The sequence below is a fragment of the Callorhinchus milii genome, unplaced genomic scaffold, assembly GCF_018977255.1.
Source record: "Callorhinchus milii isolate IMCB2004 unplaced genomic scaffold, IMCB_Cmil_1.0 Scaffold2, whole genome shotgun sequence".
Lineage (NCBI taxonomy): Eukaryota > Metazoa > Chordata > Chondrichthyes > Chimaeriformes > Callorhinchidae > Callorhinchus > Callorhinchus milii.
The window spans coordinates 53,790,119-53,862,207 of NW_024704743.1; the positions used below are offsets into that span (position 1 = coordinate 53,790,119).

The 72,089-nt window shown below is 42.4% G+C and overlaps 1 protein-coding gene across 1 annotated transcript; it reads left to right on the forward strand.

The window, feature by feature from the left end:
• The first annotated feature begins 9,524 nt into the window (after positions 1-9,524).
• On the forward strand, positions 9,525-54,991 carry rapgef5a (Rap guanine nucleotide exchange factor (GEF) 5a). The gene is made up of 16 exons (XM_042332115.1): positions 9,525-9,819; positions 23,419-23,497; positions 26,176-26,323; positions 26,418-26,515; positions 31,288-31,318; positions 32,886-32,964; positions 33,754-33,906; positions 36,580-36,677; positions 38,569-38,691; positions 41,314-41,492; positions 44,732-44,822; positions 46,173-46,223; positions 47,432-47,519; positions 51,450-51,514; positions 52,039-52,093; positions 53,332-54,991. The coding sequence occupies exons 1-16, from the start codon at positions 9,525-9,527 to the stop codon at positions 53,448-53,450; spliced, it is 1,752 nt and encodes a 583-aa protein (XP_042188049.1). The 3' UTR covers positions 53,451-54,991.
• The last annotated feature ends 17,098 nt before the right edge of the window (positions 54,992-72,089 follow it).

Below are 72,089 nucleotides of genomic sequence, written 5' to 3' on the forward strand. Positions count from 1 at the left end.
GAACACAATATTCAGGGAACCAGCTAATGCATTGGCTGAATCTTCTATATGAGCCCACAAAAGTGCTCTATGCACATTAAAGTCATCTTTAGTGAATGGATGGTTGCCAACAGCCAATATGCTGAGAATGGGCAATGGGAAACTGATCTGATAGGATTCAGATGCAGCCAGTGAAATTAATCAATGTGTGCTTGACAGACTGAGATGTTATCTGCTGATTTGAGGAGTTGGGGGGAGGGGTGTCTGGTAATAAGTACAATGCTAAGGTCAGTAGACTCTACTGCAAGGTAACAGAAGCAGCAGGAAGACTTGGGTTTGTTAAGAATCTAATGCTGACACGTTCAATTTAAGGCAGCATCAGCATGAAGCCTGCAAACCTCATCCATGCACAATCCCTTTGAAGCCAAATCACTGTGAATACAGAGTCAATTGAAGGACATCGCTTGGACATTCAGTGCTGGTTAGGATTGCTGCACTCTTTCTGACTGACTTTGCAAAACACCATCAATGATTTGTGTAGATACGGATTCACCTAGGGAGGGGACACAGAGAGGAAATAGTTCCACTTCCCAGGTGATGCACGTATATTGGATTCTTCTCTAATCACATAAGAATCTCTTAATAGGTCCTGCTTCTCTGGTGCTAGTGAGCTAGATCACTAACATTAACTGGGCAGTGGTGTTTACCTGCATAAGGTATGTGAATTTTTGTACATTCTTGAATGCCCCATCTTGCCTATGATTCTTGTGTCAGCCAAGATTATGAGCTCAAATTCTGGTGTAGGGCCTGAAACCCACACCCTTCTGACCCAGAGGCAAGAGTGGCACAAATTGACATAAATTAAAGTTCAAGGGTTGCAAATGAACCCATCATTATGATGTAAGATTGTATGATTTACAGTTTATAGCATCACTTCATACAGTTGTCAAAGTACTCAAACACTGTAAAACCTGGGAATAATGTATGATTTCTGCAAGAAATCCCCTGTACTCCATTTTGGCTCAAGAACTCAGCTCCGAATAGATGTCTCGTGAGCTGGGATACTGAAGAGTGAATTCCCTGCAAAAAACACACTTTACAATGAGGACCTCTTTTCCGCTGGTTACTCTGAGCACTTTGTCAGCCCCACTTGAGACTGATGCTGCAATGCAGATTCTCACGTGTTGCAAAGCCTTGAGAGACAATACCCAAAATAGAATTTGTCCCTGCCTTTGTTCCTGTAGTTTTAAAAGACAAAATAGCCTTTTTTTATGCTGTAAATTTCTATGGTTAAAAAACGTATTTCCTCCGGCATTCACATTGAAGAATAAATGATTGACATGTCGCAAGAAGGGTTATTGCTGGACAGTTTTCCATATACTCAAATGATTCATGGTTGGCATAGGAGTGGCTTAACTCTTGCTGATCAGGTGAGCCAATCAAATGATCTGGTTCTCCCAGTTTAACTCTGTCTTATGGAAAGCTGTTCCTGTATACTTTGAGTATCACGTTAAATAATATGCAGAATCTGGGATATTGATACTTCAAAGTGGAAAAAGTAGGCCTGTCTTCAGCAGATTGGGGAGGTTGGAACAGCTGAAAAATAAATAATAAATTAATGTTATAAATAATAAATACAAGGGGGAAATCATGTTGACAACTTGATTCAGAATCACATACCCACACAGTACACAGTGAAAAGTAAAACACAAAACTTTTTACTGAATGTGTCCTGAGCACCAGTTATATTATAAATGTTACTGAATGGAAGAACAATGTTAACATAGCACTCCTGGACTAGTAAACCATGAGTGATATATATGTATATATATTATATATGTGTCACTACCGAATGAGAGACAATTCCCGCAAGGATAAGCAGTGTATAGTAGAAAATTTTACAGAAAACCCAACTTATTAAATCCTAAGAAAAATCAATTGCATTAGTTAGCAGAAGAAATTTAGACTTGAACACTTCATTGCATGAGGGCAAAAGAGCCCACCTCTCCAGCCAAAGCCCATTTTTGTGCAACATATTCACTGAGGTATTGTTAGTTTTCCTGTCTTTTCTCTCAAAGAAAGGAAGCAGTTCACTGGTTTTGTCAAACGTTCTTGTGTTCTTTAGACTTGTGAATATATTTGAATGGCTTTAAAAGTCGTAGCAAATCGTAATTCTAGAAGTGTCAGACGGCTGTCAGGGTGACTGATCTTATTTTGAGGGCAGTCGTTATCGTGATCATACTTAAGGAATGTTTCAGGTCATTGATGTGCTGATCCCATACTCTCGAGATCTGTGCTTTTGATATTGGATTATGCAAGAGGTTTACCAGGTGGCCACTGAGGCAAATTGAACTCTTCACTGCCGATCTGCTGGATTAACTATGCAATTTATGGACAGCCTGCCCATATCAACTCAGTTCTACTGATTTGCTCAGTCTGCAAAATATCCTTGAAAAACATTTTTGATTCAGAATCTGCAAAGTATTTGGGACTTTTATTGATGGCAAAAAATATCCTGGGATATAAAATAGTAATTATTGTCAACTCACAAGCTCACGGTGAAAAAAAAACTGTTAAGGTAAGTAGACTACTAGGAATAGCAATGTGGTAAAAACAGGAGTCATCTGAGAAGTAGATAGACAGAAAGGAGCATCTTAATATTTTATACTGCCTATAAAGATAACAGCAACTTGCATTTATATAGCGCCATTCATGCTGAACGGTGTCTCTGATTGCTTAACAGTGGTGGAGCCTGATGTTGAGCCGGGGGAGGTGGAAGGTGACCGTAGGCAGGGTCAAAGAGGAAGGTCTTCTAGTGTGACCTGAAAATGGGGGCAAGGCGACGGGATTGAGGGCGAGAGTTCCATAGATTTGGGGCAGAGTGGCTGAAAACTCGATGGTGGGGCAGAGGGTCCAGGGGACAAAGAGGATGCCGGAGCCAGTCGAGTGGAGGCAGCGGGTAGCGGTATAGGGAGAGAGCAGGTTGGAGAGATAGTAGGGTGCCAGGGCCTGAAGGGGATTAAATACAAGAGTGAGGATCTTGAAATCGATCTGTTCTGTTACAGGGAGCCAATGCAGTTTGATAAGGATTGGGGTAATGGAGGGACAGAGTTTAGTGCGAGTGAGAATGCGGGCAGCGGAGTTTTGAATTAGTTGAACTTTGTGAATAGTGGAGCAGGGGAGACCAGCGGGAGGAAGGCATTTGAATAGTCGAGGTGGGAGTTGACAAAGAAGGGAAGATACTCAACAACAACAAATTATATTTGTACAGCACCTTTCATGTCGGGAGGACGTCCCAAGTCGCTGCGACTCAGTCACTACACTTAACAGCAATTACTTTTGAAACACTTTTGCCATTATAAGATTATTTCAAATGCAAGAATTAGTATGATCATTGTTATTATTATTACTAATATTATTGTCATTATATTTGATAACCATTTGCTCTAACATGTAGATTAACCACATTTACACCACATCTGTGGTATAAATTTCTATGATTCTATGACACTAATTAGGAATTGCTTGCAGATATTTGCAGATGTTTGTACCATCTTCATGTACCCGGCAGAGCCCAGACATTGGCATTTAGAGCAGTGTTGAGGGCAGCATCCATCTATGGCACATCAAGATAATTCCTCATTAATACTTTAAAAATATAACAATTTGCATAGGGGGTGAAGGCTCTGCTGTAGTAGCCTTCCTATAGTCACCTTGAATGACATTTGGAAGAGATGCTGGTGGGTTGCCAATACAAATGCAATGTGGAGTTCTGTAGCTCAGTGGGTGGAGTCCTGTAGTTCAGTGGTGAGAGCACTCGCCTCGCAAGCGAGCGACCTGGGTTCAATTCCTGGTAAGTCAAAACCTTGGGCAAGTTTCCTTACTCCACACACCTGATAATAATCCCTCAAGAAAAAAAATAATAAATTGGTCACTTCAATCCACGACTGTTTGTGGGACACTGCTGTGTACAATTGGCTGCCGCGTTTCGCCCACAAAATATACAGTTAATTCACTTTACAGTATGTTCTGTGAAGCGCTTTGAGACTCTAGAAGACATGAAAAGCACCACAACAAATGCAAGGATTATTATTATTACTTCAGGAAGAGTCATCACTTTCAGGAGATAAAGAGGAGAGAAAGTTGGCAAAATGAAAAATCTCTTGTACCTGGATTGAAAACCAGCCTGACATAGATCCAATCATGTCAGTCTCTGTTCTGAGTGTTGCACTTAAAAAGAAGAGGTGAGAGAAAGTGAAAAAATATTATTGGAATCCATCTTGCTTGTTTAGTAAGAAGCAACCAGATGGATTCCAGGAATTGTTTACAGCCATGGATTTTGTTGAAAGTGTAAGCTTTTTATTTGGTTAATATCAACCAAGCTAACCAAGATATATAGCATATCTCAAGAGCTTTTGGAAATAGGTCAGAACTAGTTACAATTCGGGCATTCTACATTCTTTGGGACTTGGGGTGTAATTTGCGGGTTGGGTTAACCATGTGCAAAAACATACAACTGTCCTTAATTTTGCAATTAACAGCCATGTAAAGGTTTACCGAATCACCTTTTAATCGGTTGTAAATTATGTAATTAAGGGCATTCCACAATTCTCTTTGTACACATGTTTTTACACCTGGTTAGCACAACCCCATGCACATGAGTTATTTCCAGTCATGTGTCAGCCCGGCTTAGCGGTTGTGGGTTCAAGAAGACATTCAATACAGTGCTATGGTATGTTGGCAGAGGTGCCATCCTATAGATGAAACATGAAACCAAGGCCCCGTCTGCCTGTTCAGTTGGACGTTAAAAATCCCATGGCACAATTCAAAAAGAGAAGGGAGTTTCTCTCAGTGTCCTGGGCACAATCCCCCATACAAAATTGGTTATTTACTTCATGGCTGTTTGTGGGACATTGCTTCGCCCATGAAATATACAGTTAATTCACTTTACAGTATATTCTGTGAAGCGCTTTGAGACGTCTCGAAGACTTGACAAGTCGCCATATCAAATGCAAGGATTATTATTATCGCTGTGTGCACTTGGACTGCCAGTCAGTTCCTGAGACAGGCAGGTCTGCAGTATTCCAGGGCACAGCTGATGACAGCACAGTCAGTCTGGCTCATCAGCAGGACTTGGAAAGGCAGACCAGTCACTGGGGGAAGGGAGTCATCCTACTCAGTTCCTGTTAACCCTGCGGGCCTAACAAGTAGGGTGGTCCTAGCTGGACAAGCAGTGGGAAAGTAATGGCAAGTGATATGGTTTCGGTTGGTTAAACTCCAGCAGTACCCCAACCCACACTCTGGGGTCACCAAGCCTTGGCTCCTGCCAATCTGCAATACTTTCTGGAATTTGGTAAACAGTATGAGTCCCTCCAGGGAGAGAGTGCACATTCCATTCCAACAATCTACCTCTGGGATTTCCTTGTGTAAGTGGGATACATGGAATTCTCAGTTTACATTGGATACTCGTAAGCATGGATGGGTTTCCGCATGTGTCAGGCTGACAAAAATAAATTGGACTGCTGCATTCATCTAGGGGGCACACAGTTACTACACTTTACAGTTTATCCTGTGAAGCACATTGGGACATCCTCCTGATGTGAAAGGCACTGTTACAAATTAAAACTTATTGATGTACTCAGAGAGGGTTCAGAGTAATAAACTTACACAATGAGGAAAACCTTCCAGAACTGAACTTGTTTTCACTGGAGAAAAGAAGATTGAAAGGGAGACGTAATCCAACTCTTTATATCCTGAGATCACAAATAATGTAGTTATAAACTGGCTGTTTAACCTTTGAACACAGAACTAAAGATCACCAGTATAAAACGCAGAAACAGTGGGTGTGTGGAATGAACTCCTATTTATATCCTATCCCCTTCTCACCTTCCCTGGCTCTCATCCCCCTCGGGTCCTCAACCAACTGATGAAGTATGTTTAGACATCCTCCAGATGAGAAAGGCACTATATAAATGTGTATTGTATTGTATTGAGTTGCAACACAGGTTATGGTGATTAATCGCCAAATGTGCAGTACAAACACAGCACGTGTTGGCCAAATGTGCAGTATAAACACACCACATGTTTGCGATTGGGCCATTTGGTGTGAGTTCTTTCTCTCTTGACAATACCTAAATAATTAGTCCTTTACTTTCAGCACCACCTCACTTCCTCGTGACTGGAACATTGAGCAGAGTGGTAGAACGTCATGGAGAATTCAATGCTCATTTTCTTGGCTTTTCACTTCAAGGGCATTCAGGATCTGCAACAGACCTGAAAGCATTCGAGAAGAAACTTTTAGTTCTTACATCTTCTAAGCTTCTAAAGAACCTTTCTTCTCAATGCTTTACTTTATCTGACTGAAAACAGACATTTATGCAAAAATAAGTAATTTAGTTTTTTTTTGATCTTGTCTGCAAAGTATCTTCTGTGAATGGGGGTGAGAAACCATTTAAAACTGGTGGAATTAGTTGTTTGCAGATAGGCAAACAGAGTTAGGATCATTCAGGGTCACTTTAACTGCACTGAAAGTCTGGCCATGATCCTTTGACATTTAAACAGTACAAGGTCAGAAAATAATTTTCACCCTTCGATTATGGAAACTGAAGTATTGCCTTGCCTTACACAAGTCTTTTCTCAAAAAAGGAATTTGTGTGGCAAAACTATTAGTTAAGTTTTTGTTGTCAGTTCAATAAATAAAATAATACTTGCCCCCGAGCTGAATTCAGGTAATACACAGAATGTAATCAAATTGAATCTGACATCAGGACAAGCTTTTAGACTTCATCTTATTATTTATTTATCAGTCTTATGAGGTAGCAATAATCTTAAAAATGTATTGTGTGATGCATTATATTTCTATAAATAGAGCTTCATTTAGCAACTGTGGCTCAAACGGCTTGTTGAAAGCATGGAAAAACGCTGCATGGACACATTTATTATATCGGAGTGGGGGTGAGATTTAAGGTCACACCTGCAGCCAATGTTTAGTAAGTACTTCATGATGCTACTCACATGAAGGATGCTACATGGATGCAATTTGTTGTTATCACTTGTCTTTGTTATCGAGTGGCCTTATTAACTGGATTAATCAACTTTGGTATAATTGATACCTCACAGGTTCCGATTTTCACCCTGAAATCTCAAAGACCTCTTGCTACCTCAGGCTCTCATTCTGAATAATATATAGAGATATGGAGAACTTTTTTGTACAGTCTGTTTTAAATTGCTAACAAAGGGTGTTTCACTGCCCCTGTGCTACTAAGTGAGTAGCACAGAAATGACATGGGTATGTGGTGTGCTTCAGATAAGAACCTAAACCAAGGTCCTATCTGCCTGTTCAGGTGGACATTAAGTATCCCATGGCGTTATTTGAAACAGATGTTCCCCCCCACCCATGTCCTGGCCATCAACCCCCCCAAATTTGTCACTTGCTTCTTGGCTGTTTGTGGAACATTGGGTGCAAATTGACTACCATGTTTGCCTAGAAATACACAGTCACTACACTGTACAGAAAATTCTGTGAAGCACGCAATACATTTGCAGATGTTTTTCAGAAATAGTTTCTCTTTGAAAGTACAGACTTTGTTGTCATAATTTGAACTTTCTCTCTCCTTCTCTCTGTGCAGACTTGCTGTGTGTCATTTCCTTTTGTTACCCCCTCACAGTTAAACACTCGTTGCACACATGTTTTGCATTTCCCAGTACCGATTTGTGTTCTTTGAACTTTACACTTATTCATTTTGTGAGAGGGACAACATTGACAGTAGATGGTCTGTTACAATAAACATGGTACACTGAATAGTTCATTCACACCTTGTTCATTCACCTTGTTATGAATAAGAAACAATAATATTTTAAAAAGTCTGCTAGCCTTTGATCTTTCCTTTTTTTAAACAAAGTAGCCGATAAGACCATTTCTAAACTATCACATATCCAAGCCATCACAAAATATTTGAGAAGAATTTTTTTAACTTTGTGAAAACGAATCCGTAATTCATAGCGGGATAAAATTTGTGGCATTTCGTAAAGTGTTCCTTTTGTTAATTATGAAATGCAGCAAAATAGGAAGCCCCTCAACATTACTGTAATTACTCCTTTTTTTAAACTTGAAATGTCTTGTTATTATTTCACTCCTGTTTCTTAATACTGTGGTACAACAATTTGATTTATATAGTTTTTGGTCAGCTGGGTATCTGACACATGCGGAAACCCATCACCATGCTTAAGAGTATCCAAGCCAAACTGAGAATTTCATGCATCCCACATACACGAGGAAATTCCAGAGATAGATTGTTGGAATGGAATATGAACTCTCATCCTGGAGGGACACATCCTGCTTATCCAATTCTGGAAAGTATTAGGCACAGGTTGGCAAGAGCCAAGGCTTGGGGACTCCAGACTGTGCAATGGTGTACTGCTGGAGTCTAACTAGCTAAACCACATTGTTATTGCTGTCTGGTAAGCTTTCCCACTGCTTATCCAGCTAGAACCACCCTCCCTTTAGGGTTTTGGCTTGCAGGATTAACAGGAGCTGAATGGGATGATTCCCTGGCCCCAGTGATTGGTCTGCCTTTCGAAGTATAGTTCTCTTTACAACTGCACTCAGCAACAACAAGACCAGGAAGTGCCTCAAAGTGCTGATACAGTTCTACACATTTTTTCTCTTTCACTTTGGTCATTTGAAATGGTAATTCTGCTCCAATGGCAGATTTTCAGGCCTATTTCACATGTAGAGTATGTCCAGTGCCTTGGGACGTCCTCCTGACGTGAAAGATGCTATATAAATGTAATTTATTGTTTGTTGGGTTACTAGGTTTAATTATCTCAGATGGTTTATGGAATGTCTAGTCCAGTTGCTTTTGTCCTGTTGGAACTCACATTCAATAATTATACTCTTTGTGGGCCATGTCTTTGACTTCTGTGAGTTTCAACAGATAAATTACCCTTAAATGTTCCACTTGTTATCCACTCACGTAAAGTGCTGCAGAGGTCTTGTTATATATATTGCAGTGTGCTCCTTCTAAACACAAATTAATTTTAAAAGTACATTCATGGAAAAAGATTCAAAGATCTTAAATTTTATTGCCTGTTTAAAAATGATGTTCTCAATTGACAGGCCATATCCCCACATTGAATAACTAGCTATGCCTTGACAGCATCAACTAAATGGAAAAATAAGTCTCAATGGATCTGTGTATGTATTGCACAATACAGCAGTTTCTGTTTTGCAGCTCCTTGTGTGGTTCCCATGAAATCTCAGTGTTTCCCTCTTGTTTTCCTCTTGTAACAGAATGACGAAGTGAATACAGTGCGAATGAAAGAACGAGGCCAAGATGCACTCGTCCTGAAAAAAGTGTCGTCAGCTAGCCCAGCCCCCACAGCAGGGAGTGCCCAGAATGACTGGAGGTAAGTGGTTCACATACTCTGCAGAGCACTCAGCAGCCAGATGGATCATATCAGCTGGAATCTAACAGTGGGAAAGAAAATAATACAACACTGATATTATGTAATGTGCTGTCAGTTAAGAAAACAAAGCAAGCAGTATGGGAAGTTCCAGACTGAGAGTTTTTGATGCCTACATACAAGACAAGGTTTCAGAAACCTTTGAAGATACTAGAATTGTGACCTTGCCTGCATTTGATGTGCCTTATTTTAAATACATCGACGAAGATTCAGAGGATGAATGGAGTATTCCTTCCCAGTCCTCAACTGAAGATGACTCTTCTGTGGATTCTTCACTGTCTGACAGGTATGTGGTGGTGTCTGGGACCCCCGAGAAGATTCTCGAGCACCTCCTGAATGATCTACATCTGGAGGAAGGTGAATGCAAAGAGACAGGTAAGGGCTATGATTCATCAAGCTAGTAAATTGAAGATACATTAATATGCTGTGACTATAAGATTAAACATGTTCTACCGTATTATGGCATGCCCAATACAACAACACTGTTTGAAGTTTACATTCTTCCCATTATATTTGAAAGCAAATAGTTTTGTTAACATTTTCACTGTGGCCTGTTCTGTGTATATTTTAAACAAATACTGTGCCAGAAAGAATGTCTCGTACAACACTCCTGTTACTGCTGTTCTAACCCTTGTTACAGTTGCAATGTGTTATAGATTGGCACTTGCAGAAAGGCAAATTCAAACCATAATTTACTCGGTTCTGACTGATCCATTCTGTGCTAGTTTTCTCTCTCTTCGTGATGCAGATCACAAAATAAGCGAAAAATAGTTCTTAATGATCTTCTTAGGACAGAAAGATCGAAAGGCTAATGACATTCACACTAATAATAATATTAGGTAGGTCCTTCAGAATTCAGAATTGGCCCAAAATAGACAGGTACAACATTGCTGCTATACATTATTAATTACAGAGGTACAATGAGACTAACATTGTAAAGCTTTCTGACAGTGAGAGATCAGCACACCAATTGTCATCTGTACCTTGACTATAAACTGTGACTGAGCAAGCATTGCCAGAATCAAGCTAAATCGAAATTATGATTTAAGCAGAAATTGAAAATTCTACACCCTTTATAAAATAGTGGAAAAATAGTTCATACCAGAAAATTGTACAATAGAACTTTGTTTCTGCAAACTGTTCAATATATTTCAGGCAAAGGATGCATTACAATTAATAGAGTTACTTAAACTTTTGCTAAAAAGCATTACTTTTGCTGGTAACCTTCACATTTGTGGTAAGAGTTGGATGGTAAATGTCACTGAATTTTAAGGCAGTTCTAAGTTTGGAAGTAAAGCAGGGAATTCTGAAAATGTATTGCACATCATTTTGGATTGTATGTTATGGTTTGCAGACATTTTTAGATGAAAACTACTGTAGATAATTTCCAAACTGTAATTGTTTTCAATAAGCAATTTTATTGTCTTCACCTTTACAGACTTATAGCAAAATAATAGATGCATATATAACCTACATTACCTGACTATTTATATATAATAATAATATAATAATCCTTGCATTTTATATAGCGCCTTACCATGTTGTCAAAACATCGTAAAGCAGATGTACGAAATGTATACTATGTAAAATAGCATAAATATACTTTGGTTAATACATATATAAAACCTGCTTATTTCCTGTACCATTTCCATTTAATAATTATAGTGAGTCTTGAATAGATCTGTGTCGATCTAACAAGTACTCAACTTGCCACATTGTTAATAGGTTTCACCCAGTTATCAGACATGAGCATATGATTTTTCATTTCTGGCTTTTTACAAATAATTTATGTCTAATCCCTTGTGTCAGCCTGTAATTATCTTAAACGCTCCTTCCTCCACCCCAATACTTTTGAGACACATTTTGCAGACGCCCGTGGAAAAATAAATTGGTCAACTCTCTCAGGGCAGCGTCAGCATAAATAATGTAGAAACATAAAATATATTGATGTTGCCACATCCAGTATTGTACCTTAACAGTTCAATATAAACAACACTAGCAAAAGCCATCAATGCATTCAAATGACAAGCTTTGTAGGAGAAATTCCACCAGAGTCTAAATTTACTCCATTCACTTAGTATTTCAAAGTAGGAAGAATTTGACAAATTGTGGAATTCAACCTTAAAATAACATAACATAAATAAAAACTTCAAATTAAGACGTATTTTAGAATTTGCCGTATTCTGAACACTCTGAAATACTTCATAAATAGAGTACATCTAGACACAGGTGAAATTTTGACCTCTCTGTTTCTGAACCCTGTTTTTAATTTTTTGTTGTTCAGCCGGGTATCTGACACATGTGGAAACCAATCACAATGCTTAATAGCATCCAAACTAGATTGATCTATATGTTAATGTCCTGTGTCTAGATTGGAATGTGCACTCTTTTCCTGGAGGGACTCACTTTGCTTAGCTAACTTAGGAAAGTATTAGGCACAGCTTAAACTGCACAGCTTGCCATTGAAAGACCTGTCTGACAAGCTTTCCCCTGTTTGTGCAGCCAGGTCCACCGTTCCCGTTAGGTCTTTGCCTTGCATGGCTAACAGGAGCTGAGTAGGAAGGAATCTTGCTCTTTGTGCTCGTCTGTCCCTCCAAGGTTTGCTGATGAGCCAGGCTTGCTGGTCTGTCATCAATAGAACCTCCGGACCAGCTTGGCAGAGGATTGACTTGATTCCAGTGGTTTGTTGCTAAGCACATAACCTTGGAGCCAATTTAGTTCCAAGGAGATAATAATAATAATCTTTCCATTTGATACAGTGCTTTATCATGCCTTCGAGATGTCTCAAAGCGCTTCATGGAATATACTATAAAGTGAATTGACTGTGTATTTTGTGAGCAAAACGCGGCAGCCAATTGCGTGTAGCAGTGTCCCACAAACAGTCGTGGATTAAGTGACCAAATTATTATTATTTTGTGAAGGAATTATTATTCCCGGAGAAGCGATCTACCAATCGACTAACAACCGGGTTCCTACTTATTGCTATGTAAACAGAGGTGTGTGGAGTAAGGAAAGTTGCTCAACATTTTACCCTGCTAGGAATCGAACCCAAGTCCTCTTGCTTGCGAGGCGAGTGCTCTAACCACTTCCCCATTTACCTCCCTCCAAAGAGGACAGTCTCACCCCTAGGGAGGATAGCCTTATTTTTTGACATTGAAAGTAACGCAACTAGTACTTTGTGTTTTGTCAGTGTGTTCTACATAAAAAATATACTTTGATTTCACTGTGTCTTGTTCTCTTTTAGTATTGTGTAATATTGAATAGAAGACTTTTTTCCAGTGTAATTTAGAACACTTCTTAATACTTCATCAATTTTTAGCAAGCAACTGGCTAAAGTATTGCAAAGATCCAGCTGTGCAATTTATTTCTATCAGTCACAATGCTGCACAGTCACAAATGCCCTGTAATATTCTTCTACCTACCATGTGATGCATACCAGACACTACAACCAGCCTGTGATTAGGTCATTCAGACAATGTAGTCACACGTTAGGACATCCACGAACAGCATATACTGTAATACAGTATAAGAACATATTCTGCTTGTAACCAACCCTGACATTCACATAACATTAATGGATTGGCTGCATGTTGGCCTAGAAAAATACACAATCACTACACTTTACAGGAACTTTGTGAGATCCTTTGAGACCTTCTGGGTGTTATAGGTGCTGTATTAAATGCTAGGATTATATTTATGTATTATTATCATGAACAGTATGGAGAAAGGCTGATATTGTAAGTGGACAATACTTGTTACAAACAGTTCTTCATTCTCACTTTTAAATCCCTCCACAGACTTGCCTCACCTTCCTCTGTTACCTCCTCAAATCTTATTGACCCAGTCACTCCCTTTGCTCAGTGAGCACCAGCCTGCTTCGTGTTCCCCACCCTACCCATCCCACAGTCAATGGCCGGGTTTTCAGCCTTTTTGACCCCACTCTTTGGAACTCCATCCTGGAGCCCATCCCTCTCGCTCCCTCTCTCACCTGGTTCAAAGTCTGTCTCAAGATCTACCTCTTTGATCTACCTCTTTTCGGTCTCTTTCCCCTCCCCACCTCTTTCAGAGTAGATGTCCAGCTTGGTGCCCAGTCATCACTGTTAACTGCTTTGGGACATCCCAAAGGCCCAGTATAAAGGTAAATTTGTACTGTATTATACCAAAATAAGGTACATTTTTTAATAAAAGGGAGTGTTTCCACTTCTAATAATGTAACTACTAGACCTACACTTGTATTCACGGTTTCTTTTTGATTAAAACACACTTTTTTCTACTTCTAACCTCCATCTGCATTGAATAATAATAATCCTTGAATTTGATATAATTTTTCGGGGGTAATAATCCCTCCAAAAACATAATAATGTGGTACTCAATCCAAGAGTGTTTGTGGGACACGGTTGTGTGCAATTTGCTGCTGTGTTTCACCCATAAAACAGCCTACACTTTACAGTATATTCTGTGAAGTGCTTTGAGATGTCTCGAAGACGTGATAAGGCACTGTATCAAATGCAAGGATTATTATTATCATTGCAAAAAATAAGACTATTTTACTATGCAGATAAAAAATTATTTCCAAAACACCAATCTATCACATACATGAAGAAGAAGGGAATAGAGGAGTGGGGTGGAGGGAGGGAAGGGGAGATTAGGAAGAGTGGAGGTTCGTGTGGAGTACGGCCTAATGTCATGTTTCAGTGATGTAGATTCTATGTATTTACACAAAACATTGCAATTCTAATTCTATCTTCATCATGTGCTCTCATTTTCTTTCCTCTTTTCCTTGCCTGAAGGCAATCACTCTTGTTTGAGTACAGTTCCCTCCAATATCATAACTCCTGTGTGAGTCCAGACAATGGGTGTTTTGCAGATTATCGGTGTGTTATCCCTATATTTAACACATCCTATATATCTAGATTATTCACTCCTCCTTCAGTATTGCTCTTTTATGTTGCAAGCTTCTGCTAGATAATAATCCTTGCAGTTGAAATACCGCCTTTTATATGCCACAAACTTCATAAGCTATCCAGTTTTAGCTGGTTAGACTCCAGCAGTACCTCAGCGTACCCTCTTGGGTTCCCAAACCTTGGCTCTTGCCAACCTGTGCCTAATACTTTCCAGAATTACATAAACAACAACTTGTATTTATATAGCGCCCTTCACGCCAGACTGATGTGTCCCTCCAGGGAGGGAGGTTGTATTCCATTTCAATAAACATGTATGAAATTTCCTTATATAGGTGGTATGTAAGGAACTCTGAAACAAAAACAGAGAAAGCTGGGAAAACTCAGCAGGTCAGGCAGCATCTATGGAGAAAGAAAAGTGAGTCAACATTTTGGGTCCATCACGACCCTTCGTCAGAACCAAAGGAACTCTGTTTGGTTTGGATACTCAAACATGGCAATGGGTTTCTGCATGTGTCAGACACCTGGGTGACATCTTTCATGGTCTCAGGGCTTCAATGTAGGATTTAGTGTAAAGGATTTAGTGTAAAGTGCAGTGACCATGTATTTGGTAAGCGAAGGATGCATAGATACCTTTAATTCCAGTGGCTTTAAGTGCAAATTTTTCCCAGTAGTCTGTTGCAGTGATTCTCCCTGTTTCTAGAGTTTCACCAATTTGACATAGTTTCTGTGGAACTTGTAGAAATGGCATTTACAGATTTGAGCAACATGGTCAAGACTGAGTGTACATCAATGCACGGAGTAAATGTGATGTAAATGCAACTTTGAGATTTTTCCTGCATTTATACTGCACGTTTCGTGGGTAGTTGTCACCAACGTACAGTATAAAAGGGGTGTAAGGCAGCTCAAATTGTGGGGAGTTGTGCTCCAAACATTACCTGGAAAAGGTAATATCAGGAGCAGTGATATTTGCCCTCAATTCACAATAGAGCAACATTAATAGCAGCATTGACGGTGCTCAGCAATGATCTGATAAAAGTTCTCAGGCAGCCCGTGGCTGACCCAGGGACCTTGAATATTATTAAAGAGTTGGTCCTGTGAGCAAAAGATTTGTGTAGTATTTTGTAGCACAGAATACATTGTTATATGAATTGCAATAAGATTGCAGCACAGCAAGTGTTCTCAGAATAGGAATTGTGTCCTTGTAACAAAATACAATTTGCCCAGCTTCCTCACCTCTTAGCTTGCCTGGGAGAAAGATCCTTATTTATTAATATATATATATATTATTTTTACTCCATTTTTGATATTATTATTATTTTCCACTCCATTGATTGATGGTGTTTTCCCTGATGCCATGTGCTCATGCTCAGGCGGTGAACCAAACAAACCAGCGCCAATCTATAAATCCCTGTTATTCGGTTAGAATGTCATGCTTTCAGCATTCACTTCCTGTCCTCCAAGCAACAACAACAACAACAACAACAAGATTCCATTTATAAAGCGCCTTTCACGTCAGGAGGTCGTCCCAAGGCGCTGCACAGTTGGGTCATGACCCGAGCAGGGGGGGAATGGTGAGGGGAGAGAAGGGAGGGAGCGAGGAGGGGGTAGAGAGTCGAGAGGGGAGCTGAAGGCACGGTCAAAGAGAAAGGTTTTGAGACCGGCCTTGAAGGAGGAAAGGGAGGAGGCGGCGAAGGCACTGGGGGATAAAGTTCCAGAGCCTCGGGGCTGAGAGGCTGAAGGCCCGACCACCGATGGTAGGGCGGTTGGGGCGGGGGATGTGGAGCAGAGCGGAGCCAGAGGAACGGAGGGTACGGGCAGGTAGGTAAGGGGATAGTAGGTCGGAGAGGTAGGGGGGAGCAAGGCCGTGAATGCTCTTGTAGGTGAGGATGAGGATCTTGAATTGGATCCTCTGGGGGATGGGGAGCCAGTGGAGGCGAGTGAGGGTGGGAGTGATGTGGTCCCGAAGCCTGGTGCGGGACAGTACACGAGCTGCAGAGTTCTGAATGACCTGCAGCTTGTGGAGGGAGGTGGCGGGAAGGCCGGTGAGGAGAGAGTTCCCATAGTCCAGCCTTGAAGTGACAAAGGCGTGAACCAGGGTTTCAGCAGCGTGAGGGGTGAGGTAGTGCCGTAGTCTGGTGATGTTCCGGAGGTGATGGAAGGCGGTGCCAGTTGTGTTGCGGATGTGAGGGAGAAAGGACAGCTCAGGGTCGAACAAAACGCCGAGGTTCCTGACTGGCTTTGAGAGGTGGAGAGTGCAGCCTTGGATGCTGATGGTGTCGGCGCCTGAGGGGTCGCAAGGGGTCCACCTCCTCTTGAAACCCTTCCAGTCAGCCTTTGGATATTGGAAATTCACTTGACGGAGAGAGGATTAAGTACAGTTAGATTGCTTTAAAACTTCATTTTAATATTCCAAAATGATTACATATTAAAATTGGACAGCGATAATACTTTACAGTACATCCTGTGAAAATCTTTGAGACAGCCTCCTGGTGTGAAAGACGTTCTATCAGATGTAAGGATTATTTTTTAAATATCCAACCAGACATCCTAGTTCTAATTTCTGACCTTTAATTTTCTATTCAAACCATACCTATCTGATGAGATGATTAGATTTTCTTGTAGCTTTCAATGTTAAATTGAGATCCCATAAGCTGTTCAGGTGGGTGAAACTATAAGAAAAAGAATGGATGTTTCTCCCCCCAGTGATCTGGCCAGGAATCCTCCAGATGATCTGGTCATTCACCTTCTGGTTGTTTGTGGGTCTTTGCATTGTCCAAAATGGCTAGTGCGTTTGCCTCCAAAAATAGGCACTGCAATGCGACAGTAATTACTTTAGAACTGTTTTGAAATGGTTTTACATTATAGGTGCAATGCTAAATGCAAGTTGTTTTCCTTGCTTCCTTGCTTCCTTGCTTCCTTGCTTCCTTGCTTCCTTCTTCCTTCCTTCCTTCCTTCCTTCCACTCTTCCATTCACATTGTCATCGATAGCATCACTTGTTCCAGAGAGCTGACTCCTTACCATTTTTTCAGAACTATTAATGGTTAACAGAAACCAGCAGACAAGCCTTGTCAAATCTTTTTAATGCAGTGTCTGTCTAATTATTTCCCCCAAACACACAGGCATGCGTTTGAACTTGCCTGCAATACAATGTGATGCCCAGAGGCATTGTAGGATTTTGCAAGAAATTCCATCAACCCTGAATACTCTAAAGAGCTGGCAACTTTAAGGTGGGAATAGCATTCTTCCCATCAATCAATGGAAAATAGCCACGGATCTGTCACAGCTCCAGCCCAAAAGTCAGCTTGGCAATAGACCCCCGTTGAGCACTAAACACTGAAATAAAATATTCATCAATCAATGTGCTTTTGTGAAATCATCCACTACAAAAAAATCATTCATAGCAGCCGAATTTTCCTTGTGCAGATTGCTGCTGTTGATCAAAATATTTCCTGATGGTCACATTCTTTATTTACAAAACTTTGGTCCCGAAGGGCAATTGAAAAAGTTATTCAATCTCTGCCACACATTCAGTATTCAGCCTCTACACTGGACACCATACGGTTTTATGTTCAGAACTCGGAACAGGTCAGGGCAGCTCACTGCTATATGTACATACCTAGGAAGAAAGGAGTGTGTAAGATTAGTAAAGACCATTGTTAACCTTCTGGCTAGTTACAAAGACAAAATAATATATAACCATTTACTCATTCTCCTTATTTCACATGCCCTTCAATCAATTTCTTTGGATTATCCTTGAGTTTATGATAGCCCTACATCTTGCTCATTCACTTCATGGCTGTTTACAGGACCTTTCTGCGTCAAAATTGGCTGCCTACAAATACACAGTCACTACACTTCACAGTAAAATCCTGTGAAACTCCTCAAGACGTCTAAATGATCCGAAAAAGCGCTATATTAAATGTGAGGATTATTATTGTTATATTATCTAAAACACTCAGCTCAGCCATTGTTAAGAGTGAAATAGAACATCCCGGGTTCTGCTGCTACAGTTATCCTTCAGATAGTGTTAGGTGAATGCTGTAACTGTTTTGAGAATATTGTGAACTGATAGGACTGAGTTATCCTGATTCACCTGCACTGTGCTCAGGCACAGTCGGTGTGTATTTAATACTATATAAGCCTTGCAATTAATTTAGCCCCTTTTCACATTGGGTGGACTTCTCAAAGCACTTCACAGGATTCGTTGTAAAGTGTTGTGACTGTGTAATTGTAGGTGACCACGGCAGCCCATTTTGGGCACAGCAATATCCCACAAACAGCCATGAAGCAAATGGTCAAATTTTATCATGGGGAATTATTGGCCAGGATTGTTGATCGAAAACCTAAATAAAGGTCAGCCTTGGTGAAAGGGTTAAAGTTTTAGTCCAATGATTTCTTCAAATACATATTTTAGATATTTGGTTTATGGTAAATTGCAACTGAAGTATTCTTCTAGGCCAATCAAATGTATAATTATGGAAAAAATTCTACTGAAGATGAACAAAAAAAAATGCAGTGTCTTTAATAATAATAATCGTTGCATTTGATACATCACCTATAACATGTCAAAGTGCTCCAGAATATTTCTGTGAAATGGAGCGTGTATTCCTGACTCAACTGAGCCAGGCTGACATCTAAAATTATGACAACTTTACACAGAGAGGGGTGAATTATGTTGAATGTACTAACCAGAGGGGTGACAGATGCTATCAGACATTTCGGGCGGGGGGGGAAGATTCAGATAAATATTTGGCAAATAAATCAATGCAGGATTTTTTAAAAAAGCCACAAAAATGTGCCCATACCAATGTAAAAGAAGAAAACATACACAGCAGGAAGTCCCAAGGATGCACCTCAGTGTAGAGTTGTTGAGTTAGCTGAACCCTCTCAGTTGGGATGTGCCAATTGGCCTCAATACCTTGCAGGTTTCAGTGTTGGTTTTGGAATAATTGTTCAACTCAATATTTACGTATCTAATATACTAAACATTGATTACCCCATGGATATGTTATTTGGGTGTGTCTGCTTTAGACTGTCAAAAGCAGTGTATGATGACATTTGGCAGCAGAAGAGTGGTTGTGGTCATTTATAGCGAGGCGGAATCCCATTTCACCTTATGTTTCTTTAAGACAAGCCAACAAGAGTCCTGTAGCTCAGTGGTTAGAGCACTCGCTTTGCAAGTGAGAGACCTGAGTTCAATTCCAGGCAGGGCGAAACCTTGGGCAAGTTTCCTTACTCCACACGCCTAATAATAATCCCTCCAAAACTAAAAACAATAATTAAATTGGTCATTTTCAATCTACGACTGTTTGTGGGACATTGCTGTGCGCAATTGGCTGCCGCGTTCGCCCACAAATATACAGTCAATTCACTTTACAGTGTGTTCTGTGAAGCGCTTTGGGACGTCCTCCCGACGTGAAAAGCGCTATATCAAATGCAAGGATTATTATTATTATTATTATTATTAAAAGTAATCTTCAGACACTGAAAACGCCTCTTGAGCTCATCCTACTTTCACATTGAACTGCACTAAACTATAAAATGCTCTGTACTGTCCCGCACCAGGCTTTGGGACCACATCACTCCCACCCTCGCTCGCCTCCACTGGCTCCCCATCCCCAGAGGATTGTTTTCAAGATCCTCATCCTCACCTACAAGGCCATTCATGGCCTTGCTCCCTCCTATCTCTCCGACCTACTATCCCCCTACTTACCTGCCCGTACCCTCCGTTCCTCTGGCTCCGGTCTGCTCCACATCCCCCGCCCCAACCGCCCTACCATCGGTGGCCGGGCCTTCAGCCTCTCAGCCCCGAGGCTCTGGAACTCTATCCCCAGTGCCTTCGCCGCCTCCTCCCTTTCCTCCTTCAAGGCCGGTCTCAAGACCTTTCTCTTTGACCGTGCCTTCAGCTCCCCTCTTGACTCTCTACCCCCTCCTCGCTCCCTCCCTTCCCTCCCCTCTCCCTCCCTTCCCTCCCCTCACCATTTCCCCCTTGCTCGGGTCCTGACCCAACTGTACAGCGCCTTGGGACGTCCTCCCGACGTGAAAGGCGCTCTATAAATGGAATCTTGTTGTTGTTGTTGTTGTTGATGCTTTTAGCACCATCCAAGCAGGCAATCCACCACTTGGTACCTTGAAAAACATGTTTTGCATGGAAAGGAAGAAAGTTAAACAAGATCTTTCTTATGTAGCTGACTTTTTACGGTCAGCTGGATGTCTGGCACATGTGGAAACCCATCATCATGATTAAGAGTATCCAAACCAAACTGAGAATTCTACACATCCCACGTGGAAATTTCTGTGCATTGGAACGGAATGCACACTCTCTCCCTGGAGGGCCCCTGAATGGGAAGAATATCTGGCCCTATTCCTGACTGAGTTATAGGGAGAACTATGAGACAAGATTTGTCTAATATGGGTATCCACAGGGACTTTATTACGTAGTCAGTGCACATCATTTTAATAAAAGGTTTTTACCGCATTTTAAATAACATCATGAAATGTGAAGTTGGCAAATGTTGTGGGAAGGCTATTTTGGACTTTTTCAGATGACCTATAATGGGATTAGGGTCAACAATTTCGTAAAATACGCCAAAATGTAAAAATAAAATGGTAAGCAAATCCCCACCGACCTATAGTGGTCATTTCACTATCCAGCCTTTTTCCCTGTGATACCTGTGCAAACCATGATTAGCGACGTGAAAGGCGCTCTATAAATGGAATCTTGTTGTTGTTGTAGCTCTTCCCATCACCTCTTGGGAATATCACAAGTTAGACCTCATTGTCGCACTGAATTTATTTTCCCATTGCTGCAGTTGTTGCATCTGAGAATTATTTCTGTTTGTCACTTTCACTTGCCAAAATCAAAACCTGACTTTTAGAGAATCTCTTAAAAAGCATTAACCATCCTTCAGATGATAGGTTAAACAAAGTCCTGTCTGCCTATACTGGTGAATGTTACAGATCCTATAGCACAATTCTGAAAGAGGAGGGAGTTTCTCCCTGTGTCCTGACTAACAATCCTCCAAATAAAATTGGTCATTCACTTCATGGTTGTTTGTGGGACACTGTTGTGTCCCACAAAGTTAGCTGTGAGTTTGCCCATAAAATGCAGTCAGTCCACTTGACAGTATATCTTTTGAAGAACTTTGGAATGTACTCCTGACGTGAAAGACACAATACCAAATGTTAGGATTATTATTTATTATTAACTAATAAAGCCTGAATCTTCTCATTTACCACGGTAATTATATGGGTCCCGATTTTCCTGTCTTGCCATTGGCTTTTAATATGTGCTACACCCATTGTTTCAAACACAGATAGAAGGTTAGTTCCAGTCCTATAACGTATGCACCTTCCATCAACTCTAATCTCGGTACTGTACTAGGAACAAGGCATTTTGGCAGCTGTGAAGGTCATTGTCACAGCTCAAAGCAGCATCAGCTGGAGCCCCTGAGAGTGCATTCTTGCTGATCATCTAGTTCCCCAATGATGCTCAACTATTAATAGTTCTTCTAAATAAATGAAACAAAAACACGCTCATGTCCCACAACGGCAGGAGTTCTATAATGAAATGTATTTTGTAAGCAAAGGAATTTGAGCAGCCTGAGATAGCATCCACATCAACAACAACTTGCATTTTTATTGTGCACTTTATGAGGTTAACAGTTTGGAACATTGTATGGTGGTGGGATTGGACCCTGGGCAAGGGAGTAGGGGGAGGGGAAGGCATGGTCAAAGAGGTAGGTTTTCAGGTGTGATTTGAAGATAGATAAACTAGGGGCAATGGGGTTGAGGCAGGGAGTTCCAGAGATTAAGGTGTAATGGACTGAAGACATGGACACTGATGGTGGGGCAGAGGAGTCAGGGATGTGCATTGTGTGTTAGCTAAGTGAAGGGGGCAGGCAGAGGAGTGAGGTATGAGAGGGTCAGAGAGATACGGAGGAGATATCAAAATTGAACTGCTCAGAGACAGGAAGGCAGTTGATTTGGGGAGATGTGCATGTGGAGTTTGGTGCAGATAAGGATATGAGGATTGGAGCACTGGATTAGCTGGACTTTGTGGATAGTGGATATGAGGAACCAGCAAGGAGTGTGTTTTGAGAAATCAAGGCGAGAGGTGACAAAAGTATGGATGAAGATTTTGGCAGCATTTAGTGTGGCTTCACTTCACTTCCTATGACCATTCTTCACTGGTATCTTATATGGTTACAATAATGACACTCTCACTTCTCACATCAACACAACACTTGTGACATTGATACTAATACTAAAGTACACTTCATAAGAAAGGTACACATGAATAAAGTTCTGTGACCCATTTGATCTCTTCCTTCCAGAATACTAAACTTCCCATTTTTCTTAAATGAGTCCAGAACCTTCCTGGTAACAGATTCCAATTGGTCGTTACCCTCCATGTCTCCTAATATTGCCCTTCACACCCCTGGTTTAGCAATCCAGTAGAGTATTTGAATCTGTTACAAAACAGGTAACAAATCTGTATTCAGTCATAGGTTAGTAGGGACGCGAAACAGAGCAGTGCAGTGCAATCCTTTGTTCAACTGTAAAGATTTAGTCAAGGTATTAAGACCTTGTGGTTAAAATAATATGGTTAAAATGTGTATACAGTATGATATATTCTGCTGAATAGCCACACATCCAATAGAACAATAGTGAATTTCTACTGGAGTGTCTGGACAATATCATGGCCAGAGTCAATGCGAGTTTAACAGATATGTTACTGATAAGACAGGAAATTGAAATATATTCTGATGGAAATGGATACACAAGATGATTTTGGAGTAAAACACAGCTTTTGATAGGTTTTAAGATACAGCAATAAAAGTAACACTGGCTAATTTGCTATTTAATGAGCTTTATTATAAAACTGAGCTGATGGTTGACCTAACAATTGTAAACGGATGTGGGTATGTTATTCACTTTACTGGATTTACTCTACAGGATTTAGTGCAAAGAGTATTAACTGTAAATTATTCCTTGTACTGAGTTAAGATACTTCTCAAAGCTTTAATGTTGGGATATTTTCAGTTTAACATGGTTTTGTCTCTGCAGATATCTTGCTGGATGATTTTCTCCTCACTTACACAGTCTTCATGTCAACCAATGACTTAAGCCAAGCATTACTGAGGCAATATCCTTTCCGTGTTTAAACAGATTACGTTTCCACATCAACTCAAAAGCAAATTATATTTAGATGAGTATCACATTCTTGAAGCTGTTTTGTCCTGTAAGTATAAGCTTAGAGTTGCACGAATTCGCAGGTTCATTTGCTCGATAATAATTATTGAAAGGAAGACTTCTATTATGAAATGAAATCACTACTCAAACGCACTAAATAAAGGGCTGAAGAACATTTGTAATAGATCAGTTTTTGACATGAGAGCTTCATGTCAGAATAAAATCTGTGGTACTTCAGCAACTCCCACCCACAGAGATCACAGAGGATATCTTGTACAGTTGACTAAAGTCATTCAAAATGCTCAGGCGCTGATGACAACCCTTGGTGTGCAGAGTAATGATCTGATGATGGGTAGAGTAGAGCATCACTGAAATAAGAAGAGATTGCTTAAAATTCAATTCAGTAAAATGTTCCACTTTAAAGAGACGTCAACGTCAAAAAATTATAGAGATGAAATGGCTATTCCTCTTCCCCGGTCTTGGCTTAATGGTTGGATCACCGATCTCTGATCTCTGCTCACAGTTGCCATTTGAGTCCAGCTAAAAATGAGATATTAACCCAGCTCTATTGGTGTGCTGTCAAGAAGCCCTCAGACCCTGGTTACAGGGTTGAAACATGAACCAGGGCCTGATTGCGAATATCGAAGGTTGTGGACAAAATAGTTTGAAATCGGATTTCAGACAAAACCAATGTTTGTGGGCTTCTTGGTCCCAGAGCTAGACTTTAGGAATTGTAGAAAAATGTGACATTTCATAACCGATTTGGTATGACAATTAAATACATTATTAAATCTATATTAGCTTTCAAAAGGGAACTATATAAATATCTAGCAGGAGTCAACTGCAACGGTATAGGGAAAGGAACAGGTAAACTGAAAGGGTTGCTCTTAAAAGAGCAGACAGAGACACAATGGGCCAAATGACCTTCTGTGCTGTGAATTTCTATGATTTTATGAAGGCACAGAAGGGAAAATAAAAGATAAACAAAGTGCTAAAACATGGCATTGTTCGATGCAGTGAAAAAGACACAATCCGTGAACAAAATCTCCAGTAAGTTTTCTCTTCCATTTTGATCTCAGCCCTATACTGTCGAGTTTGAAGATTGATGCTGTGTTTATCCTGCTGGCAGCAAAGTGATATCACTGCCAGCAGCAGAACACTGTGGATCAGGAACCCTAATTTATACCTTCATTCAAAGAAACAACATTTGGATTTGATCTCCAAGTGTGTGTGTGTGTGCTGTTTATCGCATGCGCAGAACTCAGGGGTAGGGTACAAGTATTCTAAATGTTGTTAAAGAGACAGTCACACAACCAACCTTTTATTACCATTAGATATAACATTCTTGGGCTGTTGTCAGACTACCTGTGAGGTTGTGGAACTGTTCTAAGTAATATTCCACAACCAAATTTTCCAGGTTAATGTTCTCTGTAAAGGCGAAAAGAGTCAGCAAATGTTAGTGGCAGTAAATGTGTCCCTTCACGGTGAGTAGGATGCTGCTGTAATGCAAGTGTGTGAGCTGCCAATAGAGTTAGTAAATCTTCTGTGCTTCTTTCAACCAAGGTCATTACAGGAACAGAGCCCTGCTCTGAGAGATAAGAGAGTGGTTTGATCTTATGCCAAAATTTGATTGATGTAACTGACTGACAGTCCAGTGACTTGAATAAAATCATGCAAGTTGGCTGATTTAGGAGGGAATTGGCTTGAGTGCAGTTGCCTAATGCTGGGCTCTTTGATAGTACCGTTAACCTCTGGAGTCTCGCTGCTAGAGAAAGCAGGAATGATCGTTTCAAGTAGTTGTTGCTTAAAGGGCGTTGTTGCCATTCATTGTGCAGTTTCTCCCCTTCTCCCCCCCACAGTGTGCGTGGCATGCTTGTAACATTGAGACATATTCATACTGACATTCTGTCCAGGAATATTGTTTGATGAAGTTTGCAACCACAAGGAAAAAACTGTCAAGTGGGAATGGAGTTTTAATATGTGGCAGATTTACTTACACTCTACATGCTACCCAACAACTTAGTGGAACATTTAAACATTGCGCTTGGGTTTGAATGTGTTTGAACCAATACCCTTTTAAGAATCAGAAAGATCTGAGATTGGATTTAGAGACATGGCAGAAAATTGTCTCAAGTGATCTGTTTAATTAAGGAGTTTGATAAGAAGAGACCTACATATTAATAGTGTGAAGAATGAAATGCTGCAGTAGAGTGTTCTCAGGAGTATAAGCTGACAAATGCGGCAATGGACAGGAACTGCAGCAATTATATTAAACTGGGCTGCACCACACCTGACCCCCATATCCCTCTGACATGCTACATTGCTGCACTCTCACCACAGTGTTGGAATAGCTCTTTGTTTCTTCCAGGTTACTTGGCACAAAGGTGACCAGGTATTCCTTTCCCCTGCACCAATCGCCACATACAATCACAAACTTCTCCAGCAAAGGGAAAAGGCAATTTAAATTTAAATTGACTACAATATCAATTTCTTTTACGCCTGTGAATGGCTGATGGTACTATCCTGCAGTGATTATATTTCTCTCCCAACAGCCTGTCAGCAGCCGCACTTTGTGTTTCATTGGAGATGTGAGTTCTAATTGTCCAGGAATTTTCCTTGACCGAATGTTACCTATTGTTCCAAGCCCTATGCAGAAAGGCCAGGGCACACAGACAATGGCTTGTACCAAAAGCGCAAAGTGCTGAGAATTGTGTCGCAATGGGTATCTCTTTACAAGAATTTATTGCGAGAAGATGAAAATACTAAATTGCTTTTGAAGGTACGACTCTTTTGTAGGCAAAAAAAGGACATTGTTTTACAATGTGAAACGCCTCCAAAAATCATTAGAATTTTTTTTATCCCATATGCAACAGAACCTTTATAAATGCGTGCTTGACGATCTTTTTGAGTATCCTGGTTTGGAGAAAGAGCTGAAGGAGCTTCAAAACCTATTCCGGATCCCTCGCAGACAGTGAGTACTACAGAAGTGACATTGACTGGCAGGATTTCTATAATAATAATAATCTTTGCATTTGATATAGAATCTTATAATGTTGTTGAGACATCTCAAAATATACTACAAAGTGGATTCACTGTGTATTTTGTGGGCGAAACACAAACTAATGAATTTCTGCTTTTATATCTTCTGCTTTTCACTACTGTCAGATTTGCTGTTACACTCATTACACAATGTTTAGTGAAATGAACATCTTGCGCTAACAGCAACTTTAGATTTGCGAATGAAATAGCAGAATTCTCTGAGAAATTCAAGAACAAATCTTAAGAAGGAATCAGGCTTGTGATTTCTGTCAGCTTTATGCAAAGCAAAGTTTGCTGGCATTCAAGATAGGGATTTCCCCCCTTCCCACTCAATTATTTTCCTCAATCAAATATCAAGACGAATCCCACAATGGAGAGTTGTTACGATCTGAAATGCATTGGCTGAAAGGGTGGTGGAAGCGGATTCAGGATTTGGATAGGTACTTGAATAGGAAACATTTTCAGGGCTATGAGGTAAGAGCGGGGGAGTAAGACTATTTGGTAGCTCTTTCAAAGAGCCGGCGCAGGCACGATGGGCTGAATAGTCTCCTTCTGTGCTGTAAGATTCTATGAATCTATGAATTTCATTTGTAAACCAGAAGTGGCTATTAGCCCTGCATCTTCCAGTTTGCAAATGCCACATTTTCAACCCCAATGTGCTGCTTACACAATTATTCATCTTAGCTGTAAAGGGAGGATCCAGCAGGAACTTCAGGGCTAATGCTGCCAAGAAAACGCTAACATTTGCTCTTTCTCGTCCGCTTACTGACTATTACAGACTTTGATAAACTGATCAGTAAAGTTATATCATGGGCTCCAATATAGGGAAATACTGTTTGTGTTTAAAGACCTAGACAGTCTAGAAGTACAGAAATCTTAATTGTAGGGCGGACCTCGCCCACCGTCTTCATTTTGTTTACACGAATGGCTTTTCCTCCAGTCCCCGCACTGTCTTGTGCAGTGTCCCTCAGGGCTCTGTCCTCGGTCCCCTCCTCTTCACCCTCTATATGCTCCCCCTTGGTGACATCATCCGCAGACATGGGGTTAACTTCCACATGTATGCGGACAGACACCCAACTCTACCTTTCCTCCTCTACCCTCAACTCCACGACCACCGATGTCCTGACAGCTGCCTGTCCGACATCGAGTCCTGGACGAGAGATAACTTTCTTCAGCTCAATGTGCGTAAAACTGAGGCCCTCCTGATTGGCTCACGTCAGCGCCTCCGCACCTCAGGCGCTGACAGCATCAGCATCCAAGGCTGCACTCTCCACCTCTCAAAGCCAGTCAGGAACCTCGGTGTTCTGTTCGACCCTGAGCTGTCCTTTTTCCTTCATATCCGCGCCACAACTGGCACCGCCTTCCATCACCTCCGGAACATCGCCAGACTACGGCACTACCTCACCCCTCACGCTGCTGAAACTCTGGTCCACGCCTTTATCACCTCAAGGCTGGACTATGGGAACTCTCTCCTCGCCGGCCTTCCCGGCACCTCCCTCCACAAGCTGCAGGTCATTCAGAACTCTGCAGCTCGTGTACTGTCCCGCACCAGGCTTCGCAACCACATCACTCCCACCCTCGCTCGCCTCCACTGGCTCCCCATCCCCCAGAGGATCGATTTCAAGATCCTCATCCTCACCTACAAGGCCATTCACGGCCTTGCTCCCTCCTACCTCTCTGACCTACTATCCCCCTACCTACCTGCTCGTACCCTCCGTTCCTCTGGCTCCGGTCTGCTCCACATCCCCCGCCCCAACCGCCCTACCATCGGTGGCCGGGCCTTCAGCCTCTCAGCCCCGAGGCTCTGGAACTCCATCCCCCAGTGCCTTCGCCGCCTCCTCCCTTTCCTCCTTCAAGGCCGGTCTCAAGACCTTTCTCTTTGACTGCCTTCAGCTCCCCTCTCGACTCTCTAACCCCTCCTCGCTCCCTTCCCTCCCCCTGACCATTTCCCCCCTGCTCGGGTCCTGACCCAACTGTACAGCGCCTTGGGATGTCCTCCCGACGTGAAAGGCGCTCTATAAATGGAGTCTTGTTGTTGTTGTTGTACTCTGCTTCAGTTGGGTATTTCTCCATCTCCTATTGCCTCTGCCCCACATTTGATCCATTTTTCTGACACTTAAAAATATTACAAATTTTAGGTTACACAAGAATGCTAATTCAGATATATTTTGCTAATCATTAGATTCAATTCACTTTCATTTAGGTAAGCAGGAAGGCTGTCATGTTGTAATGCATTGCCTCCTGTTCATAGTGAAAATCTGAGCTAAAGTAGGATTTAATTGTTTAGCCTACAAAAAACAAATGAGGTTAATTTGAGTCAATTTTTCTCACATCCCTGAGGTGTGCACACAGACTCAATTTATGATATTTCTTACCAATTTTGTAATAAGACTTAATAAGGAATCCGTTGAGTCAAACAATTGTCACTCCTTCTGGTATCCAGAAGTACATCATGGCACTCTGCACCAAAGTGGAGTTCCCATTGGTTCCTCAGGAATAAGCAACACTGTAAATTGAAACCTACCTTACCTGATCTTGTGCCCTGACTGAATCTTTGAAACATGCTGATTTTAGTCAATCTAAAAACATTCAGTCCCAGGTTTGGAATCTTTTTTNCTACACAAAATATTCAGTCTGTTTCAAGATTTCACAACCAGAACTTGACCTTGAAATTGACTGAAGAAGCAGAGATCTCATGTGCATGCTTGTTTTCATAGTGTAATGCACACAGGCAATGTGTAGTCAGTTCATCAACATGTAACTGGGTAATGCTCATTCAGTTGGAAATCGAATGTAATTCCTAACAGAAAACAGAGTTTAATTATTAAAGTGGTTCCATCGCATCATCCTCAGAACTGCAATGAAGCTTTGATTCTTGAATGCAGCTTTAATGCTGAAAGTTGAATTCAAAATGTATTGACCTTTGGTCAGACTCCATCTGGAGTATTGCATTCAATTTTGGGCACTATACCTCAGGAAAGATATATTGGCGTTGGGGGTGGGGGTGCAGTGCAGGTTCGGGTTAAGTTTCGAGAGAAGGCTGCATAAACTTACATTGTATTCCCTTGAGTTTAGAAGGTTGAGGGGTGATTTGATTGAGGTGTTTAAGATGATAAAGGGATTCGATAGGGTAGATACATTGAAGCTATTTACTCTGGTGGGGAATCCAAAACAAAGGGGAATAATCTTAAAATTAGAACCAGGCCATTTGAGAGTGAAATCAGAAGCATTTTTTTACTCAAAGGGTGGTAGAAATCTAGAATTCTCTCACCCAAAAGGCCGTGGATGCTGGATTCATCCGCACCTTCAAGAGTGAAGTTGATAGATTTTTGGTAGGTCAGGGTATCAGGGATTTGAGGAAAAAGTGGGAAATTTGAATTGACAGGATTAGTTGAGGTACAGATCAGCCATGATCTAATTAAATGGCGGGACAGATTCGAAGGGCTGAATGGCCTCCTCCTGTTCACATGTTCCAATGTTCCTATAATCTGCTCAGTTTCAATATATCTGCCCAACATGGATAGCTGCCTCTGCACTTTCCTCAGCCCGGACATTGCTTGCTCAGCCCTGTATACACATGCCTCAGGGTAGAAAGAGTCCAAACCCAGTTCTTCATATATATCTTATTATTGTTTGTCTTCCAAAGGAATACACTGAGCATACTGGGGTGAACCTTGTGACCTGTGATGTGTTAGTTGCAACACTCTTAATAAATATAGTCAATGAGGCCAGTCGCAAAATAAAGACCTTGATACCTAAAAACTGGTGAACACCCCCCCAACTCTGTCACTATGGATAGTCCCACAGCTAGCCTGTGCCATTCACTGGACCTCTGGCCTCGGGAGTGTGGCTTTGGAGTGCAAATTATCCAGATATTCGCTCAACATATAAAATCTGAGTTAAACCAAGCTCCCACTAACTGTATGTGAAATCTGCAATCTGGCTTCAGTCATTGTGATGGAATTGCATAGGTAGATGAACACCAAGCCCTTAGTTCTCAACTGTGCTCGTTGAGCACATTTATAAACAATGTGAAAATTCTCACCCATGGTAATTTACATAGAGTTACATACACTGTATACCACAGAAACTGGCTATTTGGCCCAACCAGTCTGTACTAGTGTTTATACTCCACATGAGTTTTGCTCTATTCCTTTCTCCCTCATGTTCCCCCTCAGTTAACTTAATTAGCACATCACACTTCACATTTTGATCCCATTGTTCTATTTTCTTGTGAATGAGCCCATAGAGATATTGACATTTGGTCATAATATTGATGAAGGCTATTTGTTGCTGTATGTATTGAGGGATGGTGGGGTGGGGGGTGGGGGGGGGGGTGGATGGGGGCTAGTGAGCACATCTCTGCACCAAAGCATTGAGAGATGGGTTGCAAATTCTTACCTAGTATTTCAGTGTATCAGTGTCTTGATTTAGGACTGTCTTGACATCAAACATTGGGTTTGCACAACACTTTGCACAATAAAAACAAAGCAATGACAATGAGGGGAAGAGGAAAGCAGAAAAACATTGGTCATGGTCTTCCGCCTCTCAGCAGAGCAGCACCAACAGACTGAGGGACTGGGTAACATATCTTCCCTCTTGGTATAATAACTAAACAAACAACTAAAGAGATAGATGTGAATGAGAGTAAATGGGCATTTCATCTGAATTGCACACAGTCTGAAATGATTTCTTTTTTTTCAGTACCATTGATGAATATTCACCCCACAAAAAGGTAACACTTCAATTTGCATTTCAATCAATTTCCTGTGAATAATATATAATAATAATCCTTGCATTTGATATAGCACCTTATCATGTCTTCAAGACATCTCAAAGCACTTCACAGAACATACTGTAAAGTGATTTAACGGTATATTTTGTGGGTGAAACGTGGTAGCAATTTCGCACAGCAGTGCCCCACAAACATTTATATTATGTATTTATTTTTTTGAAGGAATTATTACCCCCGGAAAACTGATCCACCAATCGACTAACAACCGGGTTCCTACTTACAGCTAGGTAAACAGAGATGTGTGGAGTAAGGAAACTCGCCCAAAGTTAAGCCCTGTTGGGAATCAAACCCAGGTCTCTTGCTTGCGAAGCGAGTGCGCTAACCACTGAGCTATATGACTGAATAGCAATGGAGATTGTAACTGTACATTTCTTTGATTCTATATTAATGGGAGGAAAGCTGTTTTGCTCCAATCAGTAGAGCAATAAGTTGTTTTTATACTTCCCACTTCTTTGAATCAGGTAAGAATCTGCATTGTAAACTGTGTAAGCTGTATGTAAAGTGACTGTTTTTTCCCTGGCGCTGAATATCCCAGAATTCCACTCTGAGTCAGAGCTTCCATTGTCCACATACAGGAGAGCTGACTCGACGGTGAAATGTTACTAAATCTAAAGTGAAATGGACAAATCTAAAGCAAATGTTGGCTTTTTCTCGTAATTTCGCTCCCGGGAGTGAATGTCTGTTCACATTTAGGTGTAAAGTGGTGGCCAGGACACTGGGAGAAACTCCCTTCTCTGAAAATCTCCAGAGATGCAATGTAAACTGGTGTAAGTTTAGCAAAACTGATGCCCAGGTATATTTAGCCAGTAGTAGTGCACATCATCAAAGTTACTACAGTTAGTGCGAGAATGTCTTCTAGAAGCACAAAGAGATAGCCCTGTGCAGAACTGTTACTTGCATTCGAATTCAGAAAACCCTATTCAATCATGTACTTGTTTGTGCTTTCAAGTTTCTCAAAAATCTATGTCTTCATAGATATCACTTAAGAAAGTCAAAAGCAGAGCTCAAATCGATGCAGAAATCGATATGAAATGACCCTTTTTTTCATTGAAATACTTTGACAACTTTCTGAGTTATGCAGGAAGTCTATGTGTGAAGTTCGTCTTACATAAGTGAATACCTCTGGAGCATTTAGAAACAGAGGCGCTTCTTGTTTGAATTTTTCTAATAAATAGTTAGAAAAAGAATCCAATTCAATTTTAATGTTAATAAAATAAACTCTTAGGAAACAGGAAAACGGGAACAGGAGTGGGCCATTCAATCCATTGAGTCTGTTCCACCAGTTTTATATCTCGACAGATCTAGATGTGATGTAACCAATTTACAATATATTACAACACAATACAAAATTATATTTGTATAGCGTCTTGTTGGGAGGATGTCCCAAGCAAGCCCATGGTAGGATCAAGACCGCACATGTTTTACAAGTTTGGAGCTGGACCGGAATGCCACTATGCTTGATGTACATCTTTTACTGCACTCTATACTTACTTATTTATTTTTACAGAACGCAACAGTTTTTCACCAACTCAGCTGCAGAGAGAAATGGCTTCATCCAAAAGGCTGTCCAGGTGAATCTGACGAAGGTTAGTTTTCAAAAAGAAATGCTCTCAGCCTCCTTATTGGAGATCTATTGTAGTTTTATAACATATGCCAATTCTCAACAAGTTTAATTTTGAGTTCTAGATCTCAGCCTGGCTCAGTTGTTATCATTCTGGTCTCGGTGAGTCAGAAGATTGTGCGTTCAAGCCCCAAATTGGAATTTTAAAGTCATAGTCTAAGCTAACGTTCAAATAGTGTGCTTGAGGAGTGCTGCACTGTCAGAGGGATGTTAAAATTGTGTCCAATCTGCCTGTTCGAATGAATGTTAAAGATCCCATGACACAATTCAAAAAGAGTCCTGGCCAATAATCGCCACAAAAAGTTGTTCACATTTGCCTCTTCGTGAGACAACGCTGTGTGAAAATTGGCTGCCACCTTGAAAAGGTCCCTCCAGTTTACAGAAAACTCGGTGAAGCACTTTAAGATATTTCAACGTGATAAGATGCTGTATCAATTGTACGGATTATTACCTTCATTTGCGACTTCTCGTGGCCACTAGAAGCCTATATTCCCTGTCCCAGATCTAGACAACCTGCAGTAATGAAAATCATTCTCATTCCTTTTGTGTGTATTATTTTATAGATGGTAGATTTATTGTAAAAAAGCACACTTCATGGTGTTAATAGTCTGATGACATTTATTTACTTTTCATACATATACTTTCAGTGAATATTCTGGATAGTTTATTATTCCACTCTAGTTTTGCCTTTGTGTGCTCCAGAAATATTGTGAACTGAATGATTTTGAAATGTCAATCTTTATTTGCACTGCAGTTTTCTGCCGTGTTTACGTGGCAGATCATTCCTATGTCAGCTTCTGGACTAAGGAGTCAACCTCAGCACAGGAGGTCCTTCACACTGTAGCTGAAAAGCTCCAGAAACCCGAGCAGGATTTGATACTGGTGGCTATCACGTCCTCGAGGGTGAGTGTTTTTTTCTATTCAGTCCGAATTTAACTGGTTGCTAATACAACAACAACAACAACAAAACTACATTTGTAAAGCGCCTTTCACGTCGGGAGGATGTCCAAAGGTGCTGGACAAACAGAGTTTTGAACCTGAGCTGGGGGTTGGGATCGGGGAGGGTGGAGGGCAGGGGGGGGGAAGCAGGGAGATTGAAAGCACAGTCGAAGAGGAGGGTCTTGAGATTGGTCTTGAAGGTGGCAAGGGAGGGGGCAAGGCGGAGGCACTGCGGGATGGAGTTCCAGAGGGTGGGGGCAGAGTGGCAGAAGGCTCGCCCGCCAAAAGTGGGGTGGGTGAAGCACGGCACGCGAAGCAGGCTGGAGACTGCTGAGCGGAGGGAGTGGGCAGGATGGTAAGGGGTTAGGAGGTCTCAGTGGTAGGAGGAGAACAGTATTCTGGATGATCTGCAGCCTATGGAGGGAGGAGTTGGGGAGGCCGACAAGCAAGGAGTTTGCATAGTCAAGCCTCAGTGTAATGAGGGTTTCGGCAGCTTGCGGTGTGAAACAGTGGCGGAGCCGGACAATGTTTCGGAGGTGGGGGAAGGCAGAGCTGGTCATGGCACTGAAGTGGGGTAGAAAGGATAGTTGAGGGTCAAACAAGACCCCAAGGTTCCGGACCGGCTTAGTAAGGTGGGGTGTGTAACCATGGATGGTGATGCTGTCAGAGCCTGAGGTGAGGAGGCGCTGACGGAAGCCAATCAGGAGAGCCTCAGTCTTGTTGATGTTCAACTGTAGAAATTTAGCTCTCATCCAGGACTTGATGTCTGACAGACATTCTGTCAGGACAGCAGTGGTCCTGGAGTCAAAAGTGGAGGCAGAGAGGGACAGTTGGGTGTCATCTGCACACATGTGGAAGTTGACCCCATGACTGCGTATGATGCCACCAAGAGGCAGCATGTAGATATTGAAGAGGAGGGGACCAAGGACAGAGCCTTGATGACCCCTGCACGAGATGGTCCAGGTGCTAGAGGAGAAACCATTTGTGGAGATGAAGTGGAGGCGGTGTGAGAGGTACAATCTGAACCAGTCAAGGACAGAGCCATGAAGGTTGAGGTGAGAGGAGAGGCGGTGGATGAGGATAGAGTGGTCGACGGTGTTGAAGCCAGCAAAGAGATCAAGGAGGCAGAGGGAGCCCTGGTCACAGATGGACAGAATGTCATTTGTCACTTTGACTAGGGCTGTTTCTGTGCTGTGGGTGGCACGGAAACCCGATTGGAGGGGTTCGTGAAGGGAGTGGCGGAAGAGGAAGGAGCTGGTTACTAATTGTAGTAACCAGCATCCAACTGACTGCTCTGCTTCTGTATCTGATTGGTATCAGTACAGGACAATGGTGTGTCATCTGCACATGCAGCAATCTGTGTTTGCAGGCGAATGTGGCACCCATTTTACACACAGAAAGGACCCATGTACACAATGAGTAACATTTCCAGTGAGAATTATCCATAGCCCCTTTGATTATAATAGAAAACCCCATTAGTGACTGGCATCGTCAAAGGCCATGTCAATATGAGCTCAAGTGTTGACATGGGACCTGAACCCATCTGACACAGTGGTGAAAGCCATCGTCAATGGGGTATATATTTAGGAAGGTCTTGAAGACCGACAGCAAAGTGGTTTTGAAAGAGTTTCACAGAATAGGGCTCAATTATAGCTGAAGGCTCAGTCATTGATAGAGGAACAACAGAAGTGGGGAGTGATGGAATAGAGTCAGGAGAGCAGAGGCTATTGTTATGCATACAGGGTTGGAGAAAATTAGACAGGTAGAATGGAGTGAGATCATTCTACGATTTAAACAAGTGGAGCTCAACAAGGATGGAGGTAATAGGCTTGTGGATCTTGTTCTACAGAGATCACTTACTGAGCCAAGCTCACAACGACAACACATTACATTTGTATAGCGCCTTTCATGTTGGGTGGGCATCCCAAGGGGCTGGACAGTCAGGGATTTGCACGCATGTGGAGTTTGAGATCAGGAGAGGTGGAGGGCAGGGAGTGTAGGGGTGGGAGGGTTGCCAAAGGCATGATCGAAGAGCAGTGTTTTGAGACATGACTTCAAGGAGGCAAGGGAGGGAGCAAGGTGAAGGGAATGTGGGATGGAGTTCCATAAGGTGGGGGCAGAGAAGCTGAAGGCCAGACCGCTGATGGTGGAGTGGGCAAGGGGGATGTGGAGTAGGCCTGCTGAACGGAGGAAGTGGACAGGTTGACATGGGTTAGCAGGTCATAGAGGGAGGAAGGGGCAAGAGGGCCTTGAAAGCGAGCACAAGGATTTTGAACTCTATCCTCTGGGGGATGGGGAGCCCGTGGAGTCAGTCGAGGCTGGGGAGATAAGGTCATGGAGCCTGGTGCAGGAGAGGACACGAGCTGCAGAGTTCTGAAAGATCTATAGCTTGTGGGGGGAAGAGTTGGGAAGGCCGACAAGCAGGAAGCAGGATGACGGTTTAGATGGCCTGAGGGGTGAGACAGTGGTGGAGCTGGGTGATGTTGTGGAGGTGGGGAAGACGGAATGGATCATGGCATGGATGTGGGATAGGAAAGTCAATTGAGGGTCAAACAAGAATATATGCTGTAGCCGGACAATTAAGTCTTTGCTTGAGAAAGTAAAGCAGTTTAATTTAAGGCTTTTCCTGTGTTTTTTTCAGAAAGACAAATCCTTCAGCCCGATGATGTCTCCATTTTCAAATCTCTTGATGCCACTACTCGTATATTTGTTTGCAGAAAAGATCCCAGCGATTTCCTGGTAAGAAAGCACTCGATTCTCACTGTGCACCAACCTTCCACGTGCCTCAAATACCTCACTGTCTCTGTCAAATGTTCATCGCCTTAACATTTGAGATTGTTCAATATTTTGGAAAACTAAAATTGGGTCATCTTTTGGAAGCTGATTCTTTTTTAACAACTGTATCAAACTGTCTTCCAAATTAAGACTGAGAGTTAGATATCAGAATATTCAACATTCTGCACAATCGTAAGGCTAAGACGATGCAACATTTCTGGCTCTGATTTCCCCTGCCTGGTCAGTATTATTGACTTACTGTATATAATAGCAGATGTGAATGAGACTGCTCTGCTGACTCAGGCTAGTGAGAATAATGAGCTGTCTTACAAACTGAGGATAAGCAAGAAGAATGTCAGCTCCCAGCTGGCCCTCGATTTTGCAAGATGTTCGGTATAATCATATGTTTAAGAGTTTCATTTCCATCTTAATATCCCTATGACTCTTAGCAAGCGCTGGGTCTGTTTAGACATTGTCTTCTCCTGCTGCCTGGAGCTGAAACCAGTTTGACGTCACGTCACCTTTTGAACATCACCAAGATTGTCTTGTTCAGCTTCCAGTGTCTGACCATATGTAGCAATTTCATGAATATTTTAGAGCTTCATAATGTTAGATCACAGTATAAGCTTTACCCTCTGGTTTCATTCCACTTACTAAAATTAACACATATTATCAGAATGATACAAAGTCACTCCTGGAGTTAGCAACCAGTAGATTAAAGTGCTTGATATCAATGTATCTGTTTATGTGGGGCAGAATGTTAGAAGTATCTTTCAGTCACTTCTACACTTTTTCTAAAGGCACTGATGCCTGACCAAGCTGTACGGTCTCCGAAGACTTCTTTCATGTCCTTTTTGCTTGTTTTTTTTTCTTTAATTGAGCCATTTCTGTTCACTGGCATACTATGTTGCCTGTGAAACATATAAGTTTCACCCACAACAGAAGGAAGCTATCTACTCTATATCCATTCACCTTTGTGGTGAGGTATTCCACCTGCTAACAACCTTCTGTGAAATATAACAATTCTAATATTCTTCTCTTTCTGAGGATGATAATCCTCAGTGTATGCCATCTAGTTTCTAAATCATCTATCAGCGTACATATTGTCTTCCAGCTTATCTTAATACACTTTTCATAATTTTGAAACACTTAATATCTGCACTGACAGTTTTTAATACAATATTCACTTTCTTCCAGGGGGGAGGGGTGGTGGGAGTGGGGGAAGATAAGCGGGGTCTCATTGGAATTGAGCTAACTCCAAGATAACATGTTTGGCAATGGAATATCAGAACGGAGCCAGCCTGCTATTTTGGTCTTGGTCTTGGTAGTTCAGTTCCCGAGCCACGCGGGTGCACAGTATTCCAGGGCACTGCTGATGACAGCACAGCCAGCCTTGATCATAGAACCTGGAAGGGCAGAGCAGTCACTGGGGCCTGAGACTCTTGTCACTCAGCTCCCATTAACTCTCAAGCCAAACCGCTAACAGGTAGGATGGTCCTAACTTGACAAGCAGCAGGAAAGCTTGCCAGACGGTGCTTTCAATGGCAAGCTATGTAGTTTTAGCTGGTTAGACTCCAGCAGTACCCCCAATGGACACTCTGGGCTATTGCCATCCAGTACCAAATACTCTCTGGAATTAGGTAAGCAGAATGCATCCTTCCAGGTAGAGAGTGCACATTCCATTCCTATAAATATCTCAGGAATTTCCATGTGTAGTTGAGATGCATGAAACTCTCAATTTGGATACTCTTAAATGTGGTGATTGGTTTCTGTATGTGTCAGTCACCCGGCTGACCAAAATAATTCCCTTGCCTGTACGGACGCTAATTAATACAATATTCACTTTCCTGTACAGACTTTTATAGCAGAAGATGATGAAGCACCACACAGGAGCATCCGAATGCTTGGAATGAACACGTGGCACATGGCCAATGAACTCACCAGCTTTGATTGGGACTTGTTTAACTGTATCTGTGAGGTGAGTGTTTTGGGCTAATCCTCCTATGGGTGAAAATTGCCGCATTTATTAATATCACGAATAGTATCAAACACTGCAATCTTCTCCCTCCCCCAGACTAAAGCAGCTCATACACTTTACACATTGGTTTACTACTGCTCAGGTTCTTCATCTACTGGCCCCTCACCTCAGGACAAAGACTGAAGGGAATCCAGTGTGTTACACTGTATATTAGCTGCAAGTGGCTGCTGAGACTGGATGATTGGAATCATTAAAAAGCCAATTGGATAAACATTTGAGCAATAAAACGTTAGGTGGTATCAGGATATAAGACAAGAGGCTTATTAATACAGGCAGCAGTGCCACAGACTCAAAGAAAATTAGCAACAGAAATGTTCAGCACATGGTTCCTCCTGTGCTGAACATTTCTGTTGCTAATTTTCCTTCAAGCTGAGCGTGTCCTGTATTTTGGACTCAGCACTTGTTTCTCAGCATTATAAAAACAGAGTGCCTGAGATTGAAGGTGTTGGATTGAAGCTGAACTGAAGTAAATTGTGAACAATTAGCACTAAGATGAACTTTACCCAGAGTAAAGACATGAATCATTGTTATTTTTGTTTTGGTGTTTTCCCACAAATGTATTGCAATGTTATTAAATAACGAATGCAAACACCGAGCTAGTGAAAATGCTGCTCTACAGAGGTCCAAGGCAGTCTCACATTGTATAGCCACAGTGTCACGCTGCCCTGTGCAAACTTTCAGAAGCAATAAATGAGACGAGTTTGTTTAGTGAATAAACACTGCTGCACCACACTGGATCCCTCAGGAAGTGGATTTGGGAGTGTCCTAACCAAACCCCATGTGTGAAACAAGGTCTTAAATGAAATGTTGCTGTTACATAAACAGCCAATGTTTTTGTTATTCTTGAAGGCGCATTATGGGAAAGGTTTGTGTCTGTGAGAACAGAATCTCTGGCTACAGACACAGTTAATGAATTTGTGTGCAGTGGGATGGATAACTGTGGAATTTTCAGTCCTCTGTGATTTTCAAAGAGCTGGATTCAAAGAGCTTTAAAACATGGGATCTTCAATTTTATGACCTCTGCACAAAGCTTGGTTATTCTGCAGCCTGGATTGATTATGCCGCAAACTCCGTCTTTCTTTATTAGGACATGTGGTAATGACATCTCTCTAGACGTCACGCGGAACACTTCACTTACATATTTTGGGTACATTTTGTACAAATTGAAATGGAGGACATCAGAGCCAGGAATAGAACACAAGTTTTTTGTTTTGTCACCCAGTGTCCATCTCAAACGTTAAGAGTAAAGCTTCCTCTGCTTCTCTGCTCCAGGGCTGGCTGTAAGCACAACCTCACAAAAGCATTTCTCACCAGAGAAGGGCGTTTCCTGACCAACAACTCTCTGATTAATTGCCCATTCGCCTTGTGGCTGTCTGTGGGAATTTACTGGGCGCAAAATCTAGAAAATAATCATTACATTTGACAGTAATTAATAACATCTCACATGCACTGGTTAAGAATGACAGTCAATGGCATTGAGAAATTAACAGTGGGATGGCAGGTCAGGCTTTCCTGACACGGCCTCAGGTCCTGTCTCACAAAAGCCACTGGGGGAGGGAATGATCAGGGAGGGGGTGTTGGTGAGGCGGTTTGGCAGAGGGGGTGATGGGGGACTGGGTGATGGTGAGGGGGTTGTTGGGGAGGGGGGTTATGGGGTGGGGTGATGGGGGAGGGGGTGATGGGAGAGGAGGCTGTGGTAATGGGGGAAGACGAAGGCTGTCCCCCCAGGAAAAATGGAAAACTAGGCTCTCATGTAACTTCTCTGAGTGGGGTTAGCACAGGCTGGTTCAGACATTAAAAATTCTCACACCTAAGTAAGGAGGAGCAGTGAGGTGTAACATTTTTGTGGTTTATCCTGATTATTATTGCACAAACATCCTGGAGTTTGCAGTTAACAGGATGTTTGTGCAAGAATAACATATCTGTAGCTTAGTGGTTAGAGCACTCGCCTTGTAAGCGAGAGACCTGGGTTCGATTCTCGGGCAAGATGAAATGTTGGGCAAGTTTCCTTGCTCTACGCTGCTCTATTTACCTAGCAGTAAGAAGGAACCTGGTTGTTAGTTGATTGGTGGATCGCTTTTCCGGGGGTAATGATCCCTCAAAAAAAACTAATAATTTGGTCACTCAATCCACGACTGTTTGTGAGACACTGCTGTGCACAATTGGATGCTGCATTTTGCCCTCAAAATATAGTCAATTCACTTTACAGTATATTCTAAGAAATGCTTTGAGGCATCTCAAAGACATGATAAGGGGTGATATCAAATGCAAGGATTATTATATTACAAGATGAATTAGCACAAACAATTTTCTACAGGTGATGGAGAACTTGTGGAGTATAAACACTGGTACACACTAGTTGGGCCAAATAATCAGTTTCCATGCTGTAGAGTTCTATGTAAGTGCGGTTTGTATGAGAACAGGAAAACCTGGACTTTTCTCATTCGTGTTTGGGGCAGGTTTTGCTAACTTATAGGCTTTGCTTAAAGTAAGGGGGATTTGTGTTTCAGAGACAAGCCTAGGTGTGTGCTGACTTCCATTGTTTTCTGTCTCCATTTGCAGCAGGAGCTGATTTGCTACATTTTCCGCAGACAGGACAGTGGGAGGAGTACAGTCAATCTGAACCTGCTGCTGCAGCGATGTAATGAAGTCCAGTTCTGGGTCGCAACTGAAATCCTCCTGTGCAGCCAGCTGTCCAAAAGAGTTCAGCTGGTCAAAAAGTTCATAAAGATCGCTGCACAGTAAGTGGCTTTAGCGGTGATTACACACACATAACATACAGGAATGTTAATATGCAATGCTCAGTTGATTGGACTCATCCCTGAGTCAGAAAGTTATGGGTTAAAGGCCCAAGTTGAGAATTTAAGCTCACAGACTAGGCTGACAGTTCATTGCTGGGGGTGCGCTGCATTGTTGGGAGTGAAATCCTGTGAAGTGCTTTGAGCTTCCCCCGGTGGGAAAAGGTGCTATATCATGCAAGGATTTTTTTATTATTATTATAGGATTTATTAAAAAGTGTCAGCCTGGCTCGGTGGTAGGGCTCTTGCTGCTGAGTCAGAGACTTGGCGGTTCAGTTGGAACTTTGAGCCACAGTCCAGGGAGTTTCCCTAAAACATTAAAGCAAGGTCCCTGTTAATAATAATAATAATAATCCTTGCATTTGATATAGCGCTTTTCACGTCGGGAGGACGTCCCAAAGCGCTTCACAGAACACACTGTAAAGTGAATTGACTGTATATTTGTGGGCGAACGTGGCAGTCAATTGCGCACAGCAATGTCCCACAAACAGTCATGGATTGAAGATGACCAATTTATTATTTATTTATTTTTTTTGGAGGGATTATTATTAGGCGTGTGGAGTAAGGAAACCTGCCCAAGGTTTCGCCCTGCCTGGAATTGAACTCAGGTCTCTCGCTTGCAAAGCGAGTGCTCTAACCGTGGATGTTAAAGAATCATGACACTATTTTGAAAGTGAAGGGAATTTCTCCTGGAATCTAGCCAACAATCCTCAGATTCATTTCATAGTTTTGGGACATTGCTGTGGCGTAGATTCAACTATGAAACAGCTACTGCAAAATGACTACACTTCGCAGTAAATTCTACAAAGTGTTTTGAGACGTTCCAACAATGCAATAATGAAGGAATTCTTATTATTTTAGAAAAGAAAAGAAGATACTGGGTTCAAGACTTGAACATCAAGATTGTTTTTTTTAAAAAATTGTTCTAAAAATGAACGTGGGGAGAACATTTCCTGATTCTGCATTCACATGTGGCAAGTGGGAATTCTTTCCGCTAACGGAAGAACGTCACGCTGACTCATGGGAGTTCCATCTGAAAGTACATTGGTTCCTGCGAGTTGGCATGTTGTACTTCCAGATTCCCAGAGTTGGGAATTTGATTTAAAATAGCTGTTTTTTTAGACCCCAGTGTGAAGTTATGTATTTTTAGGTTCTGAATTCAAAACATGTTCTCACCAAATACCCCTTGAAGCTCCACCCAGAGATTTCAGTCCTGAAATGCTTCCCATCAATGATTCTTTCAATGACTCTTCACAGGATGCCAGCTTAACTAGAAACTGACTGAACTAGATACTGTTTAACTCGATACTGACTTAACTGGAAATTGCCTTAACCAGTTTAACTAAATACCAATTTAATTGGACACCGACTTAACTCAATCTGGTGTCTTCTCATTCAGATGCCTTTTAATAAGCAGTCAAAACAATTTGTGATTAACTTTTGACATTCTTATTTTTGTTTCTAATAATTTTAATAAAAAGTATTTTCATCTAAACATTTGAATGCGGGCAAAATCCTAACTGTGGGGGGCGAGCATACAGGACTGTCTCAGAAGAATGATGTGAGAGAACTGATTAACCTATATGCTGTCAAGATACGCACCGGTTAAATGGTTCCAGGTTAGGCTTTATGGATTAGGCTTAATTAGTACTAGCTGCTCGTGTTTTCACTTGCTGGAATCTGCCTCTTAAAAGGCCTGTCTCAATATTTAACAAGATGTTTCTTTTTAAGAACTGAAGTGAATTGGCTTCCAAATTAAGCCTTAATTTAAGAATGTTTCCACAATTCCTCGCCATCCTAAATTTTAAGACAAAGTGGTTCTTATCAGCCAAGACTAAGGTGGAATTTCGGGCATCGATGCTTAAACAAAAATATTCACACCTGAACCGAAATTATTCAGGTGTGCTCCAGGGCATTGCTGGTGACAACCTGGCTCATCGGTAGAACTTGGAAGGGCAGACCAGTCACTGCTCTTCATGGCAAGATATGTGGCTTTAATTGGTTAGACTCCAGCAATACCCCAACATGCACTCTGGGGTCCCCAAGCTTTGGCTCTTGACAACCTGCAGCTAATACTTTCCAGAATTAGGTAAGCAGGAAGTGTCCCTCCAGGGAGAGCGTGCACATTCCAACAATCTATCTCTGGGATTTCTATGTGTAGGCAAGAACTCTGTTTGGTTTGGTTTCCGCATGTGTTGGATACCCGGCTGATCAAATAAAAAGAACAGAAATAGACAGAAGCAAAATTGAAAAGCAAAGCATGCTGAAAGTAATTCATTCCAATGCTTTGATTGAGAATTTTACGAATGGTGAGACTCTTTATTACAGTCCTTGTTTGCTAATCCTTAGAGGGATATTCTGAGTGAGTTATGAATTTCTCTTTCACATTTGGAGCTTGAAGTCATGAGGGATAAATTCTGTTTTTATTCTGTGGAAGAAAATTAGCCCTGAGAAGGCAGCCTTTCAAATATTTATTTAATATGTGACAACTCTCAAGTGATAATTCATTGCTCAGATATATATTATTGTTTTACATTTCACTGCTGTGAATTACCACCCATTGAATTAATCAACACACACTCTAGGGCCCCCCAAGCCTTGGCTCTTGCCAACATGTGCTTAATACTCTCTGAATTAGGTAAGCAGTCTCAAGGGGGAAAGTGCGCATTCCATTCCAGACATGGAAATTTCCATGTGTAGGTAGCATTCATGGAACTTTCACTCTGGTTTGGATACTCTTAGCATGGTGATGGGTATCTGCATGTGTCAGACACCTGACTGACCCCAAAAAATACGATCCCAAGGCTTCTGCTGTCTTGTATTGTTACACAGTGCTTTGAGTCAAAGGCTTACCTGCATCCTGCAGTTTATCGCCATAAATCCAAATAGTAAATATTTGTTAAATATACATGACAAGATGACAGCAGCTCTTGTGTTTCATCTCTGACTTTGAGTTTGTGTTAAAATTATGTTAAAAACAGTAAGGCTTTCGTTAAATTCTTACATTTGTGAATTGCAAAGCTGGCAATAAAATGAGAAAATGTACAATGAAGCTGCTGTTGGATATGCATTGGACAGTCAGTTTACAGGATCACAGTGGCTCTTCATGTACAAAATCAGATGTTTTATTCTACAGCAAACCAACAGTCTAACCTCGGTTCATCTTCTGCTCCCCTCTCCAGCTGCAGGGCATTGCGGAACCTTAACTCCTTCTTCGCCATTATCATGGGTCTGAACAGCGCTGCTGTCTGCCGACTGGGACAAACATGGGAGGTAAGGAGAGAGTTTAGTCAGGTGTTACACTGCTGGCGAGAGGGAATAAGTGACCCCCTGTGTAAGAAAAGAGCAAACATATTTATGGTAGTGGACAGTTTGATTGATTGACACAAGCTGCATTGTTCTGTGCAGGTCATGAACAGTGCTGGGTGCACAAACTCTCAATCATTGAGGGAGTTTGTGTTTTCTGCTTATAAATCAACCTTCTCCCCTCCTCCAAGCCTATTATGAGTGGGAGGGTGGAGGGAGGGGGACTGCAGCACATGACAGTATCACAAGTGATATTAACACAGCAAGCAAAAGTATGATAAACAACAGCCAATAGTTCCCACTAACCTCAGGATCAGAGATGTAAACCCAGCACCTTGCGACTTCCTCCCAACATGAAAGGTATTATGTAAATTTGTTATTGTTGTTTCTTCCCTGATCGCAGTAACAACTATCGACTACTGTTGACCATGCTGTTAGGGTTAGTTTAACCTAACAGTTTATTCTGAAGAGTGCTTTGAGACATCTCAATAACGTAATAAGGCACTATATCAAATGCAAGTATTATTATTGTCACTGATGCTAATATCTAATGTTGAAATGCCCTTACCCCCGCATTATTATTTGCAACATGTCTTTAAATAAAGAGACTTTCGTTAAGTCCTGGTGTTGGGGTAACTATCCAGCAGCATTCAGTTGTGTCATGGTGAAGAAGGAAGTGATATCAGAGGTGTCGCGGTACAGGGAGATAATTTGCACTTTCTGATCTAAGCATTTACACATTTACTGTGTAAATGCTTATATCTCTGTTGTTATAAAGGACAACTCACTAACCTGCTAACCTGTATAGCAAAGAATGAGAAAGGGAAACCTTCAGAGCCCCAAAATGCCACCCAATCTCAACTTGTCAGACAGGTTTGTTTAAAGTGTAGTGATGGTATTTTGCAGGTGAAACATTCTTACATCCAATCTTAATTTGGGCGCATTTTTTTGCTTAGGTCTTCAATAGAACTGGCTTCCTAGTTAATTGACTGTATTTAAGAGTATCTCACAAAGCTGTGTATTCTTAAATCTTAAAACAAAATGGCTTAGAGGCTAAGACAAGGTGGAATTTCAGGCCTCTGGTTTTCCTAATAGATAGCATATCACTCCTCTGTCCACATGGGAAATAATGAATAGAAGGAAGCGATTATATGAGAGAGGCAGAATGCTGTACTTCATATTATAATCTGCCTCACAGGTACAGGCAAATATCTGCGAGTTATATAAATATTATTTACAGACTGATATCAAATGCACTGACTTTCACGTTTATGTTTCTAGTAAACTCATTTGTATTATTCTTTTTTTCCTCTATAGAAAGTGCCTGGGAAATTTAAAAGGCTTTTCTCTGAACTTGAAAATTTAACAGTAAGTGTCACCGTGTACTTGAGAACACTTTGCATAGTTGCGCAAAGTCCCGTCTGCCTATTCTGCTGTGGGTTAAACCTCCCATAGGAACAACTGCAAAAAGAGCAGTGAGTTTCTCCCAGTATCCTGGCCAATCTTCCTCCCTCATTCAAATTTACGAGTAAACAAGATTAGTCAGACACCTTATTGGTGCTCTGGGTCACTGCTGGCACAGATTAGCTGATGCCTTTACCTATGTGAAAAAAAAGCCACTATTCTTCAAAATAAACTCGCTGTCTGAAACGTTTTGAGACGATGTGACAAAGCACTGCATCAGATGTAGGGATGATTATTTTATCGTTGTAATAAAATCACAGCAATATGTTGTCAAGATGTATTTAGGACAGCAGCATCTAAAACTCACTCTAGTGGTTTAACAGCTGTGTGGCCACCTGCAAAACCATCCACAACAGACACAGGGCTTTCTCCCTCCTGGCAATGCCATGCAGCACCCATCACACCTGAGATTTGGGCTCAGACCCAAGATCTGGTTGGATTTATCCCATGCCTGTGTGCTTTTTGCTTTTCCTTCAGAAAATGCTGTTTTACATCATTGATGATACTACATCATGTTTTAAGACATCGTGGAGTCCTGTAGCTCAGTGGTTAGAGCACTCGCTTTGCAAGTGAGAGACCCGAGTTCAATTCCAGGCAGGTCAGGGCGAAACCTTGGGCAAGTTTCCTTACTCCACACGCCTAATAATAATCCCTCCAAAACCAAAAACAATAATAAATTAGTCATTTTCAATTCACGATTGTTTGTGGGACATTGCTGTGCGCAATTAGCTGCCGCGTTTGCCCACAAATATACAGTCAATTCACTTTACAGTATATTCTGTGAAGCGCTTTGGGACGTCTAGAAGACGTGAAAAGCGCTATATCAAATGCAAGGATTATTATTATTATTATTATTATTATCCATGATGAGGGAGCTTTCCCCTTTCCTATCAAGAGCTGCACCAAAATTGGGGGTTGTTCGATGTAGATGATAATAGCAAAAGTAGAAGATAATATAATTCCGACAAACACCCCAAACATTCACTCTTCTGCCCCCCACCTCCATTGAATTATTTTTAAAAAGATGAAGTAAATTTCCAGGCTTATTTGCGGTATTTTGTGGCATTTGCTTTGTTCTGCATTAAAACATGTTAAGTCTTGTCTCCTCACAGGACCCGTCACTGAACCATAAAGCATACAGAGACGCCTTCAAGAAAATGCAAGCACCAAAGATTCCCTTTATGCCTCTGCTACTAAAAGGTATTCACACCCTGGGCAGGTGGTTTCTTGGGGGGGGTTTGGGGGAGGAAGGAGGTACTTTTTTTTATTGTGGTGTCAATGATTAACTTGGATTATTTGATTATAACAACAAATTACGATAACTTCACTTAGGGTATGTCTCAGAGCTTTATACAGAAAGGGGGAGGGTGAGAGGAGAAGGCCATTGGTTTGTTTGGAGAGACGGCATTTGAATTGGTAAAGATAGAAAGTGACGGAGATGGAGTGGTAGAAGAACAGTGGGGGCACAGGAACTGAAGGCTTGGGCACTTGCAGTGGCATCGAGAGGGTAGGGGATGCTCAGCAAACCCAAGTTAGCCCAAGTTAGCTGAGCGAAGTGGATGAGTCGGAAAGGAGAAAGTCAAAGAGATATGTAGGTAGTAGGAAGTGGATGGATTTGTGAGAGAGAGAAGACCTTCACCTTATTCTGATTGGAGACAGGGAGCCAGTGGAGACTGTTAAGGACTGGGATGATGGGCGTGAAGAGTTTGATATGGGCCAGGATGCATGCATCAGAGTTTTGGATGAATTGCAGTTTGTGAATGGTGGAGTTAGAGAGATCATTGAGGAGTGAGTTGGAAAATGCTTGAACTCGATGTGACGAAGTTGTGAATGAGTGTTTCAGCTGCCTTGGATGTGAGATAGGAGAGGAGGCGGGCGATGTGGTGAAGGGGAAGGAAAGCGGTCTTGGTGAGGGACGTGGCGTGTGGGGAAAAAGGAAAGCTGTGGATCTGTCCAGATGCCAAGGTTGCACACTAGTTTGGAGAGTTTGAGAGAGAGAGGCCAGGGAATTTGAATACGTCAGAGAGATGAAGAGAGGGGATATTGATACAAGCTGAGATTAAAGACATATCAGTTTGATTCAGCTGGTAGCACTCATGCCTCTGAGTCAGAAGGTTGTGAGTTCAGCCCCATGTGAGGACCTTGAATTCACATCATCTAAATGAACACTGTAATGCAGTGCTGGGGGCATGCTTCATTGTTGGAGGTGCCGTCCTTCAGGTGAGACGTTAAGCCAAGGTCCTGTTTTCCTATTCAAGTGAAATATCAAGATCCCATGGCACTATTTGAAAAGAGAAGGGAGTTTTTCCCGGTATTCTGGCCAACAATCCCTCAAATAAAATTGGTCACTCACTTCATGGCTGTTTGTGGAACATTGCTGTGTAATGTTCGGTTCCTGTGTTTTCCTACAAAAGAACAGTCACTATACATTGAATTCTTTAAAGTGCTTTGAGACACTTTTCTGACCTGAAAGGCATTGTATCAAATGAAAGGATTATTACTATTATTATCCACATTTACCTCATCTAAATACTAAACGTGTCTCTTCTCCAATTTGCCTTTGAACACTTTACCATCTACCACCTCTCCAAGTTTTCCTTCAAAATCCTCCTTGTCTACCGTCCCCCCAAGCCTTCCGCCACCTTCCTCTTGGATATCTCCACCCTCCTATCTTCCCTCTCCCTCTGCTCTGAGCACCTCCTTATCTTAGGAGACTTCAACCTCCACTTCACCCCCTACTGCTCTACCTCTGCCAACATCTCCTCCCTCCTCTCTTCCCTCAACCTCTCCCTCCTCATCCACTCCACCACCCACCTCCGTGGCCACCCCCTTGACCTGGTGATCACCCAGGGCTTCACCGTCTCAGACATCACCATCGTCGATAAAGCCATCTCGGACTACCACTTCATCTCCCTCAACACCTCTGTACCCCTTCCCCCTTCCCAACCCTTCACCAATACATACTGTCCATGGAAAAAAAAATTCTCCCTCTCCACTGCCCTGGAGTCATCTGAACTCCTCCTCTGGCCCTCACTGACCGATCTCCCCTCCTCACTCTCCTTTCTCCACAACTCCCTCTCCTTCATTCTGGACTCCCTTGCCCCCCTCACCTCCTGAACTGCCTCATGCTCCCGTAAAACCCCTGGTACATCAACCATCTCCATTCCCTCAAGGCACAAGTGCGAGCTGCCGAACGTACCTGGACCAATTCCAAACTAACGGTCCATCGGCAGATTTGGCTTCACCACACCAAGACCTACCACTGCACTTTTACCTCCGCCAAATCCTCCTTCTACTCCAAGGTTATCTTGGAGCCAAAGGACAACCCCCGGCTTCTCTTTTCCACCACTAACCGTCTCCTCCGTCCACCTTCCCATGCCTCGCCCATCCTCTCCTCAAACTCCAACTGTGAGGAGATGCTGGACTTTCTCAAATCTAAAATCGAGGGGATACGTTCAGCCACCTCAGCCCCGTCCACAGCCACCCCACATCACCTCTCCCTCATGACCCACCCCCCACCCATCCCACCCCTATAAACCTTTGACCCTATCTCTCCCTCCTCCCTCACCATGACTGTCCACAAAGTCAAACCCACCACCTGCTCCCTTGATCCCATTCCCACCTCTCTCCTCATCTCCCAGCTCCACCTTCTGGCCCCCCCTCCTGTCTGATGTCATCAACCTCTCCCTGTCCACCGGTTCAGTTTCCACCCCCTTAAAAATGGCCGTCATAATAATAATAATAATCCTTGCATTTGATATAGTGCTTTTCATCATCATCCCCATCCTGAAAAAACCTTCCCCAGATCCATCCCTCCTCTCCAGCTACTGCCCGATCCCTAACCTCCCATTCCTCTCCAAGTTCCTGGAACGAGTCGTTGCATCCCCGCTCCGCTCCTTTCACTCTCTCCATTCCCACAGCACGGAAACAGCCTTGGTCAAAGTCACTAATGATATTCTGAACATCTGTGATCAGGGCTCCCTCTGCCTTCTTGTCCTTCTCGACCTCTCTGCCACCTTCGACACTGTCGACCACTCCATCCTCATACACCGCCTCTCCACTTTACTCAATCTTCACGGATCTGTCTTTGCCTGGTTCGATTTCTATCTCTTTCACCATCTCCACTTTGTTGCCTCTAACATGTATGCGAATGACACCCAACTCTATCTTTCTGCCTCCACCCTCAACTCCAGGACCACTGCTGTCCTGACAGACTGTCTGTCGGACATCAAGTCCTGGATGAGGGCAAATTTCCTACAGTTAAATGTGAACAAGACTGAGGCCCTCCTGATTGGCTCCCGCCAGCGCCTCAGCACCTCAGGCTTTGGCAGCATCAACCTCCATGGTTGCACACTTCAACTCACCAACTCATCAGCCAGTCAGGAACCTAAATGTCTTGTTCGACCCGCAACTGTCTTTTCTCCTCCACATTCAAGCCATGACACGCTCTGCCTTCCCTCACCTCCGTAACATCGCCCGATTCCGCCACTACCTCACCCCTCAGGTCACTGAAACTCTTGTTCATGCCTTCATCACCTCCAGGCTCGACTATGCAAATGCCCTGCTTGTCGGCCTTCCCAACTCCCCCGTCCACAGGCTGCAGATAATCCAGAACTCTGCAGCCTGTGTCCTCTCCCGCACCAAACTCTGTGACCCCATCTCCCCCATTCTCACCCAACTCCATTGGCTCCCTGTCCTTCAGAGGATCCAGTTCAAGATCTTGGTCCTCAATTACAAAGTCCTCCATGGCCTTGCCCCACTCTACCTCTGCGACCTCCTAACCCCCTACCAACCCGCCCGTTCCCTCCGCTCAGCCGGCTCCGACCTGCTCCACGTCCCCCGACCCACCCACCCCACCATTGGCGGGAGAGCCTTCAGCCACTCTGCCCCCAACCTCTGGAATTCCATCCCCCAGTCACTCCGCCTCGCCCCCTCCTTAGCCTCCTCAAGTCCCGCCTCTAAACTCTCCTCTTTGACCATGCCATCGGCCACCCCACTTCCCCTCCCCTCCTTTACCCCCGCCACCCCAGCTCGGGTCGGAAATGCAATACTCTGTCCAGCGCATTGGGACGTCCTCTCAACGCAAAAGGCGCTATACAAATGTAATCTTGTTGTTGTTGTTGTTATCAGATGTGACGTTTATCCACGAAGGAAACAAAACTTTTTTGGACAATCTTGTCAACTTTCAAAAACTGGTTTGTGAATTCCATAATTTTATATTTTGTTAAATGGTTATCAGTCTGGATATTGTTATACATTTTAGCAAAGTATCATGATAAATTTCAGGCTTCTAGTCAGGACAAGATCAAGTCTCCGATGTTGTCACCTTTGTCAATGTTGACTTGACATTATTTGTGCATAGAATAATAAAAATGTACAGCACAGAACAACAACTTGTTTTTATATAGTACCCTTCACACAGGGAGCATCTTGGAGAGCTTAACAGGGAGCCAGGTAGAAAGGGGTGGAGACCATTGGCATGGTCTGCAAGTGTGATTTGAAGATGGGTGAGGGCGGAACAAGGCGGAGGGATTGAAAGAGTTCCACAGTTTGGAGCGTAGGCGTTGAAAACACACAACTGACTTATTGTATAATTCACACTGTCACACTCAATTCATGCTAAATTCAGTGAACTACAATACAGTAATGATATTGTTACAGCTGATGCTCACTGCACTGTTTCTAACTGTGTTGTAAAAATCTCTCCTTCTGCTCCTAGCACATGATTGCCGACACCGTCAGATTGCTGAGACACTGCAGGAGTAACCAGAGCAGTAAGTGACCAAAATCTGTTTGTTTAGCTGTTGGTTGGTGTGGGTCGACGAGCCTGCCTTTTTGGCATGAGCAGGCAGTGTCGATGTTGGCGGGCTGACAACCAGGAAGCATAGAAATGTGCAGCACGCAATGAAGCCATTGTGTCTGTGCTCTCTGAAAGAGCTATTTTGCCCACAAAATATACAGTCAGTTCACTTTACAGTATATTCTGTGAAGAGCTTTGAGACGTCTCAATGAAGTGGTAAGGAGCTATCTCAAATGCAAGGATATTATTATCCATTTAGTGCCATTCTCCTTGCCTTTCCCCACACCCTAATATTTCTCTTTTTCAGATACAGATATTTATCTAATTCCTTCTTGAAAGCTAATATAATTCTGCCCCAATATCCTAAAATTCCACTGGGCAAAAAAACATCCTTTTAGCCTCTTCTTTGCACTTTTGGCATATAGCATAAATCTTATGCCTCTGCTGTTAAATGCCTTATTTAGATTGTGTTTTTTGCAATAACTTGATGTGAGAAAAGTGGTGTAAATCCTGCGCTAAGCACTGTGGCTCAACTCCAGAGACCACCTTGAGGAAGATACCTAACCTGATTGCTGTATAAATGTACCCGATGCCAAGAGATTCAATCTCTGGCTCGGTGTCAGGCCACTGTCAAACACTCTGAGTTGCTATCCTGCGTGAGGGGTGAGGCAGAGGTGTAGAGGCAAGGAGTTCCAGAGGTTAGGATGTAGTGCTGGAAGGCTCTGCCATTGATGGTGGCACAAAGGGGTCAGTGATAACAAGCCATTTGGTCCATGTTCTTGTGGTCCATGTCACTGTTTATACTCCACATGAGCCTCCACTGTCCTAATCTCCTCTCTCACACTGTTCTATTCCCTTCATGGGTGATAATTAGCACTTCACATCACACAGAATTATTACATCACACAGCTCATTTTCTACCCCTATATTAGGAAATTCCACAATAAATAAGTACTGGAAAAGCATTCTTTTTATCAATTGGTGGCAGTTGGCGAGTCCAATTTGTTTGGATCGATTGGGATCTATTTTTGAATTAATTGGTTTGATTTTATTTTGCAAATTGCTATGTCTTAAGATGGGATTTAAAGCTAGATAAAGAGGGGGTGAGGCAGAGGTGTAGAGGCAAGGAGTTCCAGAGGTTAACATGTAGTGCTGGAAGGCTCTGCCATTGATGGTGGCCAAATTCGGTAATATTTGCTCCTCCTGATCCAGGCACAGAGGGAACGTATAAAGAGCACCAGGATGTGAAGACTTACATCCAGTACCTGCACATTATCGACAACCAGCAGATGCTGTTTCAGCTTTCCCACAGATTGGAGCCAAGGACCTAACTGAAGCTTCCCCCTCCAGTCTGGCTGGTCATGGAGAAATGTACTGCAAGAGAATAACTGCAAGAGATGTAACTGTGGGAAAGTGAATCAGTGAGCACCTCACACCAAAACATGGACACAGTTGTTCGTAAAAATTCACCACAGAAGGTGAAAAAGCAAAGCTAAGTTACCTTTATGACAGAAAGGCAGATTGGGCTGATGAGTCCCTGGTGCGGCTTCTAGGGCGAAGGTCCTGTTAAACTTGTGTAAGATGTTCCACCAACATGACACTCAGCAGCCAGAAACTGAGGCACATTCACTAGACTTTGCTTAACTGAAGCTGATGGGAATTGTACCCACTGCCTTCCAGCCATGTGGAACTGATTTATACTGACATCACCTTACTGAGCAAAGCTAGTAACAAAAATGTATTATTTTAATGATGGAGCAATGTATTAAATGCAAAGATTATTATTATTTTCCTTCAGGAAATCTCATTGTTTGGCACAGTTTGAAACCTGAGCTCCTGTGTAATAAGCGTTATCTTATGCAAAACGGGTCAAAAATTCTGATCTTTATTTAATTACACGATTGGTGTTAACAGGGACCCCTGAGACATGGCGGTCTCCTGTCATCTAATCAAAACAGTGCCGAGAGTATTTGTGGAATAACATTTTAAAAAGCACATTTTATAAGTTAGGCTAAAGTCTGTAAATAAATAACATGTTCAAACGGGGGTTCTCCCAGTATTTAACCTTGTAGGCCTTGAACAAACATTGCCCCATTCTGCTGTTTGTGCTGTGTGCGAGATGCTCAGTCTACATGCTTTAGTAGAATAGGCATGTCTGAAATACAACGAGGACCAACTGTCCGATTAACCCTAGCAGCTTTGACAAGTGATTTCCACTGAATGTTTATAACTGTGGGTGTCCAGCTTTCAATATTGTCTCTAGTATTTTGACTTCACTTATTGAACAACACTGATCAGCAGAGATTTCAATAAGGTTGTTTGTTGCATTGGAATGTACAAGACTGGAGAAAACCATTGCAGTCTGTCTGTCCAATTGTTAGTATGGATGGACCAAAAACAATCCACATGGAAAGGGAGGGTAGGAAGGCCACATGAATACTTTGGTGTTTAATACTTCCTAAAGAGTGTTGTGCAGTGGGAAGTCTATGATGTAGTCTTGTATTTTTGCCACTCGATGGCGGTGTTGCACTTTGAAACTTATCTTAGGATTTATCAGGGGAGAAATTCCACCTGGGTCTAGATTTACTCGATATAGTATTTCAGAGCAAATTAATTCATAATTTTGAAACCAGTTTTTCTGCAAGTTCCTTTTAGAACCTCAGAAAACCAACTTCAAAGCTAAGACTGAATTCAACAAATTGCCAAATTCTGGATAGTTTAAAATGCTAAATCTGGGCAAATTGAGACCCAAATGGAATTTCTCCCCAGTCATGCACTATGTGCTAAGTGCCATTCTTCACTGTATGCTAAATTCTGGTTATCTGTCCCTGTGTGCTTAAAAAAAAATCAACTTAATGTCATTTTGAAAGTGAATTTTAATTTAATATGAAGGATATAGTAACATTTAAAATTAAAAATTGCATTCACTGGGAAAGACCATTTGGGCCAAATGGCCTGTTTCTGTGCTGTATATTCTAATGTATTCTGGTTATTTCTGGCTAAATAAATGCAAATTGTTGTTTCTAAGAACACTTTCAAATTCACACAGGGAGGAGAATAACACCCCCCACCCCCCCGATGAGGGATTCAGTTCCAGGAATAGACTTGCACTGGAGGCTCAGTTTATGGGGCTGTCATATTCCCCATTCAGAACGTTTGTACTGCAGAAGGCGGGAAACCTGCTGCACTGTAAACCTTTTCAATCTGATCTCTGTGGGATTGTGAGACTTTATGAAGTGGGACAGTTGCTTACCCAAATGGAATCCTTGTGTCCGGGTGATGTGATGCCAGGTGAAAGCTGTGCCCAATGTGGTGCATGCTAACTCAGCTTGTAAACACCTCACACAGAGCTTCAGCACCTATGTGTACCTATGATGCTTGGACATTGTATCTAGTACCTATTTATTGGTGCAATGTATTTATTTATACTGTGCTGAGAAAATATGTATTTTCTGTATTCAATGTTATATTTTTAAGCACTGCTATTCAGGAAAAGTCAATCACTGAATCCTATCAGATTTTCACAGAATCTACAGGAAACAAACTCCCGAGTTACAAAACTAATTGTTTGTGAATCAATTCAGAGCACATTTCACTTACAAAATAAGGTCAACAAACCATTAATCTTATTTGCTGATAAGGTTCCTGTGTAAAATGAAGCTTTACAGATTATGTTACTTTTTGTATGTTGTAATATAATAGAATAGCTTCTGTTTATCTCAACCGCAGCAGCACAAGTCTTCACACACTCGGCTCCAACTGTGAATTGCAGTCTTTTAGTGAGAAATAAGTTATTGCTCTTATGTACAGACAAGGATATATCATTTTTCTGCAATGATGTTTGAAATGTTTGAAAAATAAATCTAAATTTTGTATTAAACTTGGAAAGTGAGTATTTTTCCCTCTGTGTTAGAAGGTTAAAACATCCAATGATCTTAGAATCAGCACAGATCTGTTCAGCAGAAGCCACCTCCAATTCTTCAACATTTCACAAAAATCACAAGATTTGTCTGGATGAAGAAAGCCCTTTGGCCTCATCGCCCAGAACACCCACTGTACCACGCTGCTCTTAAATGAGTCCAGTGATCTGCCCTCTACCACCTTTCCTGGCAACTTATTCCAGTCATTGTTTAAGGAAGACCAGGAATGAGGAGTTTGGAGAACATGTAGCAGTCCACAGGAGTGTAGCACTATATCTGGACTGGGAACTTCAAAACCAAAATTAAGCCAAAAAATAAAAAATATTCCAACATGATTCTAAAGTTGACTTACTGGCAATTGCAGACCCTCAGAGCTGTACATTGTTAAATAAAAAGCATTATATTTGTGATAATCCAGAGGGTGCAGGTTTCCCTAATAATCAACCCACGACTGTTTGTGGGACACTGCTGTGCACAAGTAGCTGACACATTTCACCCACAAAACATACAGCCAATTCATTTTACATTATATTCTGTGAAATGCTTTGAAATGTCTCAATGATGTGATATGGCTCTGAATCAAATGCAAGGATCCTAATTATTCACAGAATAGTGAGGTCTGCTTTGCCTCGACACATTCATAACAATTCTCTTCGACTCCGGAATCAGATTCAAGTCTTGGCAATTTTCTTGAGAATACTGTATTTGGGTGACACATTAAACAATTAATCAATCTCTCCTATCAGTGACTAGTCAGTTAGTCTCTCTGATGGGTTACTTGCTGAGAAAGGTTCACCTGCATTAGTTAATTATCCTCACTCCATTAAAGGGATTACTTTATACACTGATGCTGAATGAAATCACTGTATGCCAACATATTTGATTCACTTCTCAGTGAGTCACCAATGGGTGGATCAAGTTATTCTGTGACCATTGTCTTCAAGAGAACTTGTTGGACACATCTGTCCTCGCTGACTCTCTGGATTAGGAAGGAAAATCATGCGTTTTCTGTTCTCTGGAAGCACTCTTACATTTTGTTACTGATATACTAGTAGTTTGCAGACATTTTTATGAGATGATATTATTTACATAGATTTACTTTGCTTGTACAGCAAAACAGGCCATTCAGCTCAACTCATCTGTGCTGGTGTTTATATTCTATAAGACTCTTCACCCACTCCCTTCCATACCCTTCTATTCCCCTCTCCCTCGTGTGAAGGTCTAGCTGACTCTTAAATGCATCTATACTCTCTGATTCATCTATGTTTCAGGCAATGAGTTCCACTAATCTCACTACCCTATGTGACGTATAGCCTCCTAAATTTTCTTTAAGATCCCCTAATCACTATCATATCTGTATCCACTGGTTACGGAATCCTCAACCAGTGGAAGCAGCCTATTGATGTACCTGCATTATCAAACCCTTTTATTATTTAAACCATGTCTATTAGGTGACGCCTAAACGTCTCTTCTCCAGCAAAAAAAAGCCTAACCTATCCAATTTATTCTTATAGCAGTAACCTGCCAGTCCTGATATCATCCAGTGAATTGGGTAGTGGATTGGATCAACTGTCTATTAATGCTAACTGGAGGCAAGAAGCAGAGTGATAAGCAACAACCAGGCCGCAGATAATACAAAGGTAATGCAAAAAAATACAAGAAACAGATGAGAAAGTAAGTGACTGTGTTGCTCTTTCACACAGGACATCTGGGTTTAAATGCAGCAGAAGCTGATGGGATGAATGTCTCTACTATCTATTGGCTACATGGGTCCAATGTGAAGAATATTGGGCGCATTCTCAGCTGAGTTCCCAGTGAGTACCACAACGGTCTCTAATTCAGCACTAAAGTGATAATCTTCCCCCATAGGATACAGGAGCACTGTTGTTGGGAATAGCAAGATTGTCAGGGCTCCAGCAGAGAAATCCTTGATTGCTTGTCTATTAATTGACAGAGGAAGCTTTGGAAAAAAAATATTTACTCTTAGACTTTCAATTTTTCAAAACAAAATGCAACCATCAATATTGCATGATCTTTTGCATATTTAAATGTGTGCTTAAGACATTTTGAATGGATCTGATTAACAAACATGATATACTGAATGTGACTGCAGTTTTGCTGTATGAAGGAACTTCACTTTCACACTTGAACTGATTCTGCTCTGTGAAGTGCCATCTAGTGTAACATTGATTGTTGTGTTGGGTTCAAGCATCACACAGCACCATCTAGTGGAAGACAGAAACAACAGATTAAACAATGCCAATCCTTACACTGCGTACAGTCTTAAGAAGTCATCGAGACATCTCAAAGTATTTCACAGGAATTCACTGTAAAGTGAAGTGACTTATATTTGTAAGCAAACGCGGCAGCCCATTTGTGTACAGCAATGTCCTACAAAGTTCTGGGGTAGCAATAAATAGCAAACCCATCAGTTTGAACCCACAACGTTTGACTCAGAGGAAAAAGTACTGTTAACTGAGCTAGCTGACACATGGGCTGCTTCTCATTGTAAAGAGTCATGTTCTACAGATACAGGAAAGAAATAAGAGGGATGAATGCAAAAACGTCCTGGCTCATGTTGTTTTGCTGATCTGTCCTCAGCAGTGATCTGGAGAATTGCAAATCTGACTGGCTCAGGAACCAGACTACAAAGACCACCCCAGAGTTCACTCAATTCTGATGCTCCGAGCATATCGCCTTGGAGCTCAGCAGGTTGTGGGTTCAAGCCCCACATTGGGATTTGGAAACACATAGTCTAAGTTGACACTGTCGCAGTGCTGGGAGGGTGTTCCATCATCAGAGATGTCATCCTTCAGGTGATATAAATCCTATAATGCCTTTAAGAAATCTCAAAGCACTGCACAGAACAACAACAAGATTACATTTGAATAGCCTCTCCTCCGCCTTCAACTCCTTCATCCTCCTGAAATCCAGGATCATCTCGAAACCCACCCGATCCCACTGGTACAACAACCAGCTCCGCTGCCTAAAAACCCAAACCCGGCTGCTCGAGCTCAAATGGTGGAAAACTGCCCTGACAGTTTACTGCCAACTGTGGCTCGAGCATCTCCACAGCTACCGCCGTTCCTTGACACGTGCAAAAACAGCCTTCTACTCCAACATCATCTTGGAGGCTAAACACAACCCTAAAATCCATTTTTCCACCACCCACTACCTCTGCCGTGCCCCGCCTCAGGCCTCCTCAATCTTCACATCCAATGCCAAGTACGAGGAGGTCATGGACTTCTTTTCATCTAAAATACACAACATCCGCCAGGCAGCCTCATCCACCTGCCTCTTGTTGGGATATACCGATCCCGAGAGTTCAAATGATGACCCAACAATCCTCAAAAGAGGTATGGTGATTATTGATACAATAATTAAAGAAAGATAGACAAGACACAATTAAAACATACTACCCAATTTTAGTAGCTGTGGCAGACGATTCTCAAGTTGCTAGAGACTAGAGTTTGGGCACTTCCCTCCTGTTCTGCTCCTCTTCCTTCCTTCCCTCTTACTCTGACAAAACACCAGTTATACTCTTCCTTCCTTGACCACTTGCCCTGGTCTGAGTAGATAACATTCTCCAGACCTCAGCAACCCCTTTGTCCTGTCCCGGGTGATCAGTTGCCAACAGGACAAATGTTACTATTAATCTTGTTAATTTCTGCTTCTGACCTGATCGGGTTATGTTGTATATATAATGTTTCCATCAACACATTCTTGGAGGCTTCTAACAGGACAAAGTTGTTACCATTATCTCTCTGTACTAGTCTCGAGATCTACCCTTTCCTTCAACTGTTCATATGGTCTCATCTTTCAGTAATGTGTACATGCCCAGTACCTCGTTCCGCCAGCCTTCTCCAATACATTCTTATTCAGCCAATCCCCATTCAGGTCCTCCATTTTGTATGTACCTCGAGTATTCAACACTCTTGTCACCCACCGCCACGCCCTCTCTGACCACCTCACCCTCCCCATCATGTGCTCCTACCAAGACCCCCATCCTACATTCCTTTCTACCCATCTCTCCCTCCTCCCTCTCATCCACCATGACCTCCATGAAACCCACCACGTGCTGCCTCAAACCCCTCCCCACCAACTTACTGGTCACCCAGCTCCCCCTCCTCTGCCCACTACTGGCTGACGTCATCAACCAGTCACTCTTCTGCGAATCAGTCCCTACCCCCCTCAAAACTGCTGTCATCACCCCCTTCCTCAAAAACCTTCCCTAGATCCCTCAAACCCCAGCCATTACTGCCCTATTTCTAACCTGCCCTTCCTCTCCAAAGTTCTAGAACGTGTTGTTGCCAACCAACTCCGCACATACCTCTCCTCCCACTTCGTACCCCTCCAGTCCGGTTTCCCCCCGGCCCACAGTACAGAGACTGCGCTTGTGAAAGTCACAAACGACTTCCTCCCTATCTGTGACCAGGGCTCCCTCTGCCTCCTTGTCCTCCTGGACCTCTCCGCTGTGTTCAACACAGTCGATCACGCCATCCTCCTCCACCGCCTTTCCTCCGTCATCCACTTCAGTGGGACTGCACTCGCCTGCTTCAAGACCTACCTCACAAACCACCAGAAGTACATCTGCACAAACGGTTTCTCCTCCCGCTCTCACCCGGTTACCTGCGGGGTACCCCAAGGATCCATCCTTGGCCCCCTGCTCTTTCTGATCTACATGCTCCCTCTTGAGGATGTCATCTGCAGACATGGGGTACACTTCTACACGTACTCTATTTTTCCACCTCACTTTGTGACCTCCAATCCCCTGATGTTTGTCAGCCTGTCTGTCAGATCTCAGGAGCTGGATGAGTGCAAATTTCCTTCAGCTGAACATTGACAAGACGGAAGCCATACTCTTTGGCTCTTGTCAACGTCTAAAATCTCATGGCTCTCAGCTCCTCCATCTACCCGACCTCCCCTAAAACTCTCTAAACCCGTACGCAACCTAAGCATCAGGTTTGACCCCGAATTATCCTTCGTCCCCCACATCTGGTCCCTCACCAGCACCGCTTTCTTCCACCTGATGCATTGCCAGTCTCTGCCAATACCTCTCTCCGAAAGCCGCTGAAACCCTGGTCCATGCTTTGTTAACTCTTGGTTGGACTATTCAAACACACTCCTCGCCTGCCTTCCCTCCACTACCATCCAAAAAATCCAGATTATTCAAACTCTGCCGCCCGCATCCTCATCCGCACAAAACTCCGCTCCCCGATTACCCCAGTCCTTGCCTATCTCAGAGAGCATCGACTTCAAGATCCTAACCCTGGTCTTCAAATCCCTCCACTCCTCTGCAGCCCCCTACCTCTCTGACCTACTCTCTCCTCAAAAGAGTACCCGTTGCCTTCGTTCCTCCGGGTCTGGCCTCCTCTTTGTCCCCCGAGTCCTCTGCTCCACACTCGGCGGCCGTGCCTTCAGCCACTATGCCCCGAGGCTCTGGAACTCCCTTCCTCACTCCCTTCGCCTCATCCCCTCTCTTCCTATTTTCAGGTCTCTGCTGAAGACCTTTCTTTTCGACCGTGCCTTTGGTCACCTTCCTCCCTCTCCCCCTGGCTCGGTCCCGGGATCCGTTATTGTGAAGCACTCTGAGATGCTGTCCGGCGTGGAGGGCGCTATATAAATCCAAGTTGTTGTTGTTGTTGTATAGCGCCTGAGGGGTGAGGTAGTGGCGGAGTTGGGTGATGTTACGGAAGTGAGGGAAGGCAGAGTGGATCATGGCTTGAATGTGGGGGAGAAAAGACAGTTGAGGGTTGAACAAGACACCTAGGTTGCTGACTGGTTTGGTGAGTTGGAGTGTGCACCATGGAGGTTGATGCTGCCAGAGCCTGAGGTGCTGAGGCGCTGGCGGGAGCCAATCAGGAGGGCCTCAGTCTTGTTCACATTCAACTGTAGGAAGTTTGCGCTCATCCAGGACTTGATGTCCGACAGACAGTCTGTCAGGACAGCAGTGGTCCTGGAGTTGAGGGTGGAGGCAGAAAGATAGAGTTGGGTGTTCGGGATGTTCAGAATGTCATTAGTGACTTTGACCAGGACTGTTTCTGTGCTGTTGGCAGCGCGGAAGCTGGATTGGAGGGGTTCAAAGAGGGAATGGCGAGAAAGAAAGGAGTGGAGCTGGGACGCAATGACTCATTCCAGGACCTTGGAGAGGAATGGGACGTTAGAGATGGGGCGATAGCTGGAGAGGAGGGATGGATCCAGGGAAGGTTTTTTTCAGGATGAGAGTGATGATGGTCATTTTTAGGGGGGTGGGAACTGAACCGGTGGCCAGGGAGAGGTTGATGACATCAAGTGACTTCTTTGTAAGTTGCCATGGATGGAATCTCTTTCCTGGACAGGACCTTTTTTTAAGCTTTCACTATCATTGGAAGAATAAATGAGGATGAGTCATCAGTTATTTACAAGATGACTGATTTCTTTGTCTGCTTACCTAGAAGTATCGCTGTGATGTTGGATAAGATTTACAGCCAGCTCTTCCATCTTTGCCGCTAACCATTTGAAATGCTTTAGTATGAACAAGATCAGGATTAGAATTTGAACTTGGTCACCAAGAAGAACAAGTACTGTATTATCATCTCTGACATTGTTTTCAAAACTTCTGCAAATAGAAAATTCCTATTCCCTCTTTGAATATTTGTTTTTTAAATAAATCTAATTACCAGTTGAGTGCTTTCAATTGGGGACCTTTCATAAAAATAGGCTATAACTTACAGTTGGATGAATAAGATGTTAGTGCATTTTCGGAACCAGTATTACATAAAATGCTATTTTCAGCAATGGAGAATAACTCTGTATACAAGTTTCTCCCCTAACCAAATTATATCAAATGGCCATTGAATCTCATTGAAGTTGGCAATAAATTAAACCTTGATCTGCATTCATTAACCATGTTGTGCATTCCTTTCAAGCAAAAGGAGTTTTAACTGTATATACTGTATTTAACCTTCTTTTTAATTTCAAATAGAGACTATCTGGACAGAGCACTGATGAATTCAACCCAGAGTCAGATGAATGAGACGCCACTGAACCTGAGGATGATGCATAGTCTGCTGACACTGAATCTCACCGCGAGTCCCTGGGTGAGAGTTCAGAAATTCCATCTTTGAACAATGAGGATGATTAAAACTTTTCATATGCCAGACAAAAACCTGCCAAAACCAAAGGGGAGGGAGACTTTATATCCCCCTACTTAGTTTTTTGAAAAGCTGTTATGAAGAATGACTGCTGATTGTATGAACTTCATTGCAGTATCTCCATATTACAAATGGTCTTGTGGAATTTTATTTTTGAGCCTTGAGTTAGGAGTTGTGAGTATAAAATATTCTTCATTTGGATCGAAATCTCAATGGAAGGAGTTACCAAATCAATGTGTTAGCTGGACCATTTTTTATTCAGTCACTTGGCAGTAAGCACATTCCAGGAAAAGCCTATTTGTCTGTATATTTAAAGTGTTATGATTTTAGTTAACATTTCAGTATGATTGTGTAATAAATTGGAAGTTTTTGTAAGATTTTTAACTTTGTGTTATTGATGGTGTAAGAATGCAGTACGTTTTTCACTGTTGCAGTGTGGCGCGGTGTGTTGACCACCATATTGCCCGTCTCCAGCAATACCTCACCACACAAGCTGCCGAAATCCTTGTCCCACACCTTTGTCACCTCTCGGGTGGACCACTCAGAAAAACCCTCCTCACTGGTCTTCCCTCCTCCACTATTCATAAAATTCAACTCATCCAAAACTATCCTGTCCGCATTCTCACCCACATTAAACTCTGCACCCTGATTACCGCAGTCCTTGCCAAACTCCATTGGCTCCCTGTCACAGAGCGGATTGACTTCAAGATCCTCACTCCAGTGTTTAAATCCCTCCATGCCTTGGCATCTCCCCTATTTCTCTAACCTCCTCTCTCCTCATAGCAGTACCTGCTGTTTCCACTCTACTGGCTCTGGCCTCCTTGTTGCCCCTCGAATTCTCTGCTCCACCATTGGAGGCTGTGCCTTCAGTCACCATGTCCCGAAGCTATGGAACTCTCTCCCTCAATCCCTTCGCCTTGCCCCCTCTTTCTCCATTTTCAGATTGTGTCTGAAGACCTTCCTCTTTGACCGTGTCTGTGGTCACCCTCCCTGTGGCTTGGCATCAGGCTCCACCATTGTTAGGTGCTCTGTGGCGCCGCTCGGTGTGGAGGGCGCTATATAAATGCATGTTGTTGCTTCTAATGCAAGATCAGCCTATGCTTTCGCTTGCCTGGTTAACCAAAGCTGAGTGGAGCAATAAACCCCTGCTCCTCCAACTCTTCCCAACAAGCCATGATGGTTAATCTGTCATCAGTAGTGCCTGGAGTACTGTGAGGCTTGCTTTTAGGAACTGAACTACGGAGAATGCTGCAGAGGACTGACTATTCTGACATTCTGTTGCACTATATTTAATGCAAGGGATTTATATATACATTATCGATGCTTGCATTGATCTTGTGGCTGGAGTACTCACTGTGCCCAGGTATTCCCTTCCCACAGCTTCCTGTTCTTTCAGAAGGCTTTAAACAATGTACTCCATCTTGATGTAGAATTCTTTTTGAGATCATGTAGTTTATAGTTTCATGACATTCCTGATTACATTGCGCATTTGAAGTTCAGGGCAATGTGCCAAGATCAAACGAGGATTTTTAGGACATTGTGCAGTGAAGCAGAAATCTTCACTTGATTGGCAGCTTTGGATAGAGAGGTCACAGTTTTCTTTCAAACCGTATTCACGGTTAGATCTAAAATTCCATCTTTGACGAGCATTTCGTACCTTATTACATCTTTTAGGCGTGTTGTATTTTCCTAGCTTGTGGCATTTGTTTCGGTCACAAAACATACAGTCAATTCACTTTATAGTATATTCTGTAATATAGTATTATAGTAACAAGCCTGAGGCCCTCCTGATTGGTTTGCACCAGCGCCTCTGCACCTCAGGCTCTGGCAGCATCAACCTCCATGGTTGTACACTTCAATTCACCAAGCCAGTCAGGAACCTCGGTGTCTTGTTCGACGCTCAATTGTCTTTTCTTCCCCACATCCAAGCCATGACCCGCTCTGCCTTCCCTCACCTCCATTGCCTGACTCCACCACTAACTCACCCCTCAGGCCGCTGAAACTCTTGTTTGTGCCTTCATCCCCTCCAGGCTCGACTCTGCAAACCCCCTGCTTGTCAGCCTTCCCAACTCCTCCCTCCACAGGCTGCAGATAATCCAGAACTCTGCAGCCTGTGTCCTCTCCCGCACCAAACTTCGTGACCCCATCTCCCCCATTCTCGCCCAACTCCACCACTACCTCACCCCTCAGGCCGCTGAAACTCTTGTTTGTGCCTTCATCCCCTCCAGGCTCGACTATGCAAACCCCCTGCTTGTCAGCCTTCCCAACTCCTCCCTCCACAGGCTGCAGATAATCCAGAACTCTGCAGCCTGTGTCCTCTCCCGCACCAAACTTCGTGACCCCATCTCCCCCATTCTCGCCCAACTCCATTGGCTCCGTATCCTTCAGAAGATCCAGTTCAAAATCCTGGTCCTCAACTACAAAGCCCTCAATGGTCTCGCTCCACCCTACCTCTGTGACCTCCTAACCCCCTACCAACCCGCCCGCTCCCTCCACTCAGCCATCTCTGGGCTGCTCCACGTCCCCCGACCAACCCGCCCCATTGTTAGCGGGAGAGCCTTCAACCACTCTGCCTGCAACCTCTGGAATTCCATCCCCCAGTCACTCTGCCTCGCCCCCTCCTTAGCCTCCTTCAAGTCCCGCCTCAAAACCCTCCTCTTTGACCATGCCATCGGCCACCCCCCTTCCCCTCCCCTTCTCCCCCCTGACCCCAGCTTGAGTCTGAATTGATGTACTCTGTCCGGCACCTTGGAACGTCCTCCTGATGTGAAAGGCGCAATACAAATGTAATCTTGTTGTTGTATTATACAAATAAACTGAAGCTTAAATAAATTGTGAGAGTTCACTTCAGTTGAATAGTATGTGGTTAGCTGGGTATGTGAAGCCTTTTCACAACAACAGAAAAGGTCATTCAGCCCACAAGGCCCGTGCCAGGCCTCTGAAAGAACTATCCATGTGACTCACTTCCTTATCGTTCTTTATTTTTCAAAAAACTTTTAGTCATCATGGATTCTTCTCCAACTGTTGTTTTTGATAGAGCATTCCATGTCCTAATAAGAGCTCTGTATGTTTAAAAAAACTTTTTGGCAATAATCTTAAATGTATGCCCATTAGATAATGAATCACTGACCTGTACATATGCAATAAAACAAATTTATAAGCATAAAAAGTAAGGGACTTCTGTATGCAAACCGTACCAAGACAATTCAAGACAAGGACATGCGTAGTGGAAAAAACACTGAAAGTGATGCAAGCCAATATTCTGAGGAATATTCTGAGGAACACGACTGTGTTCCTTTACAGACAGAATGCTGAGACTTGCAATATGGAATAACTGACCATTCCTATTATGAAATGTACACTAACTGCTCAACACATCTCCATGCAACATACAGGAAAGATTGCTTACCTCAATCAGATCAGCCATGTATTTCACATGGTCGGTCAACTCTATTATTTCCTGGTTCTGTTCCTTTAACTGTAAAATTTCTTCATCTTTAAGTTTGATTTCTTTGTGCAGCTGAAAGTAAGAAAAGGACAATTTCTAACAGTCCATAATTTGATACCTGTTCAGCATTAAACAAAATGGTCGACTGCCTACAAGTCTAATTAGTACATACCCTTTCATTTTCTTGAAGAGCGTGGAACAGGGGTTTTCTTTGCTCTTCTGCCAACTCCTTCCAGTACAAGGAACTTGGGTTAGCTGTGTAAAAGCATGAATTATCAAGTCACTTGAACAAAACTATCCATCAAGTAATTAAAAATTAATTTAATAAGCACTACTTAATTAAGAATGACAGCACTTGCGTTTAACAAGAAGTTCATGGGCTTCTTTTGTCATCCCCTGACTTTCTAAATTCTCATTTTCACCACCGGACTCTGCCCGTTCTTGAGTAATTTCTATACGTGACTTCGTGGAGCTTTTTGGTTGTTCATTACTCCAGTGTTTTCTTTTGGCAGTTGGCTTGGTGAACTGCAGGCATGAGCAATGCAAAAAATATATACAGTGAAGGAACAGTATAAACCAAACACTCTAAATACATGCAGTGCACAAATCATAATTGAATGTGTTAACCAAAATAGATCATGCAAAAATTTGCATTACTCTTAAACATTCCAAAGTGGGGCAGAAAATAACCACAATTTACAACTAGGCAACATTCAATTGAAATCTTCATATCCAGTGAGAAACATTCAGCCACACATTTCCCTCATCCCTCTCCCACGAATTTCAAGTCACATTTGCACTGCTTGAAAGCAAATTTCATGACATGACTACATGACATTAATTATTAATCAGGCTTGATTGGAATTTGTGTCAAGTCTGAGGAAAGTCTGGAGAAGATGGATTTACAGAGGTAGCAACTGTAAATAATTGGGATTATAGTATAAGGATCATTGATCATGTAGTGAATAGATGAATTAAGTAGAATGAAAGAAATAAAAACTGCCATGTGACACACACACACAGTCCTCGTAAAGAGGCACCGAGCTAGGAGTACAAGAGCTTGTGACCCATGGCCAGGGAAGATAAGGATAGCTGGATCTAGAGAGAGGATGGTAGGCTACCTGCGCTTACAAGGGCATGTGACCTTCGGGCAGGAGAGATAGGAACCTGGGATAATTGGACCAGGAGAATGGATGGGATACAAACTAGCAATTTAGACTGAGGGAAAACTTAAAGTGAGCAGGTCCCATGGACAGAGTTAGAAAGAGGACTGAAACCTCAGGGACATAGAGTCAGGTGGTTTGGTCAGGCTAGATAAGATGGAATAAGAGGAGTATTGTTTTCTTGCAGAAGATATTACTCGCTGGTACAAGGAGAAACAACTTGAAGATAGGAAAAGAATGCTGGGAAAGTGCAGATAGTGTGAGAAAGAAGTCTTGGGAAAGAGTTAGAATATAGAAAAAAGGGGTATGAAAAAGGGTATAAAAATCGATAGCCAAAACAGTTAGAGAGAGAGAGAGAGAAAAAAAAGAGAAGGGCTGCAGGACGAGACTCAGAAGAGCCTCGATAGGAGACTCGGAAAAGCCTCGAGAAGAGCCTCTGATGAGCCTCTGAAGAGAAAGGTAGAAAGTGAGGAAGAGAAGGGAGTGGACCGCAAAGAGGATAAGTTCAGCCTTAGATGTTTGCAGCCAGCAGCTCACCAGAGACAATGTTTAATTTTTGTGACAGCCTTAGAACTTCGTCACGACTTCCTGCCTGCTTGGTAGTATCTCTCCTACTTACTAAAACACACACCCGACATACATACAAAACAGTTAAGAGATGATTAAGCAATGTTTTATATAATCACATAATTTTTTTTATATATGTTTAGAATTTTAGTATTGAGTGTATTTTGTTAAGTAGTAATTTAGTAAGCTTTAGTAATGTATCTTGAAAAGATAATGCTTTAGTAGTCATTTAAGTGCGAAAAGTAATGATAATGCGTCGGGTGTAATGTGATGCTTATGCGGTTTTATATTTGCTAATAAAACGTTTCAATAATAGTGTGGTTTCTGACAAATGCTTGAACCCAAAAATTTCACAACAACAAAATTACATTTGTACAGAGGTAAAGCTCCCTTATTAAAATTAAACTTTTTTGGGGGTGTGACCCACACTCTCCAACAGACAGCCATGAGAACTCAGAGTCCTGATAATTTTATTACTTGAGTTCTTTAGGAAACCATTTGATATTGGGTTTGGAAAACTAAAGGATAGGTACTTTGGTAAGTAAACAAACATTATTTTCCTGCCTTTGAAATAATAGTCCCTTCTTGGATTGTTTTGTGCACATGTGAAGTACTTAACATTTTTCCACAATGTCTGATGACATTCCCTGTACCACCACCCTCTGCGTTCTTCCGGTCAACCAGTTACATATAATTGTAATACTTTTCCACTGATTCACGCTTTCTTTATTTTCAGTAGCAGCCTCTCAAGAGGAACTGTATCAAAGACCAGTAGGCCAATCAGCCCATCGAGCCTGCCCCACCTTTTAATAAGATCATGGCTGATCTTCTCACCTTATTCCATTTATCCACCCTATCCCCATATCTCTTTGTGACTAGTGTACAAGGATGCCCAAATCCCTCTGAACACTAATACTACCTAGTCTCTCTCCCTCCAGAAAATAATCAGCTTTTCTAGTTTTACTACCTAGGTGAATAACTTCACACTTTCCCACATTATACTCCATCTGCCACCTTCTTGCCCACTCACCTAGCGTGTCTATTTCCCTTTGCATTCTTCTTGTGTCATCCTCACATCTTACTCTCCCACCTATCTTCGTATCGTCCACAAATTTAGATATGTTAAATTCTATTTCCTCATCTAAATCATTGATGCACTGTAAATAATTGAGGCCAAAGCATTGATCCTTGTGGCACTCCACTAGTCACATCCTGCCAAACACCCGTTTATCCCCAGGCCTTCCTGAAATCCAGATATACAACATCCACAGCCTTATCAAGTTCCTGTATCACACCATCAAAGAAAACCAGTAAATTTAGATTGGCAAACCCTCCCCTTCATGAAGCCACATTGGCTATCATTATAGCTTTATTTCTCCCCACGTGCTCTGTGATTTTATCCTTAATCAGAGTCTCCATAATTTTAACCACAATGGACGTCAAATTTACCGGTTTTGTATCCTGGGTCACTTTTGTTAACTTTCTTAGAAATAGGAGTATCATCTGCATTTCTCCAATCCCCCGGCACTCTCCAGTGCTCGGTGATTTGTGTCAATGTTTCTGCAACTTACTCCCTTAGTTCATCAAGGATCCTTGGATGAAACTTATTCAACCCCTGAGATATACTAACTTTGCGTTTGTATAGCTGCTTGGCAACCAAATCAAGGCCTGACAATAATCAGAAAAAAACACAATAATAATTTGGTCACTCAATCCACGACTGTTTGTGTGACACTGCTGTGCACAATTGGCTGCCACGTTTCACCCACAAATACAGTCAATTCACTTTACAGTACATTCTGTGAAGCGCTTTGAGACGTCTGGAAGATGTGAAAAGCACTATATCAAATGCAAGGATTATTATTATTATAACCATGCTAGTAGTGATATGAATAGTATTGCAACTTTCATATTATTCCACCCTTAGTGGCCATATTCGATCATTTGTTTTCTTTTTCTCTTCATTTAACTGAAATTTTTTGTTATACTTCACAGATTTTGCCATGTTCAATTTGAAGTTTTTCTATGCCATTCTGATGCTTTTTTTAAAATATATGTAGTCTTGGTATGCCTTCTCATCCTGAATTTGACGTAATTTTGTGCTATTTTCCTTAAATGCTTTCTTTCCTCTTGATGAGTTGCTTTCTAGTCATGTCCAATCATGCAGGAGTGCCTTTAAGCATGTTACCCATGGGTACACATTGTTCCCATACCTTTATATTCACCTCCTTGAAGGAACTCCATAGTTTATCCACTCCCTTTGCCCTATTTAAGCCTACCAGGCCCATTCTGACAAGACTTTTCAAGCACACAAAGTTGGTCCTCTTGAAATTTGGCAGTATTGTTTGGGTTTTACTAACGTCACTTTGTCGAGCCAAGCTATCCAGCAGCACGCTGCTGCCTGCTACTCACAGCCTATCATCTGGCGCACGCTGCTGTTTTAGATTTTGGGGAAGTGGAGTGACTCTGTATTGGTAGACGAATGCTGCAGTCTAATTCTACACACCAATGTCCCACAAACAACCAAACAAATGTCCAATTTTATTTGGTCAGAAACTCCCTTCCCTCTTTCAAGTTGAGCCAAAGAGGCAGAGTGGATCTCAATTGAATGTCTCATCCAAGAATGAAACAATCTTGTAACAAGGGTGTTATCTTAGACTATGTGAGTTCAAGGCATTTGATCTCACAAGCTTCTGACTCAGAGGTGAGAATGCTACCAACTGGAAGTTATGGGAAAATAAGCCACACTTGTTTGCAATACAAGCCCCATTCTTTCCTGTTTTATGCCCCCATGACACTAATATGCATGAAGGATGCTATACAAATGTAAGTTGTTGTTTAGCTTTATTGAATTTTTAGCTTGCAACTAATTTTTATGTTGCCAGTCTGTCTAATCTGAGCCAAATATTTTGGCAACATTTGCCTTTCCAAAAATCCTGTTCTTCAGGTGCTCAGTAAGTCCCCAACTGTTCATTCAGAGTTGCAGTTCATTCCTTGATCCTAAAACCATCAGTATGTCAGAATATATCTATGTGGCCAACTGTTTCTGTACATTTTTAGTTCATTCATGTGGGAAAAAAAAACTCTTGCTTGATTAACATTGGTAACTCAACCATTAGGATAACTTGGTCACTGTCATTCTGAATCCCAATCTTCTTCGAAATTTTTTTAAAATTCAATTTCATTTCAAATATTACCCATGTTCATCCATTCAAAACTGTTTTGATTGTATTTTCCTCTTTTTCCTATTAATTGTCTTAAGTTGAGTTTTACTGAGACATTATTCTGTATCAACATCAATAAAATTACATTTGTGTAGCGCCATTCACATCAGGAGGTCATCGCAAGGCACTGGACAGACAGACTTTCGGACCCGAGCTGGAGGTCAGGATTAGGGAGGGTGTAGGGCAGGGGATGAATTAGGAAGATCGAAAGTACGGCCAAAGAGGAGGGTCTTGAGATAGGTCTTGAAGGAGGCAAGGGAGGGGGTGAGGTGGAGGCACTGCGGGATGGAGTTCCAGAGGGTGGGGGACAAGTGTCAGAAGCTCCGCCTGCCAATATTGGGGAAAGTGAGGCATTGTATGTGGAGCAGGCTGGAGCCCGCTGAACAGAGGGAGCAAGCAGGATGGTAAAGGATTAGTAGGTCGCAGAGTTAGGGGATAGCAAGACGATGGAGGGCTTTGAAGGTGAGGATCAGCATCTTGAACTCTATCCTCCATGTGAAGAGGGGACCAAGACA

Coding starts and splice junctions, on each gene's coding strand:
- rapgef5a (XM_042332115.1), top strand. CDS start 9,525: ATGGGAAGTTCCAGACTGAGAGTTTTTGATGCCTACATACAAGACAAG. Junction 9,820..23,418: donor AGGTGAATGCAAAGAGACAG/GTAAGGGCTATG, acceptor TTGTCTCTGCAG/ATATCTTGCTGGATGATTTT. Junction 33,907..36,579: donor TATCACGTCCTCGAGGGTGA/GTGTTTTTTTCT, acceptor TGTTTTTTTCAG/AAAGACAAATCCTTCAGCCC.